Source organism: Saccopteryx bilineata, chromosome 1 (genome assembly GCF_036850765.1).
Source record: "Saccopteryx bilineata isolate mSacBil1 chromosome 1, mSacBil1_pri_phased_curated, whole genome shotgun sequence".
Lineage (NCBI taxonomy): Eukaryota > Metazoa > Chordata > Mammalia > Chiroptera > Emballonuridae > Saccopteryx > Saccopteryx bilineata.
In genome coordinates this window covers 265765258-265837346 of record NC_089490.1, presented here as the reverse complement: position 1 = coordinate 265837346, position 72089 = coordinate 265765258, and positions in this window count along the sequence as shown.

Below are 72089 nucleotides of genomic sequence, written 5' to 3'. Positions count from 1 at the left end.
TGGGATAACATTGATAACTAAGGGTACATATGTTCAAACATCTCTAGGTTATTTTGACATTTGAGTATGTTACATAACCCTCACCCAAAGTCAAATCTTCTTCTGTCAACTTCTATCTGGTTTGCTTTGTGCTCCTTCCGTTCCCCCACCCCCTCCTTCTACTTCCTCCCCTACTCCCCCCTCATAACCATCACATGTCTCTGAGTCTAATTTTTATGTCCCATCTATGTATGAAATCATATAGTTCTTAGTATTTTCTGATTTACTTATTTCACTCAGTATAATGTTATCAAGGCCCATCCATGTTGTTGTAAATGATCTGATGTCAACATTTCTTATGGCTGAGTAGTATTCCATAGTATATATGTACCAAGGCTTTTTAATCCACTCGTTCACTGATGGACACTTGGGCTGTTTCCAGATCTTCACTATTGTGAACAATGCTGCCATAAACATGGGGGTGAATTTCTTCTTTTCAAACAGTGCTATGGTGTTCTTGGGGTATATTCCTAAAAGTGGGATAGTTGTATCAAAAGGCCATTCGATTTTTAATTTTTTGAGGAATCTCCATACTTTTTTCCACAGTGGCTGCACCAGTCTGCATTTCCACTAGCAGTGCAGGAGGGTTCCCTTTTCTCCACATCCTCGCCAGCACTTACTCTGTGTTGTTTTGTTGATGAGGGCCATTCTGATTGGTGTGAGGTGGTATTTCATTGTGGTTTTAATTTGCATTTCTCTAATGATTAGTGATGTTGAGCATCTTTATTATATGCAGCTTAAGTGTCTGTTTGTCACCGATAGCTTATTGGTTGCTTGTGTAACTGTACTAGCCAATGGGGTGAAGTTGCCATGGCATTCAAATAGTCCCGCCTTCTGGAATGCCACCTCACAAATTGAGGTTAAAGATTGGAGCAATTATTATGCTGTTAAGAAATCTTAAACCAAGGGGTCTTTGCAATGGTACAAGACTAGAGGTTCTCCAATTGAAAAATAATGTCATAATAGCTAAGTCTTTGACTGGCTCCTCTAAAGGTGAAATACATGTCATTCCAAGAATTGATTTGGCTCCATCTCAAACAGGGTTGCCGTTTCAGTTGAGACCTAGACAATTTCCTGTAAAACTTGTCTTTGCTATGACCAACAATAAGTCTTAGGGCCAAACGCTTAAGGCATTTTTTTACCTGAGCCTGCATTTGGACATGGTCAACTTTATGTTGCCTGTTCAAGAGTTCGTGAAAGAATGGACGTAAAATTAAAAATAATTGATGGTCCTCTGCAAGGCGAGCTTAAAAATGATGGAAAGATCTACACAAGAAATATTGTGTACAAAGAGATCTTTGACATGTGAATTAACATTTTATTATTTAAATCACCTTTATTTATTGAGCTAGCGGTGGCTCTTAAGAAATGTACCGCCAGTGGTTTCCTTCATTGCACTCTAATTTAAGCAATTAAGCAAGTAGAAGGGGGAAACCCAGTGGGGCAGTAGACAAAGGGGTGTCCTCGCCGCCTGCCCTGGGTAATTCAGTTTGAATTAGCAGACACCTTTGCACAAATCATTTTAATTACAATTTATAATATCTAGAACAGCGGTCATTTCGTATGACCGCCGGGCTTTCTAGTTTTTTCATATGCCTATTGGCTATCTGTATGTCCTCTTTGGAGAAGTGTCTATTCATTTCTTTTGCCCATTTTTTGATTGGATTGTTTGCCTTCCTGGTATTGAGTTTTACAAGTTCTTTATAAATTTTGGTTATTAACCCCTTTTCAGATATATTGTCAAATAAGTTCTCCCACTGTGTAGTTTGTCTTTTTATTCTGTTCTTATTGCCTTTAGCTGTGCAAAAGCTTTTTAGTTTGATATAGTCTCATTTGTTTATCCTGTCTTTTTATTTCACTTGCCCGAGGAGATAAATCAGCAAATATATTGCTACGAGAAATCAAAGAGCTTACTGCCTATGTTTTCTTCTAAGATGCTTATGGTTTCATGGCTTACATTTAAATCTTTTATCCATTTTGAGTTTATTTTTGGGAATGGTGTAAGTTCTTGGTCTAGTTTCATTTTTTTGTAGGTAGATGCCCAGTTTTCCCAACACCATTTATTAAAGAGGCTGTCTTTACTCCATTGTATTCTCTTATCTGCTTTATCAAATATCAGTTGTCCATAAAGCTGTGGGTTTATTTCTGGGTTCTCTGTTCTGTTCCATTGATCTATATACCTGTTCTTATGCCAGTACCAGGCTGTTTTAAGTACAATGGTCTTGTAGTATAACTTGATATCGGGATGTGTGATACCTCCCACTTTATTCTTCCTTTTCAAGATTGCTGAGCCTATTTGTGTTCTTTTTTGATTACATATAAATTTTTGGAATATGTGTTATATATCTCTGAAGTATGTCATTGGTATTTGTTTGCTATTGCATTGAATTTATAAATTATTTGTATAATATAGACATTTTAATGATGTTTATTCTTCATAACCATGAGCACAGTATATGCTTCCACTTGTTTGTATCTTCCTTGATTTCTTTTATCAATGTTTTATAATTTTCCGAGTACAAGTCTTTAATCTCCTTGGTTAAATTTATTCATAGGTACTTTATTTTTTTGGTTGCAATAGTGAAGGAGATTGTTTCCTTAATTTCTCTTTCTGACAGTTCATTGTTGATGTATAAAAATGCCTCTAATTTCTGAGTATTAATTTTATATCCTGCCACCTTACTGAATTCATTTATCAGGTCCAGTAGTTTTTTGACTGAGACTTTAGGGTTTTCTATATACAATATCATATCATCTGCAAATAATGATAATTTTACTTCTTCTTTTCCAACTTGAATACCTTTTATTTCTTCTTCTTGTCTGATTGCCATGGCTAGGACTTCCAGTACTATGTTGAATAAGAGTGGTGAAAGGGGGCACTCCTGACTTGTTCCTGATCTGAAGGGGATTGCTTTTAAATTTTGCCCATTGAGTATGATGTTGACTGTGGGTTTGTCATAGATGGCCTTTGTCATGTTGAGGTATGTTCCCTGTATTCCCACATTGCTGAGAGCTTTGATCATGAATGGGTGCTGGATTTTATCAAATGCTTTTTCTGCATCTCTTGAAATTATTATGTGATTTTTCTCCTTCCTTTTGTTTATGCGATGAATCTCATTGATTGATTTGAGAATATTGTACCAGCCTTGCCTCCCAAGAATAAATCCTACTTGATCCTGGTGTATAATTTTTTTTCATATATTGCTGAATCCGGTTTGCTGATATTTTGTTGAGGATTTTAGCATTTATATTTATCAGGGATATTGGCCTATAATTTTCTTTCTCTGTGTTGTCTTTGCTTGGTTTGTGAATCAGAATTATGCTCGCCTCATAAAAGGAGCTTGGAAGTCTTCTTTCCTCTTGAATTTTTTGAAATAGCTTGACAAGGATAGGAGTTAGTTCTTCTTTGAATATTTGGTAGAATTCACTTGTAAAGCCATCAGGCCCAGGACTTTTCATTGTTGGAAGTTTTTTGATAACTATTTCAATCTCATTTGTTGTAATCAATGTTTAGGTTTTCTGATTCTTCCAGATTGATTTTTGGAAGATTATATGTTTCAAGGAATTTGTCCATTTCATCTAGGTTGTCTAGTTATCTGGCATATAGTTCTTCATAGTATTTTCTTACAGTATTTTGTATTTCTGTTGTGTCAGTTGTTATTTCCCCACTTTCATTTCTAATTTTATTTATTTGAGTCTTCTCTCTTTTCTTCTTGGTGAGTCTGGTTAAAGGTTCATCAATCTTGTTTACCATTTCATAGAACCAGCTTCTGGTTTCATTGATCCTCTCTATTGTTTCTTTAACCTCTATGTCATTTATTTCTTCTCTGACCTTTATTATTTTCTTCCTTCTACTAGCTCTGGGCTTTACTTGCTGTTCTTTCTCTAGTTCTTTTAGATGCAGGGTTAAGTTGTTTATTTGAGCTTTTTTTAGCTTCTTAAAGTATGCCTGTAGTGCTATGAACTTCCCTCTCAGTACTGCTTTTGCTGTGTTCCATAAATTTTGAGTTGTTGTATGCTCATTATCATTTGTTTCTAGGAATTATTTATTTCTTTTTTGATCTCTTTGTTAATCCATTCGTTATTTAACAACCTGCTATTGAGTTTCCATGTGTTTGAGAATTTTTGAATTTTTATGCTGTGGTTGATTTCTATTTTCATGCCATTGTGATCAGAGAAAATGCTTGATATGATTTCAATTTTCTTTTTTTTTTTTTTTGTATTTTTTTCTGAAGCTGGAAACGGGGAGAGACAGTCAGACAGACTCCCACATGCGCCTGACCAGGATCCACCCGGCACACCCACCAGGGGCGACGCTCTGCCCACCAGGGGGTGATGCTCTGCCCCTCCAGGGCATCGCTCTGCCGTGACCAGAGCTACTCTAGCGCCTGGGGCAGAGGCCAAGGAGCCATCCCCAGCACCCGGGCCATCTTTGCTCCAATGGAGCCTCTGCTGTGGGAGGGGAAGAGAGAGACAGAGAGGAAGGAGGGGGGTGGAGAAGTAAATGGGTGCTTCTCCTATGTGCCCTGGCCGGGAATTGAACCCGGGTCCCCTGCACGCCAGGCCGATGCTCTACCGCTGAGCCAACCGGCCAGGGCCCACATGCAGTTTCTCATTGAATTCAGGCAGACTTAATGAAACAACAGAGCCAAGAAATGGTAGACCATTTTATTTCTAGCTTTGCACTCGGCAAGTGAGTAAAAACACACAGCAGGAAAACACTTCCCTTTTCATTCAGGGCTCCCAAAGCCACTGACTCATCCAAGTTTTCCTAGAATCAAAGGCCCTACTAGCCTCACTCAGTTCCCTCTTCACACCTCCATCTTGGCTGCCTGCCTCCACTGCAACCACGTGGCCTCTCTCCCCTGCAACAACATGGTCTCCTTTCCCAAAATGGCCTCCTAACTCTTCCTTTTAAAACTTTTCAGCGTGACAATCCCTGCTCCAGCACACATTAGTATAACCAAGCCTCTTCCCATGCAGAAAGGCAATCAGCACCATCATGTGGCAGCACCATCACATGAGCAATGGCCATTTTTAACAATAAAAGTAAGTAAAACCAGAAAATACAGATTTTACAAACTCATTTGCCCAACAGCCCTAATAATCATTTTAAGTATAAAAAAATGATATACCTAAAGGTAATTTATTATTTTATGCACTTAATACTTAAATAAGAACAATAAAAGAGGTATATACAGTGGTATCTTGAGATATAAATTTAGTTCGTTCTGTAACTGAGCTCATAAATCAGTCAATTCGTATATCAAACTGCCATTAATGGACCCATGCACCAATGCACCAACTAGCGACAGCTTCCCAAATCATGACTCGTATCTGGGAATTTCACTCGGATCTCGAACAAAAATACGGACCAAGTTGCAGCTCATATCTTAAAAAATTTGTATGTTGGTCTGTTCATATCTCAGGGTACCACTGTAAAACTATATTATGTTATAAGAAAGAGTTTTAAAATATTAATGAAAAAATGTTAAATACTATCTGAGAAAAACAATAAAACTGTTATTTAAGATATGTTCATATTGCTTCTTTTTTTTTTTTTTCTTTTTTTTTTTTTTTTTCTTTTTTTTTTTTTTTTTTTTTCATTTTTCTGAAGCTGGAAACAGGGAGAGACAGTCAGACAGACTCCCGCATGCGCCCGACCGGGATCCACCCGGCACGCCCACCAGGGGCGGTGCTCTGCCCCCCAGGGGGCGATGCTCTGCCCATCCTGGGCATTGCCATATTGCGACCAGAGCCACTCTAGCGCCTGAGGCAGAGGCCACAGAGCCATCCCCAGCGCCCGGGCCATCTTTGCTCCAATGGAGCCTTGGCTGCAGGAGGGGAAGAGAGAGACAGAGAGGAAAGCGCGGCGGAGGGGTGGAGAAGCAAATGGGCGCTTCTCCTATGTGCCCTGGCCGGGAATCGAACCCGGGTCCTCCGCACGCTAGGCCAACGCTCTACCGCTGAGCCAACCGGCCAGGGCCCATATTGCTTCTTGACTGGCATCCTCACTTGCAATTTTTTGCACCTGTGGACAGAATGAACATTATTATGTATGTTTAGAATACACTATTGTGCAGATGGATGTTAAAAAAGAGTAATGAATATAAATTTGTGATTTCCACGTTGGGTGTCTTCCCAGGTGCCCTCCTTAGAGAGAACCCTGATTACAAGTGCCATTTAACAACTGGTTCACTGAACTCAACAAAAAAAATGGTATCTGTTCTGCTGATCTGGTGCAAACTGACTGAATCCCATCGCTGAATACAATCTCCTAACAATAAAGGAATCAATGACAGTATTTCAGGAAAAAACAAACAAAAAATGAGTAAATTTGTAAAGACTCACTATAGCTACCCAGTCTCAGTTTATTTATAAATGTGTGGCTTCTACTACATATATATTCATTTATTGTCTACCAGGCTGTGTATTATCATGTTATGTTAATCACTCTAATTTTAGTAGTATTTCCATGTTAGCACAAAGCCAAAAGTAATGATTGGAGCCAAAAAAAGATTACTAGGGGTATTATCTTTTCTCTTTGTGAGATTTCTTATTGAGGTCTATTTTTTTTATGTACAATCCTAGAATACAGAGGAAGGGGAAGTTAACAACCTGGGCGGAAACTTTAGCTGAGTCTTAAAGTGGCGATCACTACCAGTGGGACAAAGAGGAAAATAATTTCTATTAGTGTGAAGAACATGCACAATGTTATAAGAAAATAAACTATTTGTACTACAATTCTAGATTTGGTATGCTGAAAGATACGTTTTGGGAAGTGCACGTGGGGGATGCTAAAGAATTTTAAGCAGTGAAACAATATAATAAAATTTTGATGTGTAATAAAACCCACTCGTGGATTTATGAAAAATAGATTGAAAGGAGTGTGGCAGAGATGAGACATGAGGCAGAGAGATTTATGGTTCAAATGACAAATGATAAGAAAGGCAGTCCCATGAAAGTTGAATAAGACAAATAGCTTTAAAGATTTTTAAGAGATTGAACATGAATAGTGAAGGATCTGAAGGAATCCAAAAGGATGCCTGGAGATGGAATGAACGGTAAGGTTCTGAAATGAAATGTAATAGCAGATTTAGTATGCAGAGATGGGGGAGAAAGTGAAAGTTAGTTTTAAAGTTTACTGTATTTCAGACCTTGTTACCTGAGCCTCCATGTTGAGCAAGCTGTTAGAAACTTAGATAAGAATTTAAGAAATATGGTTCCTACTATCAACATAATATTTCTGAAAAAAAATTTCTGATTTACAAAGGATGACAATCAACTCATTAGTAGTGGTGAGAGCTAGATTCAAAACAAGAGAGGAGCAGCCTCAGCCCAGGAAAGGAGGTTAATGTATTTTACCAAGTTTATCGTGGTTACATTCTTTCCCAGTTGAATATCCATTTGTAGAAAGCAAATAGAATTTCTACAAGGGTGATATCAGCAAATGAAAATGCAGTTCACATTAACACTGGTTTAGCAGTTCACCTGGTAAACTATGACAGACTGAGTCTCAGTTGAATAGAAAAAAGAAAGAGAAAAAAGAAAACCTGAAAGAAGGAAGCTAAAGGACCTAAAGGTAACAAGAAACACAGCCAACAATGCTTCAAAATGAAGGATAGTAAATAGTTGTGACTCCCTCCCACACAAAATATTTTCTGTGGCCAGAGACTTTTGAAGTCAGAATTGTGAAAATAAGAATAAACTATTTTAGTTAGATGAGATTTATGAATTGGTGGGCTTAAAAATAATCTCCACATCTCCTCCAAAATGTTGTTTTTAAAATAATCTCCATTGACTTCCTCCTACATCTCTCTCAGTACATATTCTTTTTTTTTATTCCTAAGTAAGAGAGAAATTTCAAGGATATTAAAATGAATGTTTTTACATTTGACTCATGAGAGAGTCATATTGAAACCAAAGTTCTTAAAAGTAGTGAGTCTAACATTCATTACAAAAGCAGAGTGAAAAAAATGGTGTGGTAAGAGACTTAATTTGAATAAAATACAAATTAATATATTTTCTTTTTAAAGGTAGTGAAAGCAAACTTCACATCATAATATTTGGTTTACTTTTTATATTTTCCAAAACTATTCACTTCCAAATAAATGCTTAATGATACAGCAATAGTTAAACTGTATGCAAAATGTACAGTCTAATATAAACATGAGAATAGGCAAAGTTATTGAAAAGTCAGAATTACCCATTGACATTAATTTATCTGTTTTCAGATTCAGTTAAGATTTTCAAAGCAATTATATAAGCATCACTTATTTTCCACGGAAAGAATGATAAGTTAAACCTTAGTGATCAGTAATGACTTCTGTATTCAAATTAAGGACACTTAATTTCAAATAAAAGTTTTCTTCACAATGATAATAGTAAAAAGTTGTATCCTAAAGGAATTATGTGCTTTGGAAATAAGCCAAGAAAAAAATACTTTATCTGAATTATAATCCTTCAAGCTTGGAAGTTGAAAAAGAAATGTTGACATGTTTAACTACAATTGTTCTAACAGTGTGAACAGAATCTACCGTTATCATACCCATTTCAGCTACATAGTCACATAGCTTTCTTTTGGGTGATGAAATCCTTAGAATTTGCCATCATTTCAAACCTGCATCTGAAAATAAGAATTTCGAAATAGGACAAAAAGAGGGTTTAAAAGTAAACTGCTTTGTGTAAACTGTTCAAATTAGTGTTATATAAAAAAAAATAATAAAAATATCCTAGAACCTCAATGTCATCCTCTGACACACAAGTGTATTTAGCAACAGCACAACATGACATTTTTAGTTATATGATTGAGGAATAAGGCCACTCACATATGAAACAATGGAAGTTGAGCCTGCCTGCTGATTATGCCTTTCTGAAACCTGATGAATTATCAGACTAGGAGCTTAAATAAATATGATTACTGTTAGCTCTATAAGAAAAGGCAGACAACATGCAAGAACAGATGGGTAATGTAAGCAAAGAGATGAAAATTCTAAGAATCACAAGAAAATGCTAAGTATTAAAAACATAATAAGAAAGAGGATGATAGGATGGGATAAACCTGAAGGGAAGGGGGGAGGGCATGGTAGGGAGGAGTAAGGGATATATTGAGAGGAATATGGGGGAGGGGGGATGCATTCAGGGTGACCCTAGAATCTATGTAAACACAATTAATTAAATAAAAAATATATATTAAAAAACATAATAAGAGAAATAAAAAATTCATTTGATGGGCTCATCAATAGAGTTAACAAAACTGAGGAATGAATTGCTGAGCTTAAAAAACACCAATAGAGCCTGACCTGTGGTGGTGCAGTGGATAAAGCGTCAACCTGGAAATGCTGAGGTCGCCGGTTCGAAACCCTGGGCTTGCCTGGTCAAGGCACATATGGAAGTTGATGCTTCTAGCTCCTCCCCCCTTCTCTCTCTCTCTCTCTCTCTCTCCTCTCTCTCCCTCTCTGTCTCTCTCTCTCCTCTCTAAAAATGAATAAATAAAATAAAAAAAAACACCAATAGAAACTTCCAGAAATAAAAATTAAAGAGGAAAGAAAGAACATCTAAGAACTGAAGGATAATTATTAAAGTTGAAATACATGCAAAATGAAAATAACATATGTCTATAAGATTTTATATATATATTACTATAAAATAATAAGATATTATATAAAAATCCAGAAGTTAAATATCAAAGATAAAATTTAAAGTTAAATATCAAAATGAAATAAATTTAAAAATTAACAAATACCTGTTTATTATGAAGTGTCTGAAAAACTTAAGTTATAATACGTTTTGGATTAAAAAGGGCCAATTTTAATCATTAGCATATTTTTCTGAAGCTAAGGAAATTTTAATTAAAAACTAACTTGTATAGTATGTCAGCTAAGAATATATTAACTGGCTTATGGTCAGGTACTAATGGAAGGTAATGAGATAATAATATAGTGACACATTTTATTTTTTTTCCAGCAAATATAAAAATGAATCAAAGAAAAAGTAACCCAGGAACATCTTCATAAATATTTTTAAAAATATGATTTCCGGAATACATTCTTCATTAAGAATTTTTTTTCTTCTTTTTCAAGTGAAAGAAAGGGTGATAGAGAGACAGACTTGCATGCACCCTGACTGGGATCTACCTGGCAAACCTGGTCTAGAGCCAATGTCCTGCCCATCTGGGGCCACTGGCAACTGAGCTATTTTTAGTGCTTGAGACAGAGGCCATGGAGCCATCCTCAGCACTCGGGGCCAATGCTCTTGAACCAATTGAACCATGGCTGTGGGAGAGGAAGAGATAGAGATAGAGATAGAGATAGAAAAGAGAGAGAGAGAGAGAAGGAAAGGAGAAGGAGAAGGAGAAGGAGAAGGAGAAGGAGAAGGAGTGGAGAACCAGATGGGCGCCTCTCCTGTGTGCCCTGACAGGGAATTGAACCTGGGACTTCCACATGCTGGGCTGATGCTCTACCACTGTGCCAACCAGCCAGGGCCTATTAAGAATTTCAAAGTATCAGCCCCGGCCAGCCGGCTCAGTGGTAGAGCGTTGGCTTGGCCTGGCATGCAGAAGTTCCAGGTTTTAATCCTGGTCAGTGCATACAGGAAAAGTGCCCATCTGCTTCTCCACCCTTCTCTCTCCCCTTTCTCTCTATCTCTCTCTTCCTCTCCCGCAGCCAAGGCTCCATTGAAGCAAAGTTGGCCTGAGCACTGAGAATGGCTCCATCGCCTCCACCTCAGGCACTAGAATGGCTCTTGTTGCAACAGAGCAAGGCCCAAGATGGACAGAGCATCTCCCCCTGGAGGGTCTGCTGGGTGGATCCCAGTAGGGTGCATGTGGGAGTCTGTTTCTCCGCCTCCCCGCTTCTCACTTCAGAAAAATACAAAAATAAAAAAAAATTTTCAAAGTATCATAGAGCAAGAAAAACATTTCAGCCAGTAAAATTATACTTAATAAGAGAACTTCTACCATGGTTTAACCATCAGGAAACATTTTGATGTAAGAGGAAGAAATATACAAAAAGATTTTATATTTTATGTTGTTATAACTTTTTAAATGTTTTTCTCAACCATATTTCTAGGCTCTGCTGGAGAAAGCAACTGATAATTGAGGCATAAATCACTTTATAAATACATTTTCTAGATTATATTCCAAATATTTATCTAAAATTGCTGTAGTCATAGTTAGCCTATAATGCAAATATTTTAATAGATATTCATTTAGTAACAAGAGACTTGTCTACTGTATTGAAGTTATTGTTCGTTAAGAAATGCAATCAACAGACCAAGCTCTTGTGAGGCCAATAAAGGAAAACAAAACAAACATAAAGAAATGACAATGTAATGTGGATATAACTGAAGATAAAAAGTAATTTGTAAGAAATTATAGGAAAATGCTTTATTCAATAAAAACATTTTTCATTTCACTGAAAAATAATGTTTATAGAAATATGGAGGCAACATGGTTATAATTTTTCATAATTCTTTGGGAAATAATACAAAGTGATATGAGAATTGAAAAATTCCTATTTTCAGTGAAACTAGGTCACAGAAAACCTTCAAACTCTGAGGGACTATCAGAGCTAGACAAACAGCAAGTTCACAAGTGTTCTTGACCTCCATCACAGTGCTGAGCGCTTAGAAGTCTGCAGGGAGTGGTAAGACATGATTACTGGCTATGGGCTAAAAAACCAGGCAGGCACCAGTCAGAAGGGTTCCAGCTAGGTGGTTGGCAAATTAGTGGATATTGAGTGTACTTTGGTGAAAAATAGTAAATCTCTTAGGAAAGCAAAATTAAGAAGAGTTCATATTCTCTTGCAGAATTTTCCTCCACAAAACCCATTTGGAGTCACAGAAAATTTGGTGGAGTACTAAAAACGTCTTTTGCATGGTATAGAACTAAACAGAGAACAAAACTCATACAAAGTAGTTTCTCTGGTCATAATGGAATAAAAATTAAAAATCAATAACAGAACAATATATGGAACATTTCCAAACATTTGGATATCAAGCAATATACTTCAGAATAACCCACTGATTTAAAAAAATTACAACTTATTTTGAACTATATAATAAAAAAAAATTATAGGATATAGGTAAACAATGCTTAGCAGGAGATTTACAGCATTAAATGCTAATGTTAGAAAATATAAAAATATCTCAAGTCAATAATCTAAATTTATTCCTTAATCAATTAGAAAAAGAAAGCAAAGTAAAAATAATAAGCAAGCTAACAAAGGAGAAGAATAATAAAGATAATAGCATAAACATTGAAACTGAAATCATTGAAACTGAAAACAGCTAAATAAGGAAAACAATAAACATCAATGAAGCTACAAATGTGTGCTTTGAAGATTGAGTCAAATAATAAACCTCTATCTACATGGATATAGAATAAAAGAATAAAAGAAGAAATAAATTATCAATATGAATAATAAAAGAGGGGACTACAGAATTCACAGACATTAGAAGAAGAATTAAAGGATACGAATAACACTATGGCCATAAGTTAGAAACTTACTCAAAATGGAACAAATCACAGAAAGCTTCAAACTAATAAAACATATTTAAGAATAAATAGGTAATCTAAATATTCATATCTCTTAGATTAATTTATGGTTTAAAATGTCCAAAAGGAAAATTGTGAACCCAGATGTTTTTAATGGCATAGCTTACAAACTATTAGTGAAGAAATTTTACAAATATCAGAAAACACTATACAACTCATTTTATTATGGGAGAATTATCCTAATACCAAAAATAGAGAAAGATATTACAAGAAAACCAGACCAATATGTTTCATGAACATAGAGGCCAAAATCCTCAAAAAATATAAACAATTAACAACAAGCAATGTATAAAAAGGATAATACACCATGATCAAGTAGAATTTGTCTCGGGACTACAAGGCTTATTTAACATTTGAAAGTCAATCAATGTAATTTTCTCTGTTAATCAACAAAATAAGAAATATCTTCACAATAGACACAAAATATCACTTGTCAAAGTTTAATGTTATTGCTGACAAAACTTCAGCAAACTAAGACTAGAAAAAAAAACTTAATTTAGTGTAAAATACATCTCCAAAAGCCTATTGCTAACCTGAAAAAATGTTGAAAGAATACTTTCCTCCTAACATCAAGAATATCAGTTATTTAGTCTATTTATCATCATACTGATGTCCTAGCCTTTGCAATAAGGCATAGAAAAAGAAGAGGCATAACATTTGGAGGAGTAAAAATAAAAGTGAATCTACTTAAAGAAGATATAAATGTCTATGTGGATAATCCAAAAGAATCTAGAAAGACTTTTGGAATAAATGAGTTTAGCAAGGTCATAGGATAAAAGATATATATATATATATATATATATATATATATATATATATATATATTCAATTACTATACTTTCCTATATACTTAGGGGGAAATATATATATATGTAATACATATGAAACAATACCAGAGGCTATGGGAAAAGTATGAAACAGATTTCTCCTTCAGAGCTTTCAGTAGAAACTAACCCTTCACTTTGGACTTCAACCTTCCAGAACCATAGAGAATACATTTTTATTGTTTAAAACTAAAAGTTTGTTATACTTTGTTTTGGCAACTCAACAAATACAATGACATGATACTCTAGGAAGGAACATAGCAAAGGCAATTTTGATAAGATGTAATGAGTCCCAGAGAGGAGAAGCAGAAGGTGATAAAGAAGCACATTGGAAAGGCAACAGGACACTAAAAACAGAAGTAAAATAAGGGTCCCTAAGAGTAAGAGAGAAATCATTATGGTCCTAAGCAGTGTTTATTAAATTATCTGTGATACAGCTGATAATGGAAAAAATAAAATGGAATAAGCATTGCTAAGAGAGTCACTTAAAATAAATTCAGGAGGCTACCATTAGAGAAGAAGGGTCAATGTACATTTTGTGTCTCAGTTCTCAGAGCGGCTATTAAGTTGCTAAACCTGTTGCTAAAGTCAGCTGCAGGCTGAGCCATAAACCTCCTGGAACAACGGCTATGTGCACAAGTATGAACTTCACCTCCTCCTTATACTTTTGCCTCCCTCATTTGCACATCGGAACTAACCAATCCCCATTTAAAGAATTACCCTTTGTGGGTTTTACCTTTTTAAACTCTGCCTCTCTTTGTTCTCTCCCAAGCACAGTGTGGGTTGCTACCTGAATCTGTGTCTCCTGGATTCGAATCCTTTCAGACTCCCAAATAAACTTTTTTTTAAGTTAAATATATTGGAGTGACACTGGTTAAGAAACTTACATAGGTTTCAAGCATACGATTCTATGATACCTCATCTGTACATGCACTGTGTGCTTACCACCCAAAGTCCAATCTCCTTCCATCACCATATGTTCAAACCCCTCCTACCCTGTCCTACTCTCCCTTTTCCTCTAGTAAACATCATACTCTTGTCTGTGTCTATGAATTTTATTTATTTTGTCTTGTTTGTTCATTTGTTCCTTTAAGTTTTATAGTCTACACGTGAGTGAAATCATATGGTTCTCGAATTTTTCTGACTTAATAAGTCAAATAAACTTTTAAATTATATTATAGCTTCAAATCTGTGTTGATTAACAAAGGACGTGTATGTGTTTTCAATTTTCCACCCATAACAGAGATTGTAAAATACAACCCAATGAATATATAATAGATATTAGATATATTATATAATGAATTACTAGAGCATTTGAATGAAACAAATGGACATATAAGTCCATCTTTTTATCTAATTCATCAGATATAAAATTAAACTGCAGTAAAATTTATAAATTTATATTCCCAATTCCATAATTGCTAGTGTCACTAACTGGTAACAGTATGCAGATTGACACTCCTCTGACTGCATATTTTGAGTAGTTCTGGTTTAAAGTATAAGATAATCATGAAGATTTTGTAATGAATTAAACTGTGAAGACTAGGCAGAGGATCAACAAATGAATGGATAAACAACTGTATGTACATACAATGGAATATTATTTAGCCTTAAAAATGGAGGGAAGATTTGAAACACCATGGGTGAACCTTGAAGACATTACATTACTGAAATAAGTCAGACATAAAAGGAGAAATACTGTATGCTTCCTCATATATGAGGAACCTAGAGAACTCAAGTTCATAGAGATAGAAGGATGGTAGTTACCAGGGGCTGGAGGCAAAGAGGATGAGAAGTGATTGTTCAATGGGTACAGAGAATCAGTTCTGCAAGTTGAAAAAAGTTCTGGAGATAGATGAAGGTGATGATTACACAACAATGTGAATGTACTAAATGCTATCGAACTGTACACTAATAAATGGTAACTTTTATTTCGTGTATATTTTAGCACAATTAAAAATATGCCTCAGAGAACAAATCTGACAACTTCTAAAATAAAATTTAACCTTTATTTCTAAAGTGTGTATTTTTCACATTAACAGCTATGTGGCAATCATAATAAAAATATATAAATAACACTGGGGAACAATTTTCTTTTCATTTTCTGTTACATGAGGTTTTAGAACTGTTTCTATATATTTCTGCATTGCTGATTCCAAATCTGAAATCCATTTTTTGGTGCATGCTCTAGTTTTTATGCAATTTTAATTTCTTTTTGTTACAGTTAATGGCATGCATTGGTTTTTAAATTGGAGTTAAAGGGCAATGATTCTTGGATTGAATATAACCACAAGGCAATTAATGTTTTACAGACATCACTTTTACATAATTGTAGTTGTTTTTAAATGTAAAAAATTATTATCTTATAAAAACACCCTCTTATTTTAAGATCGAATCATGGCTTCTTCAAGTAGGCATAAATGTAAGAATAGTCCTGACACTTTCTGTTATATATGTGGCTGTTACACACTTCAACGTCAAAGGTGCTATATTTCATCATTTGTGACACATGCATATATTGCTTATTTTCAAGTTCCCCTTTGGCGATCAAGACAACAACTGGGCTCCTCATATTGTGTGTCATAATTGTGAGGAAATGCTTTGTGACTGGACAAAAAAAAAATGCAAAGGAATGTTTTTTGGTATTCCCATGGTTTGGCATGAACCTAAGGACCACAGCAGTGACTGTTATTTCTGTCTGATCCATACAAAGGGCATCGGCAAGAAAAAACGGCATATGATCGCATATCCTAATATTCCTTCAGCAGTACGACCTATCCCACACTCTGAGACACTCCTGGTTTCAGTTTTCCATGGTTTTATAATGGTTTTTGTCTTCTAAAATGAAAAAAGTGAACATGGTGATCAAGTGTATTTTGATTAGATGCATCAGAAAATGGATGTAGAATCTGAAGGGTCTTCTTCTGATGCCAAGCAGTCATTAACCCCTCAGCATTTTAGCCAACTTGAATTGAATGACTTAGTAAGAATGACATAATAATTGTCCTCGACTTTCTGAAGTATGAGGAGAATAACTGTGTTGTTTTTGTGAATCCTAAAATGGTAAATTTCCTGCTAGGACAACAGAGAGGTTTCAAAAAGTATCCTTGCTTTCTGTGTTTGTGGGACAGCAGAGCTCGGGAGAAACACTGGACACAGAAGCAGTGGCCAAAATGTGAAGCTCTTGAAGTAGGGATGCAAAATATTGTGAATGAAGCTGTAGTTAATTGAGATAGGATCATTTTCCCCCACTTCACATCAAACTTGGCTTAATGAAACAATTTGTTCAGGCTTTGAATAGAGAAAATGAATGCTTTCAACATATTATTTCTGCTTTTCCTGCCTTGTTTTTTGGAAAGATAAAAGCAGGTGTATTCAATGGACCTCAAATTCAAACCCTCATATGTGATGAAGAATTTGCCAGGAAGATGAATAAGGAGAAGAAAGCAGCATGGTAGTCTTTTGTGGCAGTTACAAAGAACTTCCTTGGCAACCAAAAAGCAGAAAACTATGAACTTCTGGTTCAAAAGATGCTGTTGGCTTTCCATGACATTGGATGCAACATGAGCATTAAGGTTCACTTCCTGAACAGTCACCTTGATAAGTTTCCTGAAAATCTTGGAGCTGTTAGTGATAAGCAGACTACTGCTGGAGTATCAAACTAGATTGTCCTCAACAAGTACCCAAACTCAAGAGATACAAATGCAAATTTTTGCCTGAATAGAACTTAACTAAGTTTTGTGCTAATTTTATGATTAAAATAAGTGTTTTAATATGTTCTATTTTGAAATTATAGACAAATTCTGATGCAATATATCTTTTAGTGTATTAGTGTATTTACTACATTATATAAATTATTATATTTTCACAAAGATCATGCCCAAAATGACATTCTACTTCATTATGTTAAACTAAATGTTGAAAATTTTATAATAAGATGAAAACCTAATATCTGGAATTGCAAAAAAACTGTAGCTTACAGAGAAAAACTAATGTCAGGTTTGAGATCAGCACACTCGATTTGGGTAAGAACAAGTGTTTTTGTGGATGCAACAACAATTTTGTTCCCCAGTGAATGGACTAAGAATGGATAGGTAAACAATGGATAGATGGTCAAAATCCAGTGCAGCAGTTTTGCAAATTCACATTCTCCTGAATGAGAATTTTAAATCTCTGTCTTTTGTCACTTGAACCAGTGCTTCTACACTCTCTGCTAATTTTTTTCCTTTACTCTATTTTTCCCTTCTTCTGCCTCTTCTCTCCCAGAACATTCTGCCATGATTCTCAGTTCTAAGTTAATTCTCAGTATCAAAGTCAGCCCAGGTGCTAAGGATGGTTCCATGGCCTCCATCTCAGGCACTAGAATGGCTCCAGTTGCAGCGGAGCAATGCCCCAGTTGAGCAGAGCATCACCCCCTGGTTGGCAAGCCAGGTGGATCTTGGTCAAGCACATGCAGGAGTCTGTCTGCCACCCCCCCTTCTCACTTTGGACAAAACAAACAAACAAACAAAAATGTTTTTTATTCTTTACATAGTAAGTAAACCTATAATTCCCAGTGCTTATCACTAAACATAAATATATTGAATGCACTGAATGTTTGTGTTATCTCTCCTTTAGAGACAGTTACTATCAGAACAATTAGAATACAAAATTGTGGTCAAGAGCAATGTCTGTTAATAAATAAAGAGTTAAATAAAAAAAATTGGTTGGTTACAAGCTTTTCTTCTTATAACTATTATCATACAGAAAATAGATAATTAAAAAGGCACTTTCCTACCAAATATTTAAACATATTTATAGTAATTTATATAATTTAATATTAGTACAAAAATGAATAGAGATAATGAAATGGATAGCTTTGTAATAACTTGTAGTATATTTAAAATCTTAATGAGTGAAAAAGGAGGCATCATAAATCATTTAGAAAGAAATAAATTATTAAATGTATTATGTTAGAAATATTATTTAGCTTTTATTGGGGGGTCAATTAACACTGTATCCTATTCAACATGGAAAGCTATATGCCAGCATATATTAAAGAGTAATGTGGGAAGCAAAATGTAGAAAAAAATTATACAAAAAAATTGCCCTTTGTTAGGTAGTAAAAATTTTTATGAGATTTAAATGAAAGTAGGGGCCTCAGATCAGATACAAATAAATGGCACACCTTTAACTTCATCATAAAAATTCTGGCTACAGTTACAGATGCATCTACGGAAACAAGTCTACAGAAACCCACTGACAAGGTATTTAAATACAAGTCCTTATTTGGCCAAACAAGTGAAGAGAGCAGGAAAATGTAGGCATAAAACAAGTGAAGCCTGTAAGACAAGTAATTTGTGGCAAAACAGAGTAACTTAGCACAGTTCTAAAGTCCTTAAAAATTAAGAAAAAATTTCATACAAGAGAGCTTCGGGTGCCTCAAAGTCGCACTACAGAAAATGTGCAAATTAATTTTATGCTGTTGCTGCCAGTCATAAGCACTTCAAAATACTTTATTTAATATTATGCCTGCTATACTTAAGCAATCTATTTTGAGACCCCTCAAAAACTTTGAGCATATAAGACATCTGTGGAAAATAGAACAATAAAGATAAGTACAATGGAGATAGAGAAGAACTGACCCACTTTCAGCAAGCAAATACTTTTCTCCTTGCACTCTTGAATTCTTACAAGCAGAGTTTGGGCAAAAGGGTACCTGCTTTTCTAGGGCTGGAGTCCAAATATCTTTATAGAACACAACACAAAGAAACATTCTTGAAATGTTCATGTGAATACTTGGCAACCACTTCCTAAATCAATGTTTTCCAAACTGTAGCTCAAGACTCATTAGTGGATTATAAAAACTATCTAAAATTGGTTTCACCCCACATTTTAGAAGAAAGTAGATCAAAAGAGAATATAATAGGCTATATTTTCATGTATCACTCATAATGAGAACATTCACTATTTATAGAAGTTTAACATAATCTTATTATGGATGATCCATTTAGATTTGGTACACACAAACATACATACTCATAGAAGCATGCATGCATTTCTGCTAGGCTTTCAGTAGTCCTTTGTGGATAAGTCAAAATAAAAGACATTCATTGTCTTGTATGAATTAATCTTAACTTGATCAAGGAAAGAGGTCATGTGTTCATATGTGTGTATGTATGTCCACATGAACTTGCATAGGAGCTGACAGGTAAAAATCAAGATCTAGGGCTTATAGTGAATGAGGTGGGAGTCTGGTGAAGACAGAGCTTTGTACTGTGCACTGGAGGACCTCTTGACTCAGCTCCTCATTTAGAATAAATGTTTTACTGTGTATACCAGGGATAGTCAACCTTTTTATACCTACCGCCCACTTTTGTATCTCTGTTAGTAGTAAAATTTTCTAACCGCCCATCGGTTCCACAGTAATGGTGATTTATAAAGTAGGGAAGTAACTTTACTTTATAAAATTTATAAAGCAGAGTTACAGCAAGTTAAAGCATATAATAATAATTAGTTACCAAGTACTTTATGTCGGGTTTTTGCTAAGTTTGGCAGAATAAGGCTTTATAAAACAACTTACTGTAGTTAAATCTATCTTTTTATTTATACTTTGGTTGCTCCACTACCACCCACCATGAAAGCTGGAATGCCCACTAGTGGGAGGTAGGGACCAGGTTGATTACCGCTGATGTAGACTATCACGTTTCAACTGAAAAAGGTCTTAAAGTAAGTTCTATCAGTTTATATATTCTATCTTAGATACAATATATATTTAATGATCATGTTCATTGCTCAGCCCTCCTATGGACACTGTGGGGAGTGGTGCAAGGTTCGACCATGTCCTCTCTCCTTTCCCATCCTTTTATCTAAGTAGGCTAAATAAACCCTTACCCCAGTTTTGTTAGAACCAACAGAAACCCACTAATATCCCTGCTACTATTGGCTTTGGGAGCTCTTATCAAAATTACAAAATCCTCCATAGAAGTGGCCACTGCTTTACTAATAATACATGCACACTGGTCTGAGATCAGTTAGCGAGTTTTGCCTGGGTCCCAGGCACAGCATGAATCAGGCAGAGAAAATGGTATGTGGGGTTGAAACCATGGCTTGATTACAACAAATGATTAAGAGCATGGACTTAGAGTTTATTTATAATTCCTTCACCTTCTAGCTGGATGACTTTGGGCAGGCTAGTCTCTCTGTGCCTCTGCTTTCTGATTTATAAAATGTTAATGATAAATAACCACTTTAAAGGAGTACTATGAAAATAAATACACACACACACATGCACACCCCCTGACACTCAGAAGGGAATCTAGCACAAATATTAAGTTCTAAGAAATGTATGTTATCAATATTATTGGCTGGGGAAGACAGAAACTGTATGAATAGAAATTAAAATTGTCTGATATTTTCCCTCACAGCTTTTAATAGTTTACTTTTATCTTATTTTAATATAAAGACAGACATTTGAATTTAGTTCATGTAAATATCCTTATTATTGATATAAATACAAAAGACCATAAATATAAATACTTGTATTACCAACTAAATTAAGGAAATATGAACCTCCCAAAACTTTTGAGCAACGTACTGTGATTTGGGCCATTTATCCTTTCCCTTATCGACAAAACACTGTTACTGGTAATTGAGTATTTCTCTGCCAGATAGTGTATCAAAGATTTTAAATCTTTATAAAATCTACACAGATAATTTATTATTATTTTATAAGTGGACACTTTCTATGTAGAATTTTTAAAATTTTTCTGTATTGATTTTAGAGAGAGAGAGAGAAACTGATTTGTTGTTCTACTTCTTAATGCATTCATTGGTTGATTCTGGTATATGCCATGACCAGGGATTGAACCCATAACCTTGGAGTATTTGGGATGACACTCTAACCAACTGAGCTATCCAGCCAGGGCATCATGTAAAACTTTATATTTTGATTTCACTTTGTTTTCATAACAACTCAGAAGGTGGCTAAAAGTACCCCAATAGAGTGATGAGATTAAGTGACAAGGCCAAGGTCAGCTAAAAAATTAACCAAACTGGGATTCAAACCTCAGTCTCTGGTTCTGTGCCTCCCTGATTTTCACTCTTCCACATCACATCATAATCAAAGTCGCTTCTCCTCAATTAGGGCATAGAACCTTGTCTGCCATGTGACATGCATAGGAACTCCAGTAGATGACAGAGACTAAAATCTATGCTGAAAGAGCTGACCAGGAAGGGAGAAGCTGGCTGTTTTCCAAGCTGTTTTTCTAAGTGGGTGGCTGGGATACAAACTTAAGGAAGTTAAGTAAAGAGGTATTAGGAGAGAAGAAGTAGCCAGGATTTAAGGAAGGAGAGCAGGGCTGTAACATTGCACAACTCCAGGGCATGCTACTCACATTGTAATTTATGCATTGTATTTGTGCAGTATAAAATCTACAAGGGCCTCGGTGATGACCTTGAAACAGAGACCCACCCTGAACCACTCATGGGTCTACAGGATAAGTCAAGTTCCTGAATGACAGGCAGGGACAGCATGCCTGGGATTGTTTCACTGACTTACTCAGGGTGGCATATCCAACTGATTTGAACAATAATTCTAACAGTGACCGTTTGTGTTGTGCTTAGGACTTTCTGAGCACTGTTCTAAGAGCAGTAGAGCTCATTTCATTAGTATCTCCACATTTTGCTAGATTAAAAAAAAATTGCACTGCTTTGGCCAGTTAGCCCAGTCAGTTAGAGAGTGTCCTCCTGAAACACCAAGTTTGTGGGTTCCATCCCTGGCCAGAGCACGTGTGAGAAGTGACTGATCATGCACAATTAAGTAGAACAATAAATGAATGCTATTCTGTGTGTGTGTGTGTGTGTGTCTTCCTCTAGCATCAATTAAAAAAAAACTGCACTTATTAGTGGTGTTAAGATGAATTTTGAAGTTTGATTTTCCTGTAAATTTGCCCTAAAAGCAATATACATTGCATTAGCTGTAGTCTTTAGATGGTGTCAATACTCATTTAAGTGAATGAAGTTAAAAAGATCTGTTGCTCACTATTAAGTTATTGGTTTTTAGGACAATAACTATGGCTAATATGTAAAATGTATAAAAACACTCAGTGTTAGAGTTTTTCCCCTTCCTTCCTTCCTTCCTTCCTTCCTTCCTTCCTTCCTTCCTTCCTTCCTTCCTTCCTTCCTTCTTTTCCAGTTCTTTATTTAATTGATTGATTTTAGCAAGAGAGGAAAGGAGAGAGAGATAAGAACATTTATCTGTTCCTCTATGTGCCTTGACTGGGGAATGAATCAGCAACCTTTATGCCTTGGGACGATACTCTAAACAACTGAGCCAACAGGCCGGGGCAGAGTTTAAAAATAATCCACAAAATAAATGAAATGTTTATAAACCCTTTAAATCCTTGTAAGTGTACAAGTAGAACTGAATCATTTACTGGACAAAGTAGTGTTACTCTTATGGTTACTAGCTTCAGCACTGGCATGCTGTGTTATAATTTGCTTTGTTACCTTGCAGTTTGACACATAGTGTGCATTTTTCTGTCACTGTAACAATTGTAATGACAAATTTTTATCTTATTGCAGAATTAAAATGGCATTGATAGGAGTAAACTCCAGAGGCTGGGCCTGAGCAGGAAGTTGGTCGCTTAGGCGCAGAGCTCAGTCGTATGACCTGAATCTCTTGACTTTTGTCCAATCTGTTTAATATATGATATGTCATTAAATGCTTTTAAATTTAGGGGGCAAAGTATCCAGTAAATAAGTCAAATACTTACGATAAAAATGCTAGGTGAGAAAAGTTTAAAAAATTAATATTAGAAGTATTTTTTAGAAGTCATATTGACACTATTCTTTTTTATTTTTATTTCAGAGAGGTGAAGGAGAGAGGAAGAGAGAAACATCAATTTGTTGTTCCACTTATTTATGCATTTATTAGCTGATTCTTGTATGTGCCCTGACCAGGGATTGATCCTATAGCCTTGGTATATTTGGACAATGTTCTAATCAACTGAGCTACCCAGCAGGGTGGGAAAAAGTTTTAATGATTGATTTTCATACCATATCTTAGAACTGTAGAGAATAAGAAGGCAAACCAAATAATGAAGGTTTCTACTTGAATTCTAACTAAAAAATAGCTACTAAGGAGAAGTGAAACCAGTGAATTCATCATTTAAATTAAGAAATATTACGGGAATTTTCTATGTGTTTATTGAATGAATAAATGGTGCATTATTTTACCTGAAAAACAATGAAGTTTCTCTGGCATAAAAATGTTCAGATATTCCTGAAGAACCTAGATTCAAAGATTCTAAATAAAATACTAGCAAACTGAATTTAACATCACATTTAAAGGATTATACATCATAACCAAGGGGAATTTATCTAGAAATGCAGGGATCATTCAAGATACACAAATTAATTAATGTAAAACTACATAAAAAATAAAAATAACAATCATCTCAATAAATACAGTAAAAGCACTTGACAAAATTCAATACCATTTCAAGACAAAAGGAATTTATACCAACATAATAAAGGTTGTATATGAAAAGCCAACATATATCATATTCAACAGAGAAAAACCAAAGCTTTTCCTTTAATGTTAAGAACAAGATAAAGCCTGAGCAGGCAGTGGTGCAGTAGATAGAGCGTCGGACTGGGATGCGGAAGGACCCAGGTTTGAGACACCGAGGCCGCCAGCTTGAGTGCAGGCTCATCTGGCTTAAGCAAAAAGCTCACCAGCTTGGATCCAAAGTCGCTGGCTCAAGCAAGGGGTTACTCAGTCTGCTGAAGGCCCGTGGTCATGGCACATATGAGAAAGCAATCAATGAACAACTAAGGTGTCACCACGAAAAACTGATGATTGATGCTTCTCCTCTCTCTCCATTCCTGTCTGTCTGTCCCTATCTATTTATCTCTCAGACTCTCTCTGTACCTGTAAAGAAGAAGAAGAAGAAGAAGAAGAAGATAAAGATTCTTATTTTTACCACTTTTATTCAATATTTAGTATTGGAAGTCCAACCCAAAGCAACTAGGCAAAAAAATAAATAAAGGCTGTAGGAATTAGAAAGAAAGAAATGTAATTATTTCTTTGCAAATTATGTGATTTTAAATATAAAAAGTATTGAATGTGCCAAAAAATTAATCAAGAAATTTAGTAAATTTATAGGATATATGAACATGCAAAATCAGCTGCATTTCTATGCAATGCCAATGAACCAACTTAAAAATAAATTAGGAAAACAATCTCATTTAAAATAGCATAAAAAACCATAATTCTTAAGAATAAACTTAAACATTAAGGTAAACGATTTGTACATTTAAAACTATAAAATATTAATGAAAGAAATTAAAGAAGGCACAGAAAAATGGGAAAACATCCCATGATCGTGGATTGGAAAAATTAATGTTGTTAAAATACCCATACTACCCAAAGTAATTTATATATCCAGGTCAATGCAGTCCCTATTAAAATTCTAATGCCTTTAAAAAAAAATAAAAATAGGAAAATATTCCTAAAATTTATATAAAACCATAAAAGTGTCAGAATAACCAAAATAATCTTTAGAAAGAGGAAAAAATACTGAAGGCATCATACATATACAGGAAGCATATCCTGATTTCAAAATACACTACAAAATTACAACAAAACAGTACGGCAATGGCATAAAGAATAGGGAGCCCAGGCCCTGGCTGGTTGGCTCAGCAGTAGAGAGTCATCCCAGTGTGTGAAAGTTCTGGGTTTGATTCCTGGCTAGGGCACATGGAAAAGTGCCCATCTGCTTCTCCACCCTTCCTCCTCTCCTTTCTCTCTATCTCTCTCTTCCCCCCCCCCCCAGACCTCCAGGCCAAGGCTCCATTGGAGCAAAGGTGGCCTGGGAGCTGAGGATGGCTCCATGGCCTCCACCTCAGGCACTAGAATCGCTTCAGTTGCAGTGGAGCAAAGCCCCAGAGGGGCTGAGCATCACCCCCTGGTGGGGATGCCAGGTGGATCCCGGTCGGGCACATGTGGGAGTCTATCTGTCTGCTTCCTCTCACTTCTCACTTCGAAAAAATACACACACAAAAAAAGAATAGGGAGCCCCAAAATAACCCCACACATATACGGTCACTCACTCTTTAACATGGGTACCAAGAATACACAATGGAGAAAGGAGTGAAAAATTACCTCTTCTATAAATGGTGCTGGGAAAACTGGATATCCACATGCAAAAAACAAAAAGAATTAAATTCTTATCTTATACCATATGCAAATGTCAACTAAAAATGGGTGAAAGGTTTAAACAACACTGGGAACCATGAAACTCCTATAACAAAATGTAAGGGGAAAGCTTTATGACACTGGGCTTCATAATAATTTCTTAGATACAATATCAAGAGCATAAGCAACAAAAAGCAAAACAAATTAAACTGTATCAAACTAAAAATCTTCTGCAATAAACAATCAACTGAGTAAAATGGAAGAATATATTTTCAGACCACATATCTAACAACAGTTTAATATCCAAAATATGTAAAAAACTGATACAACTTAGTAGCCAGGAATACTAATAATCTGATTTCAAACTAGCAAATGATCTGACAGGCATTTCTTTAAAGAGGACATACAAATCACCAATAGGCTTCCAAAAAGATGTGCAATAGCACTAATTAGGAAAATGCAATGAGGTTTCAACTCATGGCATAATTAAAAAAAAAAAAAGATAAGTGTTGACTTGGATGTGGGAAAAAGGGAACCCTTGTACACTGATAACGGTTATATATAATGGTTCACCTGCTATGAAAAATGGTATAGACATTCACCAAAATATTAAAAATAGAATTAACATATGATTCATTAATCCCACTTCTAAGTATGTAGCCAAAAGAATTGATAATAGGATCTTAGATATGAACTCCCATGTGTGTTACAACATTATTGACAAATAGTAAAAATATGGAAATAACCTAAATTTCCATCAACTGATGAACAGGTAGAGAAACTGCATTGCATGCATACATTGAAATATTATTCAGCCTTCAAAAAGGAGCAAATTCTGTGATATGTAACATGGACAAAACTTGAGGACATTTTATTATATAAAAATAGCTAGCCATGGAAGGACACATATTGCATAATTCCATTTATATGAGGAATCTAAAATAGTCAAACTCATAGAATCAGAGAGTAGAATGATGGTTGCCAGGAGCTTGGAATACTAAGTTTTACTTATGCAGATGAATAAATAAGTTCTAGAGACCTGCTCTACAACAGTATGCCTATAGTTAACAATAGTATATTACCCACTGGAAAATTTAAATGGTATATACCATGTTGTAGTCTTGCCACAATAAAAAATAAACAATACAAATAATAAATTTAAAATATATAAATATAATGTATGTTCAAATAGAACAAAAAATTAAACAAGAGCAATAAGACAAATGCAAGTTTTCCTAAAAGATGCTTAATCATTCAGTAAATATCTTGAATATTATTGATGTTCTTAATACCATCATGGAAACTAGGTGGCCTAAAGAAATATAATGGCTGATCAATAAGCTTATACTGTGAGGAAAAAAACAACTTGGAAGAAACTATACACAACAATATTAAATAGCACATTGCTGATGTTATGAGTTTCTGACTCTTTTATGATACTTGTATGTTAATAGAGGTTTGACCTTAGGTCAGACAATGATACTTGAAGAGTTATTTTAAAATTTTTTTTTAATTTTTTTTTTATTTATTCATTTTAGAGAGGAGAGAGAGAGAGAGAGAGAGAGAGAGAGAGAGAAGGGGGGGAGGAGCTGAAGCATCAACTCTCATATGTGCCTTGACCAGGCAAGCCCAGGGTTTCGAACCGGTGACCTCAGCATTTCCAGGTCGACGCTTTATCCACTGCACCACCACAGGTCAGGCCTTGAAGAGTTATTTTAAATAAAATATAAAGAAGAAACAGATTTTTAAATTGCAGTATAACTTAAAAAACTAAAGTTCAAATATCTGAAGCAACACAATATACTTTTGAAATAGACCTTAAATATAAATGCATACATCTCAACTGTAAGCAAGTACATTCACATGTAATTCTCAGGTAAATTTGAAAATTTTTCTAATTTATAAAATTGGTTACTTTTCCAGTCATAGCACCAAGAAATTTAGTTATATGTGATATTAATTTAGTGCCATATATCAGATTAAAAATAGAAAAATAAAGACTACTAACGAGTTACTTAAATCTGGGAACTTTATAGCATTATACAGCCAAAGCAAAATAAAATTTCTCAATATTGGAGATTTTATTTAGTCTGTTATCTATGTTTGAACCTGGATGATATCATTGGTTTCAATACTGTCCTTGTTTGCCAATGAATTATATTGAGGAGATTTTTAATTATGGAAAGACTTTCTGGTTGTCAAAGAATTTTTCTATTTCATTCTTTACAAAATAATTACTGTTTTGATTTTTATGCAATAACAGATAATTAAGCATTTATTATGTTTACAATAAACTTCTTACAATATCACCAATCGCCAGTTTTTTTGAAACTTTGTTTAGAGTGTTCACTTTAATCTCAGAGATCTGTAAATCACTAGAAAAATTCAAGAACACTTCACCAGACCATTTGAATTCCATTCTTGTTTTGAATTACTGCTTTTGATTATTTTTCAACTCTGAAGAATCAAATTAAGCCATATTAAAGTGAAGTTTTATTTTGAAGTGTTTTGACTTGCAAAGCATTATTCACAGACTGAATTTCATGAAGTGAAACCAGATTTCTTGATTAAATTACCATTAATTGCATAAAGTTAATAATGCATTACCTCTCCCAGTCTTGGATCTCTGTATTCCAAGGGTACATAAACCACTGGTGGTGTTAATATTCTTATGGAGACTATAAAACCATTTACTTTAGTCTCCATTTTTATTTTACCTTGAATCTTTTAACTAAATAAAGTAATAGTACAGGTTGGCAATTTCTTCATAGCAGTCAGCAAGAATGGTACTAAAGAAAGTGGTTTTTATCTATTTTAATGCAGAGTTTTTGTGAAAATAAAGAAAGCAAAATAAAATATATGAAAACATTCAAAAAAGCAATTTGGTTATACGGTATTTTTATGTAAATTTCTGTAGAAATGTTTATATTTTAAAAACTTATTTGTAACAATACTATATTATATTAGATCTTACCAACCAATTTCAGCTTATTTTAAGAAAAGCACAAAGCATAATTAAACATTACTAAAGTCAGGTGGAATTTTAAATATTCCCTTTGCACAGGAAATGCCAGACTATTCATGTTCCTACATAATTAGAGTTTATTTTTGGCTAGTACTCTGGTAGCAAAAGATTCTGACAGCCAAAATGAATTTTGTGCTCACCAGAAAAAAATAAATACTTCTAAAATATATAGTCTAAAAAGACATAAAGAAAAACGGGTTGTTGTTACTTTGTAGTTAACAAATAGGTTACGTATAGACATATACTTAATATGATAGTTTATTCATTCTCTTTAATTTTTTTTCAGTTTTACTTAGATATAATTGACTTATAACATTATGTAAGTTTAAGGTATACATGTGATAATATGATATGGATATGCCAGGAAATGGCCACCACAATAAAGTTAGTTAGCATGTCCAATATCTTACACAGTAATAGTTTTTTTGTGTGTAACGAGAACTTTTAAGATGTATTCTGTTAGCACTTTCAGATGTAAAATACAGTGTTGTTAACTATAGTCAGCGTGCTATATCCACAGAACTTATTCACCTTACAACGTGAAGTTTGTACCCTTTATTCATTTCCCCCACACTCCTTCTGTCCCTGGCAACCACTAATCAACTCTGTTTCCATGAGTTTTGTTTTTCTATTAGATTCCATATAGAAGTGAGATCTTTTCTTTCATTTAGCCTAATGTCCTTCAAATTCATCTGTGTTGTTGCAAATGACAAGATTTTATTCCTGTTTATGGCAGACTAATATTTCATTGCACATATATGCCACAACTTTTTATTGAATAGACACTTAGGTTATTTCCATGTCTTCACTATAAATAATGCTGCAATGAGCATAGAGAAGGAGATCTGTCTTTGAGATAGTGATTTCATTCCCTTTAAATATATACCCAGAAGTGGAATTACTGGATCATTTGGGAGTTCTGTTTTTTCATTTTTGAAGAGACTCCATACTGTTTTCTGTGATGACTGTACCAGTTTACAGTCACAACAATAGTGTACAGAGTTCTCTTTTCTCCACATCCCCGCCAGCACTTATGCTTTTTTAATTAAATGTATTGGGGTGACATTGGTTAATGAAATCATATAGGTTTCAAGTTTACAATCTGATACCTCATCTGTATATTACATTGTGTGCCCACCACCCAAAGTCAAATCTTCCATCATCAGATATTTGATCCCCTTTATCTGTTACTACCCCTAACCCCCCTCCCTCTGGTATAACCACCATACCATTGTCTGTGTCTATGAGTTTGTTTGTTTTTCTTGTTCATTCATTTGTTGCTTTCAGTTTTATGAGAGTGAAGTCACATGGTTCTTGACTTATGTCTGACTAATTATGCTTAGCATAATATTCTCAAGGTCCATCTGTGTTCTCGCAAGTGGCAGTATTCTATCTCTCCTTACTGCTGAGTAGTATTCCATAGTATATATGTACCACATCTTCTTCCTCAATCATCCATCGAAGGCCACTTCAGTTGTTCACATGTCTTGATCACAGTGAATACTGTAATGTTAAACTAGTTATTCTAACAGGCAGGATATAAGATCTCATGCTAGCTTTTATTTGCATTTCCCTCAGAATTGGTCATGCTGAGCACCTGTTCATGTACATGTTGATTACATGTATCTCTGCCCAGTTTTTAATCAGATTGTGGGTTGTTTTTTTTTACTTTCATGAGTTTCTTATATACTTTGCCTATTAAATCCATTGTGAAATATTGGGTTTGCAAATGTTTTCTCCTATTCTATAGGTTGCTTTTTCATCTTGTTGACAGTTTCTTTTGTTGTGTAGAGTTACTTTGATATAGTCGCAACTTTTATTTTTGCTTTCATTGCCTGCACTTTTGGTGTCATGTCTAAACATAATTGCTAAGATCAACGGTAAGGAGCTTTCCCCCATGTTTTCTTCTAGGAATTTCATGGTATCATATAGCTCTTTAATCCATTTTGAGTTAACTTTTGTGAGTAATGTAAGCTAGGCATCCAGTTTTCCATGGGAATATCCAATTTTCCCAGCTCCTTTTATTGAAGTGTTTCTTTCCCCATGTTTATTCTTGGTTTCTCTATCAAATATTTGTTACCATTGGCAAATGGGTTTATTTCTGGGCCCTTGATTCTGTTCCATTGCAATCAGGCAATAAAAAGAGACAAAAAGCATTCAAATCAGAAAATAAAAGTAAACTGTCTCTAAAGATGACATAATCTTATATATAGAGAGAATACTACATGCTCCACCAAAAAGCCATTAGAACTAATAAACAAATCTAGTAAAGTTAAAGGATGCAAAATAAATATTAAAAAAAAAAAACAGCTGTAACTTTGGGACAAATTATAAGTCCTAAACTCTGGTGCCAGAAAAAGAAAAAAAAGAAAAATCAGCTGTGTATATATGCTAACAAATAACTATCTGAAAAAAAGGTTTCATTTAAAATAGCATTAGAAACAATAAAATACTTAGAAATAAATTTAACAAATAACTTGAAATGTTGTATACTTGAAAACCATAAAAAATTCACTAAACACATTGAAAAAGACAAATAAATGGAGATATTTTATGTTCATGCACTGAAAGAATTAATTGTTAAAATGCCCACTACCCTAAGTCATCTATATATTGAATTCAACCTCTATAAACATTTCAATGGAATTTTTATATAAATAGAAAAAAATATTTTAAAATTTATATAGAATCACACACACACACACACACAAACCTTAATTGGCCTGAGCTTTCTTGAGAAAAAGAACAAAGCTGAGTCACATTTACTGATTTCAAAATATATTACAAAGTTGTGGGAGTCAAAACAGTATTATAATGGCATAAAAACAGACACATAGACCAATAGAATAGAATGGAGAATTTATTCAGTCTAAAAAAGTATAAAGTTTCAATATAATTTCTTGAGTAATTGTTCAATAACTTATCTAAGAGGATGCTGACTGAGAATCAAAACTCCTGTTCTTTGTTTTGTTTGGGTACTATGCTCTTTACTAAGGTATATTTTACAATACAGAAAATGCATAAATCCTAATTGGATATTTTGATATCTCTGTACATGTGCATACACTACTCTACCTACCATTTAGCTCAAAATGGACAATCTTTCCTTTACTCCAAAAATATCCTCCAAGCTTTCTTTCTAGTCAATAGTATTTTCATGAGCAGTAACTGCTTTTTGGATATGTGTCTCCAAAATAGCTTTGCTTGCTCTTGAACTTCATATAAATGGAACCATATACTTCGTGGTACTTTTCCATGACTGGCTATCTTTTCTCAAAATATGTCCATAAAGCTCTTTTTCTAAGCATATAATTTCTTTTTTTTTTTTTGTATTTTTCTGAAGTTGGAAACGGGGAGGCAGTCAGACAGACTCCCGCATGCACCCGACTGGGATCCACCCGACATGCCCACCAGGGGGCGATGCTCTGCCCATCTGGGGCATCGCTCTGTTGCAACCAGAGCCATTCTAGCGCCTGAGGCAGAGGCCATAGAGCTATCCTCAGCGCCCGGACCAACTTAGCTCCAATGGAGCTTTGGCTGCAGGAGGGGAAGAAAGAGACAGAGAGGAAGGAGAGGGGGAGGGGTGGAGAAGCAGATGGGCGCTTCTCCTGTGTGCCCTGGCCAGGAATCGAACCCGGAACTCCTGCATGCCAGGCCGACGCTCTACCACTGAGCCAACTGGCCAGGGCCTAAAGCATATAATTTCTACATTAAAGTTGTTGAATTCTTCTACAGAACAAATTCACTTATAAGGCTGCCTGGAGGCAATGTAAGAGGCAACATCTAATCGATTGCTCTATTCCACTGGGTATCGTTTCTCAGATCATGTTCCCCTGATTGTCTTTCACATGTATTCAATAAATATTTGTGGACGAATAAACAATGATCAGTTATTAGAATGCCAGAGAGATCTTTATCTTTTCTGTACCCAAAGGTGGTGTTTTTATTCCCCTGTTCCCAAGTATATTTGTTAAACGTTTGAATCCTTGGCAAACAGGAGGACATTTTACTATTTTTCTCTCAAGGTTTCCATATCTTAAGGTTATTATAAAATCAGAGTTTTGTGCTCAAAAACAGATTTGGTGGGTTATAACATATTATTAGTTCAATGTCCTTTGATATAAAAACTATGTTCAACAAATACAACAGGTGGAGCACAGTGATCTCCCTCTCACTTTGCCTTCCTCTCCGTCAACATGATTGTCTTTACAGTTTGGACAAACTTCATTAAGAGAGAATTAAAGAGGGGCCAACATTACTGCCTGCTTTAGGTATCAGAGAATGAAAATTTACCTTAAGTGGAAAAAAACTGTACCAAAAGTTGGGCTGTGCATGCTTGCTGAGATTACACTATAGCCTGGCTTTCTGACTTTAAATCAACTGTCTCAGCTGTTTAGTTCTTAGCTGGTCTGCTGCAACAGGCATAGCCTCATAAGCATGTAGCAAGAACTAACAGAAATCTCTTTTAATTAATATAGGAGAAATACAATTTCAAATCTGAACTACATTAACATTTTCAAAGCCTTTTCAATCTCGTAGTTTAGGTCTTTACTAAGCTGTTTGCTACTGAAAATCCAGTTTGATGTTTAAGGGGTTTTAAGGGTTAAAATTTTGGTTTCCTTTTGTGAAAGCAAGGTATTTTTTTAATTTTGGGAATTACCTTTCTATTTATTAATTCAAGAGTTTTAGCTCTTGGGAAATATTCTTTAGCAAAATTATATAGGCTGCAACATACTGACTGATTGGATACATTTTAGGTTCAATAAAAACAGCCACCCCTGTATGATACCATCTGAGCCTTTTCAGGTGTAGGCCACACACTGATGGTGCTCCCTGAGAAACCTTGTTGGATTTAATAGACAAATGTAGATTTAAAACATTTATAACACAAATCAAGACCAAACCCAAAGAGTGGCTGCGTTGGGAATGGTTTGCCATAATATTATACACACTAAGAGGTAAGTACAAATGCCCGTAATACGTTTGACTCACTGACTAAAAATTTATTATTTGGATTGGTCTTAACTCCATTCCTCCTCCCATATGTTTGTTCACAACATGCTTTGGCCCCAGAATGTTAAGAAGAGAGAACGTGCATACTTGGATTTATAGAGGTGCATGATAGATAGCATGCTTTATTTTGTCAGGGTTGACATCAGGCAGGGCTTAGCCTGGAGAGCTGAGGAGATCTCTTTTTCATCTTCCTCTCAAATATTATTTCTGTATCCTCAATTTGCAGTGCGTTTTTATCCTTTAAAATCCAGAGGATTCTCATTTTGTTATGCTTTAGCAAAATGAGATAGTTGACATGCAAGTCAGGGAAATGCAGAATGTTATTTTCTTTCTTTGTTTTTTAAATCCCAAGGCTGTCTGTCAGTGCTGATTGTACTGTATACGAGAAACCCCGTGATTGCTTCATGACAGGTAAGGTGCCCTGGGTAAGGCCAGCAGGAAATGCTTTTACAGACCTCTCAAGGCGAGCTCTTCTTTGCGCTCACGCCACACTTCCCTCCGTACCTGCTGGGAAATGCACATTACTTTCTTCTTTGGGAGGGGGGTCATTTATAATTGGTTATACTTTCTTTTTTTTTTTTACATACAACTTTCCATTACTTGAAATCACTAGCATGACTTTTTCCCTCAACATTTTTACTGTGTGCGATACTTAAGCTGAGTTCTGAGGCACATCATCCTGGGCACTCCTAGAAGTGTGTCTGCTTCCATCCAGGGCAACACAGAGTGTGGCCAGCTGCCAGGGCCATTTTAGCAAAAAGGAATTACAATGCATTTCTGCTATCCTTGAGCACACAATATGATGGTAGATTGAACAGGTAATAGTGACATGTCACTGCATAGTATCTCTTCTAGTTTAATTTTTAAGCATAGGAGGCACATAGTAATTACAATATAAAGGGTAAAGTCATACTAGGTAACAGATAAACTATGTTAAATACGGTGTAATTGCCATTAAGATGTTTAACACTAGTTTCTCTCTCATTTTCCAGTCACACAATAGTATTATATAATAATACTTCACTCCTTGGAACACAGTGTCACCATGTTACTTTCCTTGATCAAGGGGGAGTGATATATGTCACTTTTGAACAGAGGTTTAAGCATTAGTTTGTGTTTTGCCACTTTCTCCTTTTCTTCTGTGAAAGCAACACACAATGACCCAGAACGTTGTGCTGTCTGCTGGGGTCCTGATATGTGGGGTGATGTGGAACACAGTGCTCAGCAACCCTCACACACACAGCGGGTAAGTGCACACTCAGCCTGTGCTTCCCTCAATTCACTGCAGTGATCACACACTTCCTACTTTCTTCACATGCCTTCTCTAAATCCTAATAAAAAATATACAGATGTTTTCAAATGGCCACATAGTTATCAGACTTCGAATATGAACCCAGAACTTTTGTCTGGGTGGAGCGATTGAGCAAAAAGGACCTAGAGAGAAAGAGAGAGAACTGAGAGTGAGAGAGAGATGAGTAAAATAAAGGAGAGAGGAGGGGGGAGTAAGAGAGAGGGGAGAGATGAAAAAGAGAGGAGAGAGAGAAAGAAGAGAGGAGGAGAAAGAGGAGAGAGAAAGGAGAGAGAAGGGAGAGAGAGGGGGAAAAAGGGTAGAGAGGAGACAGAAAGAAAGAGAGGAGAGAGAGAGGTTGAGGAGAGAAAGAGGAGAGAGAGTGGTCATGGACACAGGGTGGTGACTGCCTGGGGAAGGGGAAAGGTGGAGTAGGGTATGGGGGATAAATGGTGATGGACAAAGATGATTTGGGGGATGAACACACAATATGGAGTACAGAGATGTTCTGTAGAACTGGGTACCTGAAACCTGTGTAATTATGTTAACAAGTATCATACCAACAAATTCAATTTAAATTTTTTTTAAAAAGGTCTTCTTACTAAGGTCTAGCCATTGAGGGAGAACACTTAATGTACTGTATTCCTAAAAGTAATAAAGGGATATTTTATAGAAGTTTCCCTCATATAGGCCAGTCCTTCCCTCTCATACAAAATTTCCTCACTTTTATCTAAGTAACTTGGAATTTCTTATGTACTATATACCCTGTCTATAAATGCAGAGGAAGAGATTTTTTACTAAACTTCATCAGTACAAAAATGCAACAATCTTTATTTTAATCATCTGTATAACTAAATCACTAAGTTCCATCACCTGTTCAGAATGAAATTGAATGTGACCTTACTAGGGAAGCAGCTGTCAGAAAGATGCACAAGAATGTCTTAGTTCACCTTCATATATATGCTCCCCAAAATAATGCAAGTCTGTTTCCCGGATGATGCTCAATCTCAATTGACATTTCTCAAATACAAGAATAAGTCACTTATTTATTTGAAACTACATGAAGATAAGAAAGAACAACCAGCCCAACAGATATTCAAACTCATCTTTATGTAGAAGTGTCATATTTGTTTGCACTGTAAAAGCACCTTCCCTCTTCTGTAAGACATCCTGGGTGCCTCCTCTGGGTGCATGCTTACATCTGACATTGAATCTTTATGTTGCATCTTGGTTATACTCTGCCTGTCTTTAAGGTTGGTTGATATACACCCAATCAATGATTTCAGTCCTGAAGAAATACCCTTAACATTTGCCCAAGTTGGCGACTGGAGTAGGCATAATCATCATATTTTAATGATTAATAGAATAGTGTCAGGGCCATTACAGTAAAGAGCGAAGATCAACATTTTGGTCCAATAATGAGAGATTTATCTGGCCAGTAGGCTCAGTGGTAGAGTGTTGGCCTAGTGTGTGGAGGTCCTAGGTTTGATTCCTGGCCAGGGCACACAGGAGAAGCACATATCTGCTTTTCCATCCATCCCCCTTTCCTTTCTCTCTTTCTCTTCCCTTCCCGCAGCCAAGGCTCCATTAGAGCAAAGTTGGCCTGGGTGCTGGGGATGGCTCTGTGGCCTCTGCCTCAGGCGCTAGAATGGCTCCAGCTGCAACAGAGCAACCACCCAGATGGGCAGAGCGTCGCCCTCTGGTGGGCATGCCCAGTGGATCCCAATTGGGTGCATACAGGAGTCTGTCTCTCTACCTCTCCACTTCTCACTTCAGAAAAATACAAGAGAGAGAGAGAGAAAGAGAGAGAGAGAGAAAGATTTGGCAAATGCTACACAGAATATGTTCATTCCAAGATATCCGCCATGACTTGTTCCAGGATCGCTTCACTTCAGACTTGGGAAGGATTGTCTGAGAAGAGCCTTAAAATAATGTGACAGAGCCCTGATTTTCTTCCCGCCACATAGATTTTGTTGTTACTGTCATATATTCTTATTGCTTAATGTAATAAACCCCATTTTCTCTGAAAAGGATGACGGCAGACAGAGATGTTTTGTTTTCAGCAATAAAGGATTCACATGTTCCCCCCTGAACCTTTCCTAACAGAATAAGAGAAGGGGAATAGAGCCATGTACACACTGGAAATTTCTGTGGTGACAAGACTTAATAGCATTAAGAGCATTGGGATTTACAACCATTGGGCCCAGCTTCAACTCGTGGCTCTTGCTAATAAATGTCTTCAGATACATGACAAGCCTCAATGTCCTTATCTGTAAAACAGGATTTGAGCTGTAACTCATTTGTAGACTATTTTGAATATTACGTGATAGCTTGTCAGGTGCTTGAGTGCCTGGCATATATCAAGTACTGAATGAGCAACCACCTTAATTCTTTGTATGATAATGCTATTTTATTATTATTATAATAAATAAAAGCCTGATACCAGAGTTGAAACTACTCTTTAGTAACTAAACAAAGAAGGGGACTCTGACCCTTTCTCTAAAGAGTCAAAGACTAATGCAGAGTCATGTAAGTAGTGGGGTCTCTCATGTCAAATATTATGCAATAAAGTAAACAAACAATCACCCAAAGAAATTGTCATATGATGCAAAGGAATAAAAAGATTGAGAATGAGCCTGACCAGGCGGTGGCACAGAGGATAGAGCGTTGGACTGGGATGCAGAGGACCCTGGTTGAAACCCTGAGGTCACCGGCTTGAGCGTGAGCTAATCTGGTTTGAGTGCAGGTTGCTGGCTTGAGCGTGGGTTCACAGACATGACTCCATGTTTACTGGCTTGAGCCCAAAGGTCACCGGTTTGAAGTTTAAGGTCACTAGCTTAAAGCCCAAGGTCACTGGCTTGAGCAAGGGGTCACTCGTTGTGCTGTAGCACCCTGGTCAAGGCACATATGAGAAAGCAATCAATGAATAACTGAGGAGCTGCAATGAAGAATTGATCCTTCTCCTCTCTCTCCCTTCCTGCCTGTCTGTCCCTAGCTGTCCTTCTCTCTGTCTCTCTCTCTCTGTTTCTGTCAGAAAAAAAAGACTGAGAATGATTATTATTGTAAGATGAAGTTAGGTGTGCAGGAGTGGGGATATCTTTTAGAGATGGTAAATTCTCAAGCTAAGCAAATGTTAATACCATATTTCCTCATGTATAAGACTTATCTTTTTTACAAAATTTTGGGGTCTAAAAACTGACTGCATCTTATACAGTAGTTGTAGATTATTTACTTGCATTTTCTGCTTTTTTGTGCTTGTTTTTGCGCTCATTGTTGAAAACAATGATTCATCATCAGACACAGATGAGGACAAGCTAATGGATGTGAGTTTTGACAGTGATGAGGAGTTACCTGAATTTTATGATGAATAAAACTTAAGTTCAATAACTGTATGTAATACATTTTTTTTCAAAATTCAGGCCCTAAAATTAAGGTGTGTTTTATACATGGGAGCCTCTTATACATGGAGTAATCTAGTAACTTAAAAAAAAATTACTAGAGGGTAAGGGCCATGTCTTAACTACATTGCAGAGTTGCACAGAGCTTTGTGTGTCTGTATCTATGTATATTTAAATGCTTTTTTTTTTTTTTTGTATTTTTCCAAAGCTGGAAACAGGGAGGCTGTCAGACAGACTCCCACATGCGCCCGACCGGGATCCACCTGGCATGCCCACCAGGGGGCGATGCTCTTCCCATCTTGAGGCGTGCTCTGCCGCAATCAGAGCCATTCTAGCGCCTGAGGCAGGGGCCACAGAGCCATCCTCAGTGCTTGGGCAAATTTACATTAAAAATGTTTAGGTAACTAAGATAATTAACTATATAAAACTAAAATATTTAATGATGAATAGATGACCAGTAGTGTCCCTTGCTTATGTGATGTGTTTATTTCAATATACACATCCTACAGTTACAATACCAAAAGTTCCATCAATTTGCACAGATGAGAAAAACAATAGTATGGCTACGTAGACAAGATGAAATAAACAGCCAGAAAACCACTGAAAACTAGAGCAGTGCTATTTGTTAGAAGCACAGACTTTTATTTCATCACAGACACTCTTTCATGAAGACTCCATTTTTATATTTGCCCCTTATATTTTTCCACAGATGGTAAAGGAGGTTTACAAGTGTTATTATACTCAGATCTTTTTCCATCATTGAAGGCCAAGAAGAAGACAGACACTATCTTTTAAGATCTATATAATACACTGCTAGAATGTGTTTCCAAAAATGGCTGCAACAATAGCACCCAATCTACATGGCTTTATTCACGTGGACTTTTCACTCAACCAGCAAAAGAAGTTTCTCTTTCTTTAAAATCTGGGCTGACTTTATGGTCTGTTATGACAAATAGAATGCAACAAGAGCAAAAATGTCCATTTCTTTTTTCTAAGTTTTTTAAATTGATTGATTGATTGATTGATTTTAGGAAATAAAGATATGCATTCATTCGTTAATTCCTGTATGTGCCCTGACTGGGGATCAAACCTGCAGTCTTGGTGTGTTTAGTGCTCTAACCAGCTGTGCTACCGGCCAGGGCCAAAGATGTTAACTTCTGTCCTATGCTTTCAGTGAACAGCAGATTCTGCTTTTAACCTTGGAATCTTCCTTCTTTCTTGGAACCCAGCCACCATTTGGTGGGAAAGTCCCAGGAGCCATGTCAAGAGGCTTGCATGAAGGAGAAGTAATACTCCTGGCTAAACCTCAGATGATCTCCTTACTGACAGCCAATGCCATTTTTCATGGTACATGTAAAACCATTTTGGATGTTATAGTCAAGGCCATCATCTGCTTCATGAGCAAACCCAGTTGATACCACAAGGAGCAGAATCCCCTAGCTAAGCACTGACTGAATTTCCAACTTTCAGAATCATGAGCACATAAAATACTTGCTATTTTCAACCACTAATTTTATTTTTAAATGTTTTTATCATGGTAAATCTTTATGACAGAATTTGCCATTTAAAATATTTTTTATTTTTTATTTTTTAGCAAGATTGAGACAGAGACACAGAGAGAAAGACAGAGAAAGGGACAGACAGGGACAGGAACAGACAGACAGGAAGGGAGAGAGATGAGAAGCATCAATTCTTCATTGCGGCACACCTTAGTTGTTTATTGATTGCTTTCTCATATGTGCCTTGCCCAAGGTGCTACAGCAGACCGAGTAACCTCTTACTCAAGTCAGTGACCTTGGGCTTCAAGCCAGCAACCTTTGGGATCAAGTCAGCGACCATGGAGTCATATCTATGATCCCACATTTAAGCCAGTGACCCTGCGCTCAAGCTGGCAACCTCAGGGTTTTGTACCCGGGTCCTCTGTGTCCCAGGTCGATGCTCTATCCACTGTGCCACCTTCTGGTCAGGCATCATTTGAAATTCAGTTGCAGTAATTTTGTGAAACTACACTAAAATTTATTTTAAAATATTTTTCATTACTTTAAATGAAAACTCTGAACTCCTTCACTAATTTCTCCATTTCATCCTCTCCCTAGGTACTGGTATTCCCTGATCTATATTCTTCTATCTATGAATTTGTCTATTCTAGATCTTTCTTATAAGAATCATACAACATTTTCCCTTTTGTATCTACTTTACTTTATCATGTTTTCAAGGTTCATCATGTTATAGGACATATCAGAGCTTTATTTATTTATTTATTTATTTGACTGAGTATTTTATAATACTGTATATATACAGCACATTGTGTATATTCATTCATCTGTTGATAGACACTTAGGTTGTTCCTACATTTTGGCTACTGAGAATCATGTTGCAATTAACAATGGCACACAACTTTCTGTTTTAGTCTCTGTTTTCAATTCTTTTTAGTATATACCTAGGAGTAGATTATGCTCATTCTTTATTTAACATTAATTTTTTAAATTACAACTTTTATTCAACATTACTTTGTAGTAGTTTCAGGTGTACAGCATAGTGGGTAAACAATTCTATGCTTCACAGAGTGTTTCCCCTGATCATTGCAGTACCCACTGGCACCATGGTTATTAAATATTATTGACTACATTTCCTGTGCTGTACTTTATCTCCCCGTAACTACCCACATAGTTTTACACACTAGCTGCACCATTTTACATGCCCAATAAGTTACTAGTTTGTGGAGTACTTTGCTCCATTGCAATAAATAATAAAATAAGTATACCTTTATTAACACTGCTACAAAAGCTCCCCAAAACACCATAAAAACTCATATTAGAGAAATAAAAATATATGAGACAGTTTCCTAACTATATGAAATTTCTACTATCTGAAAGCTCTAAACCTAGTAAGAACATCAATATGGTTTTATTAAATACCTCTAAGAATATGTGAAGCAATTCACTAATGTACAAGTTCTGTTATCCATAGTGTAGTTCATCTAAGCACCCCACACTGGGCATGTTAAAATACCATCTGGTATAAAATTAGCCTTTGTGGTATTTGTTATCCTGCATTATCTTCTATTTTTTTATGCACTTTGCACACTCCATTCTATATCATTCTCACAGCTTTGCAACATAAGAATTTTTTTATTTTCTGATTTTAAGGGGAAGAAGATTGTTCTGGCTTTAAGGGGATGGAGAGGGCAAAAAAAAAGTAGTAGGAAAAGAAAAGCAAATGCTTCCTTGGAACTTACCCAAGGAGGGAGCTAGTTATGTGTCTCTGGTGTAATACACAATCTTACATTCCAAGGCTGTATTCTATTCAAATATGTCCTTTGCTCAGAAGGCCTGAACCATGTACAAACACAAGAAATTTATGGGTAATTTTTTCCAACAATCAAGATCCATGTCTAGCATACTATGGGTTGAATTAATATTTGTTGAAGAAATAAATTTATATTTCGGTAGGAATTAGGAAAAAATAAACAGAAATCATATCATATCCTATTCAAATTCTATTCAAAATACTATAATAATAAAGGTGAGTGAGGAAGTAATTAAGTCTATTGAGAATGGTCCAAATACAGTGTTATAAAAAGATCCCCTTAGACTATCTCCTGAAAAGTGATGATATACAAGCAGAAATATGAAAAAGGATGCAGAGAATAAAGGTACAGGGGAGAGAGCATATCATTCAAAGAATAAGGTTTATCAGAAGCTTTATCTTAATACATATGATAAAGCATTTGCAGAAATTATTTATTTTTAGCTTGTAAACCAAATTGTATTATCTTTGTTACATAGAGCATGAGCCAGCCCACTTATCTCCTGATATTCATTAAAGTTCAGGAGTAGCAGGGATTAAATGAGTCCCCTGGTTAATTTACCTAGTGATGCTGAGTCACCATGATGATGCTTTCTTTTTTTTTTTCTTTGTATTTTTCTTAAGCGAGAAGTAATGAGGCAAAGAGTCAGACTCCTGCATGTGCCCAACCAGGATTTACTTGGCAAGCTCAATAGGAGGCAATGCTCTGCCCATCTGGGGCCATTGTTTTATTGTAGCTAGAGCCATTTGAGTACCTGAGCCAGAGGCCATGGAGCCATCCTCAGTCCCCGGGCCAACTTGCTCCAATGGAGCCATGGCTGTGGGAGGGAAAGAGAGAGATTGAAGGGAGAAGGGAGATGGTCACTTCTCCTGTGTGCCCTGACTGGAAATTGAACCCAGGACATCCATAAGCTGGGCTGATGCTCTACCACTGAGCTAACTGGCCAGGGCCCATGATGATGCTCTTAACAATTGTTGTCCAACCTACGATTGAATGTATCAAATAACCAGAGTCACAATTACCTAAAACAACCCATCCTATGTTTCCATTTCCTGAAGCCATACAAATCTAGCATAGGCTACACTGCACTCTATAAACCACCTAAGAAGTATTTATTCCTCTCTCCACTTGCCTTTTCTTTTAAAAACTAAACATATCCAGGGCTCTGTCCAGCAATTCTTCAGATGATACAACTTTGAATCCTCTATATCCCAATTAATTCTCCTCTAAACACACTTATTGAAAAGGCAGGTCCACTGTAGCTGTCATCCACTCTAGGCATAGCTGTGACTTGACAAGTATTACTTTAGCAAATCAGTATATGAGCAATGACTAAGCTCGAAATCAGTCATATTAATAACATCAATGTTAGCAGATAGCCCAAGGATTATTTCTGCATACCAATCTATAGTTTTAGAGCTAGGACAATTAGTAAAGTTCAGAGAGAAAGAGTCTGTCCCAAGCAGTGGTCTGGTGCTGGGTAGACTCTAGTTTGTTCCATTCCTCTGGTCTCATACTAGGCTGACTAAATTTGCCCACATTCTGACCACCTTTACAAAGTCATTATGTGACTGCTCATGTGTTAGGCTTCGTCAATTCCAAATGCCATATTTATCAATTCCAAGATATTCATTTTAATTCACATTTGAATATCTCTGAAGGTAGGGTATATTTAAAAATAGCTGTTTTTTAAGAGACAAGTAATAGTCAAGTGGGCTACCTTTTAAAAACATTTATCTCCAGTGTTATTTTGTTCTTTTTAAAAAAAATTTTCTATTGATTTTACAGAGAGGAGGAGAAAGAGAGGCATCGACTCATAGTTTCACTTAGTTGTTCTACTTAGTTGTGCCCTCATCGATTGCTTCTCATCCATGCCCTGACTGGGGGGTTGAACCTGCCACTCTTGGAGTACTAGGTTGACACTTATCCACTAAGCCAATTGACCAGGGCCTCCAGTGTCCTTAACGGCACAGAGAATGATTCTGTGTGCAAAAAATATATTGTCACTTTGAATATTGCGTTGACTCTGTGCGGTGCCAGCTGGGGTACTAGAAATACGTAAAGTATATGACTGTATAACCACGCCATACACCTGAAATCAATACAAAACAAATGGAAAGAAAAAGTGACTCAAAGGGTTCAAATTAAAAACGGGAAAAAGTTTTAGCAATATCTCAATCAGAACATATTTTCTGTTTTAGGCATGCATAAAAGTGGCACATGATTAAGACCTCTTTTTTTCCCATAAACATAATGTAAAAATTCCAAATGATAAACCTAAAATATATTATGATTTAGTTGGCAACATTTTTTCTTAGTAGTTTATAAAATGTTTTACAATAAATATCATCTAGAGCAAACGAAGAAAGTGTATAATGAAAAATGACATTTGGTACATAAAACAAAATTGTACTTGGAATACAAATATTAGAATCAGCAGTCAAATTTGCAGATGCCAAGTTTAGCGACCATATAAAATAGCATTCTTGAGATTCTGAAGTGAGGTGTTGTAGAATGCAAGGTTTGCTAAGCCCTCTCCCAAGGCTTCACCAGTCTGGAAGGACTTACCCTGTTTAGACAGATTGCCATCAGCATCAATCACTGTCACCCTGGAAAAAACTTGGAAGACTCAAAAAGCTGTGCTCACTTAACAATGCTCAGCCTGGCATCTCCTGGTATGTTTTCCTGAAGATGTTTTTTTTAACCTTTTTCAGTAAGATATGTTTCTATTATTGCATAATATATTCCTAAGTAGTAAGACCACAGACTCCAGCCAGGCTACCTGGGTTATTTCCCAGACTCACTATTTTCTAGCCAGTTATTTGTTTCAAGTCAACACTCAAATGATTTGGGTCTCAGTTGCCTCATTTGCAAAATAGGTATCAAATAGGACCCATCCCATTGTGTTATGTGTGTTGGGTTAATATTTGTACCATTTATCTAGCATAGAGTAAGCACGATATTAAACAGGAAAAAAATGATATACTAGTAACATAGGTGGAAGAGTCACTTTTGACTGGTAGCCTTCCAGAACAAGAATATACATCCAGGCGAGTTCAGTCTCCTCCAGCATCTCACTTTATTTCCCTGCCATAGCTAAAAAAAATGTAACCTTTCATTACCAAAATTTCAGAATATTGCAAAGTCATCATTACCAACACTAATTAACTATTTCCTTTGAAAAACATACCTATTAACAGCCTTAGAGACTAGGCAAAGTAATGACCACACATAAACCCTGATCTTTGGAATAAATCTGTGATTGAAGCTTGTCACATTTTTCTTCACCTTCTGTTTATGAAAGAATGCAGAATTAAGGGTTCATTGAAGGTTTGAGTTGGTTGGTTTCAGGTCATTAAGATTTATCAATTTTTACCTTTGCTTATAGCAATACAATAAAATTTCAATTAACTGAAAATTAGTCCTACTAATCAAGTCAAAATTTTTTCACATAGTTTTTTTCATAGGCATTTCTATATGCATGTTTATTTGAGTTTAACTGTAGCCCATCTAACTTAATTTTCTAATAACTGAATTTAGTTACATAACTCCAATAATGACACTAATAAAGTCAATTCTTAGAATTCACTTCATTTCTAAATACTTCTCACCCTGAATAAATAACTCCACAAATTATTTTGATTGCACACACCCTTCCTCTCACCACCTTCCTCCCTGTATCAGTCTTTACTGCAACTCTGCATATGTAACAGGACAAAGAATCATAATGAGATCACAACAGAGAATGTTCGCCCCAGTTCCTGCTCCTAGAAATACAAGAAGAGCCTTTGGATGAAGGAGTAAAGAGATTATAAAAGTCTACTTGCCAGCCTGCAGCGTGTAAGTAGTATCAGTATGCTTTCTCCTTTGGCAAGTACTCAGAGCTTAGTTTGGTTTAGCCAGAAATGATGCTGTTCAGGCCTGTTAAGAGAAGTACAAACAGGGTTGTGGACTGACATTCTAATTAGATGGTGTGATTGGGTGGCAGTTAGTAGCTAGAGGACGCTCATTTCTGCTCCTCCATCCGTACCCTGCCATCCAGCTATTTAAACTACATGTAGATATTCCATGCTTCTTCACTTCACAGCTTTGAACATATTCTTCCATCTTTGCCATCACCTTTTCAACCTAGTTAGGTCCAGTACGCATTTCAAGATTCAGGTCCAATGTGACCACTCCCAGAAACTGCCCTGACTCACCCTCTCAACAGCTTTGATTTTGCCCCACTTTGTACTTCTAGTATTTTGTAGTTACTATCATCCTGTTTATTACAGAGTATTATCATGACTGGTTTACATCTCTGTCTCCTGTTTAGATGGTGTGCAGAAACTAGCAACTAGTCTGACCATGACATATGCTTACTGAATTTTTGCTTCTGGTGAAGTTTACAGGATGGACTTTCAAATTTTGGAAAACAAATAAATTCCACTAAAAAATTATTTTCTTTGTCTTCATCATATAATTTTTATGAATCTCTTGCTTTCTGAAAAGCTTTTATTTTTAATACTTCACTTCCTTTACCTACTAAATCAATGGTTCTAGTGTAGTGTTCATCTTAAGTGGAATTGTCTTGGATGGCTCACTCTGGGACATATTAGACTGTGTTATTCACACAAGAGCTCCAGAATGTTCTATTTCATGTGGTAAGCAAAACTCTCATGGATATTCACAGCAGTCATTTAGTGCGAACCAAAGCTTTTTCATCAACACATGTACTGATTTTCAAATTACAAGGGTGGATTTTGAATACTACCAGCTGAGAAGGGATTTGGTTTTTCTGTTTTGTTTTGTGAATGCTTAGCCTCTCTTTATCCTTATTTCCCATCCATTTTTTTCTGCCTATTTTGTATTTACTGTCCAATTCCCTATCTTTTCATAATTCCAAGAGTGTGCATTCATAAGCTAATCACCGCATTACAGAAGGACACATAGAAATTATTATAATCAACCTACTTAAAAGCGCCAGATAAAGGATGAGAACCCATCTTTGAAAAGAATAAAAGAGAAAAGGATTGATTAATGGACACTTTAATGCCTTTTTCTTCGCAATTACCACCGTCTGAGGATAAATTATTTGAAAAGAAAAGGTACTTATTTTTCTTGCTTATTTTCTTAAACTAAAGCCGAATTTTTTAGATTGGCCAATTGGTCCTACAGCTTTCACATTTGCTTTTTAAAGTACGATCATGGTATAGTTTATTCAGAATTGCAGATGTACACACCGCACTTGGGGACAAATGAGATGACTTATTTGTGTATTAAATCTTTAATGATGCTTTTTGGAAAAGACTTCAGAAGGGAGTTTTGAAAAGTTACCAGCGAGCACAGTAATGAGATGCTGCCTTCAATTCTGTCTTGAAATGCGACGGAAGAAACTAATCAATAGTGTTTCCATGGAGCAGGATTTTAACAGCAGTCTCAAAGGAATACTCAAAAGTATTTCAACGTCAACTGCATATTTTTCCAAATCAAATTTAAAAAATTTCTCTTGACTATCACCTCTACCTTTTTCTAAAACACACTGTACAATTGTAGTATTTCAATTAATGATTAGAAGTCCTTTCTTCCAAGAGTTTAATTTTTAAGCTTCTAATAAACTCATTCTTTTTGAGAAATGATTGGCTTTCTTATTAGCAGATCTCTGAAGTTGTGACAATTTTCATTTAGCAGATATTTGAATATCAGCTTGAACCATAAGCAAGTGCCAATTTACAGGTAAAAAACAGCTAAATAGTGGCAATTTCATATGGATCAGCCTAGTGAGTGTGTTTGTGTATGTGTGTTATTTTGGATATGTTTTAACTCAATATTGATTAAAACATCAAGGAATACCCACTACCAGAAAAGCAGTTCATCATATTTAAAAATATCACTTAAATAAAATTTATGATTAGAAATTAAACAAATATGTTTTTCTACATGTGTTAGCTATAATACATATATACCTATTTGCATATTTTAATTGTTATAATAATGAAAGCCAGATATGCTGGTAGACCAGAAATTTAGCTATAAGGACAACAAATCTTATGACAAATATATGATAAAAACTTTTGGTAATATGGTTGGATTTCTAATAGACAAGTAAACTGGTTATGTCTCGATACAATAGCATTTATTTCTTAGTCAAACTCAGAATTCCTTTTGCTGCACATTTATACAAAAATGGCTATTTATTGTGATTGTTTTTCTTTAGTTGCCACTGTATACTACAGTTTTAGTAATGACATTTGTCATATGAATTTCCTTTCCTTAACCTTTATGTACCAAGAACAACAAAATCCTCAGAGGTGGATGAGGGCAGAAAAGGAAAACAGCAAAAGAGGTAGGTAATCTGCTGAATAAAGGGCAATGAACAGTTAAAGATCAATGTAAAAGTTTGCTAATTAGTAGTAGTAGCTTAGTAATGATGATGATAAATAACTAGGTTGGTCATATTCAAAGCTCATACACCTCAAGGAAGCTGAATATTTTGAATCAAATTCTAATTTTTCCAGATCAGCCTGAAGGAATATAAGCCAGGACTCTCAGAAAGAAAACACCACTGATTTCCCTGTGTTGATAAATGATGTTGACGTTGTAAGAGCCTGCTTCTTTGTAACCCTTTTGCCAGGTGAAAGCTTTAAGAATATACAAAGATATTATTTGCCTGTCCTAGAAATCATTCTAAAATTTTAAGGTAAATTTTTTACCTCAGAAAGTGTTTCTAAAAAATTAAAAACTAATAACAATATTCACTTTATTTAGATTCTCCTCCACCTCTGTTGTCGCTGTTTTCTGAAGAGCAATGATTCATAAGGCATTTCGCTCTCTGACAAGCTGGAGCCTTTCCTTCATCTATTGTATTCACATCTGATTGTATTGAAGTTGCAAATTGAAACCTAACATTTCCATCAGAGGTTTGGCGAAGTGATTACTAAAATATCATCAACACAAAATATTAGAAGTCAAAAAGGGTACACCAGTTGTCCTTATGAACCAGAGTTAGTATTTATATTTTTGAGACTTTTAAAACTCCTCTTTACTGAGATTATATGCCATTTTGTGATTCATCTATTAATCAATTCATTGATCAAATGCTTGCCCTGAAATCCCATTGTACACCCAAATGTTATTGAGACTAGGGACTCTTGTTTTAGACCCTAATCCACACTTAAGTGTCGCATACAAAATTACTCAATAAGACTCTTTTAATAAACAAAAAGAGGTGAAAACAAGGTAGGTAACATTAAGAGTGAACCCATATGTTTCCTGGGGTCCTTCTTTTTATTTCTTTTCAAGCTTACTGTTAAGTCCTTTGCACAGCCTGTAAAATGTCTAGTGCTATCTCTTTTGTGAAAATCTCTCAGGTTTTAAGGTTTTACAAACATTTTTTATTTCAAATTCTGGTCTCCATTATCTGTTCTTCTTGCTATAGGCAAAAAACAAATTTGGCGTTCAAACATTATACACGATCTATAACACTTTTAAATTAGTTGTTAACATTTTAAAATCAGTAAATTTTTCATAAATACCCAAATCTTAGGATTATTTTGAAAAGGCCATAATAAATATCCACTGAACTCTTATTTTTCAAAGCAATAATCTGCTCTAGTTGGTAAAGCACCTTTCCAGGGGAGTGCCTTCTCACCAGGTCACCACTCTCTCCCTTATCCTTCCTCCATACTGCAGGCCATACCTATTTTTATTATCTCCCTGAGTCAGAGGAAGGTGAATTTACAAGCATCTGTGACATATATTCAATGCTTTAACAGCCAACGTATGACCCATCATATTCTCTTCACTCGGCTGAAACGCTCATGGAAGTTCCTGCCAAGATGCCAAGATGGCACACATCAACCTGAGTCCCTAAAAACCCAGTAAGCAGAGAGCCTTGCTGACCTACACTGAATATATAGGGTGAGAAGAAATAAGCCTTTTTTTGGTGTTAAACACTGAGATTTTGAGGTTGCTGTTAGTACAGCACAACTACTCCATTTGGATCAATTCAAACGAAAAGAAAGACTTTTAATAGTGATGACAATCAGCCTCACAAAGTTATTCACTAATTTTATTTAAGTATTACAACATGAACCAAAGATGCCACCTACAATATGTCACTGTATCTAAGATGCTACAATGGTAAGATACAAGTCAATTTCAAAGGTGTAAACATGTAAAAATGATGCATCTTACAATTTATAAAATGTAGAATGTAAAAATAGATGCATTTTTTACTCATATGCTAATTGGGTATTTCATTGTGGCTAATGTAGTTCCTACAATTGAGAAAGTATTCATGTGTATTTAAATCCTAATAAATTTTGTTTTTCCACTATATGTCTATTGATATTATTAGCACACCTATCTATTTGATACTCAATGTTCTTAATCTAAATGAGAGTTTTATTCATTAAGATTCACAGTAAGTTAAAATAGGTTACAAAATTATTTAAGTTCCTGTACTGAGACAGGAGAACAGAGCTCCATGGCTATCCATAGATGGGGTTTGCCTAAGACAAAGCTGCTTCTGTGTCATTGTCCTAGAAACCTTTAGGATTCCATTTCTCTATTACTTGATAATGTGATGTTGAAAAGAAGTCAGAATGTGACTCCACTGAAGTATTTCTTAAATTACAGTTAATCTTTCATCAATACAGTCACTTGGTATATATAGAGTGAGAATAGCAGAGATTAAGCACCAAGCATTTATAACCTTTCATCAGATTAGCAGCACAAAATTGAGAAACATAAACCAAGAGCCTTGCCATTCATCAGTTGGCTCCGTCCTCCTCCTTGAACAGAAGTAAGGAGGTAGAATTGCTGTTCTGATGAATGTCCTTTCACATGGAAAGAGGACAGGGGAGAAGCTAACTCCAACAATGTCTACATGGTTTAGGGTTACAGATATAACCTCAAGAAGCTGATGTGTAATTTTCAATAATTAATCTCCAATTTAGCTTGGACTTTTGCCTCCATGGATAGAAAAAATAATTCTTAATTTTACTTCTTCATTGTCTTAATGGCCCTCCTTTTCTGTTTAAGAACAGCAGCATATATAGATACTATAATTATGCTATAGCCTATTCTAGTAAAACACATTAATCAGGTGTTTTATTACTGACCTTAGCAGTCAATGAAAACACTTAAGACACATTCATTTATTATTCTGAAGCACCTCTTCTTTTTTTTTCCCAGAAGACGGTGATTTTGGCAGCATCTAGAGTGTAAATGCTACAAATAGGTATAAGTTAGGAGCCTTTGTATATTATAAGATGTTGTCACATTAGGAGGTCAAGATAACATGAGGGCTATATCATTCTCTAAAAGGATATATAAATAACGTTTACTTGTCAGTCATCTTTATAATACAAAACCTCACTGGGAAAACATACTGTTGCCTATACACTGTGATCTGCTATCTATGCTCCATTTGGTCACAATCTGAATAACTTTATAGTTCACCTACTTCAGTTCTTTTGTTTGTGGATTAAAGTTTAGAAGGGGTAATCTCCCTTGCTGCTTTCAGAACACTGTGAGTCCATGTGGTTTAGGTAAATAACACCTAGAGTAGCCACAAATATGTAACCTTTTTTTTTTCTTTTATATCCAACTCTTTCAGCAATTCTGAGTCTTTTAGAACAGAATTTTTTAGATCCTGGTTAATATTTTAAGTAATTAATGTAGAACTGAGCAGAAAACAGTGGTGGGAATTTAGTGAGGTGAAAGAGTCAATATAATTTTTTTTCCTGTTTTGAATCTAATTGCTAAAAGTTAAGGCGGGATTCTAGGTTTCAAGGATTTTGAAGATTTCAGAATTTAAATGCCTATTAAAATAAAAGTACTGATTTGAACCAGCTTTTCAGGGTAGATTTAAAGAAGATGATATATCCATGGGCTATTATACCAGAAGGTATGTGATTTTCTTCTTCTTCTGAGAGCAGCAAGGAGAAAGAGACAAGAACATTGAACAGCTCCTCTATATGCCCTGACCAGGGAATCGTTCTGGCACTTTCCATGCTGGGATGATGCTCCGACCTACCAAGCTATCTGACTAGGGCTTATTTTTTTTTTAGAGACAGAGAGAGAAAGGGAGTGAGAGAGAAGGGGGACAAGAAGCATTCATTTGTTGTTCCACTCAGTCATGCACTAATTGGCTCTTTTTCATGTAAGCCCTGACTGGGGATCAAACCCACTATCTTGTTGTTTTGGGATGGTGCTCGTAACCAACTGAGCTAACTGGCCAGGGCCAGGTCTATGATTTAAAAATTTTTTAATTTATTTAATAAACATTTTGGATCTAGTAAAACATAGGTAAATGTTGTAGTAAAATATAGATAAATGTAAGTATGACTTCCCAGTGAATCTTTCCAGAAAAATTCATTGCAAAATTAAAGTCTAGATATCTGAATGAGTTGATTTGCTATATAAGTAGCTGTATGTATATAAATTTATAATTAGAGATATATTATTAATTTCAGAAAAAGCAGGCTTCAGAACAAAGAACAAGGATAAAGTTGTCAGTTCTCCAAGATGACACAATAATATTCTTAACTTGTATGTACTTAAAAACAGAACATCAAAATATATGAGGCAAAAAAATCTAATAGACATACAAGGAAAAATACTACACAACCAATTAGGACTGCAATGAGATATTTTAACTATTAATATAGCTAAAATAAACTTTAAAAATAACAAATGATGTCAGAGAAATGGTGGCATGAAAGATATTCCCAATCTCTCCCCTTGAAATTTCAACAGACTCAACAACCATATGCAGAGAAAAAAACCCAGGAGCACCTGAAATATACACACCAGATAAAGGTGTGACTGTGGGAGAAGGTGGGTTCAAGATAGAATCTGCTCAGGGTGAAAAAAGCCGGAGGATGAAGTTTTTCTCTTTCCTCACTGTTCTGAGGGAGGGAAGCACTTTTACCATGGGTTTTGTTTCAGAGCTGGGAGAAGTGGAGGGACTGAGGGGCAGAGGGGAAGGAAATGAATTAAGGCGGGTGTACAACCAAGAGCAGGAACACAGCTAGTTCCAGAATTTGCCTGCATTGCCGGGCTCCATTTGCTATCGTAGGTGCTAGGCACACTTTCCAGATCAGTGTGAAAATAGCCAGTAGATATCTATCACAAGGAGCTGAGGTATGCTTGATCTGCAGGAGCAGTCCATGGAGTTTGGCTTGCCTAAGGCAGACGTGCTTGATTTGGAATCTTCGACCAACCTGCCCTGCTCCTGAAGCTCAGTGCTGGTTTGCGGCACACAGTCTCTGCCTTACCCAGAACCATGCTTTGAGTGGTATCAGAGGAAGGACCAACTGAGTCTCCCACAGCCTCCCAAGTCCTTACACCCCTTGCTGTGTGAACAGTGGCAGTAATGGATCCCCCATAGCTGAGTCTCTGGCCACTCTCTGCCGCGAGAGGCAGAGGTGCCCAGTGTTTGATCCTCTGTTCTGTTGGGATGTGGAGAGAGGCACCTAGAGACCTGAGACTGCCATTGCTAGAGCCATAAAATTGCAATGCCCTAACAACAAGCCCCTTCTACCAATGCAACTGCGGCCCTGCCTACATCATTACCATAGCTTCCCAAGAAATTTAGAGGCAAAACTTGTAGTGCCACTTACCAGAAAAATGGGAAAGTTAGCTCTCAAAAGTGGAAAATATATTATTTTTTTGCTTTTTCTCATTTTTCTTTTTTCCTTTTTCTTCTTTCTCTTTTTCCCATTTGAGCTTCATTATCTCTAGTTATATTTTTTATTCTTGTCTTTTGTGAGGGTTTCATTTCTAACAAATTCTTTTAATTCTTTTTTTCTCTCTTTCCTTTTCTTCTCCTTCCTTTTTCATTTCTTTTTCCCCCTTTCATCTGAACATCATTTTTCATCAAATTATTATACACTAGACTCAACCGTTTTACTTTTTGTGGCATTGTGCTTGTTTTTTACTTCATTTTTTCTCTTTTTTAATTTTTCCTTTTTCACTCTATTTTTTTCAATTTATATTTTTCAATTTTTTTCTTTATCTCTTGTTAGTGGAATTAACAATACCATCCTCAAATACTACCAAGGAAAAATAAATCAAATATCATGGATACACAAGACAAAGATGTAGCTCAGATAGATGATGAAAAATACCCAGAAAAAACCCTCAATTACATGGAAACCTTGGAGCTAAATGACAGAGAATTCAAAATTGGAGTTTTAAAATTACTCAATGAGATACAAGAAAACACTGAAAGGCAATTTAGTGAGCTCAAAAACCAATTTAATGAACCAAAAGAGTACTTCACTAAGGAAATTGAAACTATAAAAAAGAATCAAACAGAAATTAAAAAACTCAATACATGAACTGAAAAATTAGGTAACAAGTTTAGCTAATAGAACAGGCCAGATAGAGGAGAGAATTAGTGACATTGAAGACAGGCAACTAGAGATACTACAGAGAGAAGAAGAGAGAGATACATGAATTTAAAAAATGAGAAAGCCCTACAAGAATTGTCTGACTTCATCAGAAAGAGCAATATAAGAATAATGGGTATATCAGATGAAAAGGAGAGGGAAAATGAAATGGAGAACATATTCAAACAAATAATCAATGAGAACTTCCAAAGCCTGTGGAAAGAGTTAGAGCCTTGAATCCAAGAATCAAACAGAACACCAAGTTACCTCAACCAAAACAGACCTACTCCAAGGCACATCATAATGAAATCATCACAAATCAATGAAAAAGAAAAATCCTCAAGGCAGCTAAGGAAAAGAATATAACATATAAAGGAAGGCCCATTAGGCTATGATCATATGTCTCAGCAGAAAATCTACAAACCAGAAGAGAGTGGAACCCAACATTTAAAGTACTGAAAGAGAGGGACTACCAGCCAAGAATACTATATTCATCAAAACTACCCTTAAATATGAAGGGAAAATAAAAACACAGACATAGAGAAGCTGAGAGAATTTTTTACCACAAAACCCCCACTTCAGGAAATACTTTAGGGGGTTATCTGATCAAATACAAAGAACAAAACAAAAGTACAAGTAAAAGCTCCAATAAGACTGCAATAAAAACAAGGATAATCTGCAATAACAATAACATAAAAAGGGAGAGGAAAAAAATCAGAAGTAGCAAAGGAGGATAGAGTGCAGAAACACTCATGAGATAATGGACTTTAATGAATATGATTATTTTTTTAATAACCTAATGGTAACCACCCCTGAAAATGCCACTACTGAAACATATTGCTTAAAAAAAATGAAACAGAGGAAAGAAGTATGAAATGCCAACAAACAAAAACAAATGACAGAAAAACAAAAGAGAAGAACCAAATAAGAAACAGAGCTATCAGAAAGCAATATATAAAATGGCAATAGGAAACCCTCAAGTGTCAATGATTACATTAAATGTTAATGGATTGAACTCACCAAAAAAGAGGCAGAGAGTAGCAGATTGGATCAAAAAGCAAAACTCAACTGTATGCTGACTTCAAGAGACACGTCTATGCTACAAGGATAAAAATAGATTCAAAGTGAAAGGTTGGAAAATAATTTTTCAAGCAATAATATCCAAAGAAAAGCAGGTGTAGCCATACTCATATCTGACAATATTGACTACAAGACAACAAATGTAACCCAGAGACAACAATAGTCATTTCATAATGATAAAAGAAACATTGTATCAAGAAGACATAATACTTTTTGTCTGACCAAGTGGTGCACAGTGAATAGAGTATTGGGCTGGGACACGGAGGACCCAGGTTCAAAACCCCAAGGTCACCAGCTTAAGTGCAGGCTCATCTGATTTGAGCAAGGCTCACCAGCTTGAGCCCAAGGTTGCTGGCTTGAGCAAGGGATCACTCAGTCTGTTGTAGGCCTCCGGTCAAGGCACATATGAGAAAGCAATTAATAAACAACTAAGGTGCTGCAATGAAAAATTGATGCTTCTCATCTCTCTCCCTTCCTGTCAGTCTGTCCCTATCTGTCCCTCTCTCTATCTCTGTTACACACACACACACAAAAAGAAGATGTAACACTCCTTAATATATATGCACCAAACCAGGGAGCACCAAAATATATACAACATCTACTAACTGATCTAAAAATAGAAACCAACAAAAATACAATCATACTTGGAGATCTCAAAACACCACTGATAGTTCTAGATAGTTCATCCCAACAGAAAATAAATAAAGAATATTGGTCTTAAATAAAACACAAGAACAAATGGATGTAATAAACATCTATAGAACATTTCACCTCAGAATGTCAGCATATATATATTTCTCCGGTGTACACGGAACATTCTCAAGAATAGACCACATGTTGGGCCACAAAACTAATATTAACAAATTCAGAAAGACTAAAATTATATCAAGCATATTCTCTGACCATAGGGCTTTGAAACTAGAATTCAACTGCAAAAAAGAACTAAATAAACACACAAAAATGTGGAAATTAAACAACATACTTCTAAAAAATGACTCGGTCAAAGAAGAAATAAAATCAGAGATTAAAAGATTTATACAGGCAAACAAAAATGACAACATGACATATCAGAATCTCTGGGCTGCAGCATAAATAGTAATAAGAGGGAAGTTCATAACATTACAGGCTTATATCAAAAGATAAGAGAGAACCCAGGTTAACAACTTAACATCACATCTTAAGGAATTAGAAAAAGAAGAACAAAGGCAACCCAAAACCAGCAGAAGAGAGGAAATAATAAAAAGTAGAGCAAAAATAAATGAAATAGAGAACAGATAAATTATAGAAAAATTAATACGACAAAGAGCTGTCTTTTAAAAGATCAACAAAATTGACAACACCCTGGTTAGACTCACTAAGGAAAAAAAGAGAAAGCACTAATATAAACAAAACCTGAAATGAAAGAGGAGAAATTACCACAGATATTGTAAGTATACAAAGGATCACTATAGACTACTATAAAAATTATATGCCATCAAATGCAATAATCTAGAAGAAATGGATAAATTTCTAGAACTAATACTATCTTCCTAGACTTAATCACAAAAAAGTAGAAAGCCTAAATAGACCCATAAGCAAGGAGGAAATAGAAACAACCATCAAAAACCTTCTCAAAAATAAAAGTCTGGGGCCAGAAAGCTATACTAGTGAATTCTACCTAACATTCAAAGAAGACTTAATTCCTATCCTTATCAGTCTTCCAAAAAATTGAAGAAGAAGCAATACCTTCAAACACATTTTATGAGGTCATCATAACCTTCATACCAAAACGTGGCAAGGACAACACAAAAAAGAAAATCACAGACAAATATATCTAATGAATACAGATGCAAAAATCCTAAACAAAATACTAGCAAATCAAAGACAACACATTAAAAAAATAATACATCATGATCAAGTGGGATTCATCCCAGAAGCAAAAGGATGATTCAACATATTAAAACATTTAATGTAATACACCATATCAACAAAACAAAGAACAAATTTCATATAATCCTATCAATAGATGCAGAAAAGGTGTTCAATAAAATACAACATGCTTTTATGTTTAAAACAGTCAATAAAATGGGTATAGAAGGAAAATACCTCAACATAATAAAGGCCATATATGACAAACCATCAGCTAACATCATACTAAATGGTAAAAAACTAAAAACTTTTCCTCTAAAATTAGGAATAAGACAAGGCTGCCCACTCTCTCCACTTCTATTCAACATAGGGCTGGAAGTTCTAGCCAAAGCAATCAGACAAGAGAAAGAAATAAAAGGTATTCATACTGGGAAACAAGAAGTAAAGGTTTTACTTTTTGCATATGACATGATTCTGTATATAGAAAACCCCAAAGACTCCACAGAAAGACAATTAGAAACAATAAACCAATACAGTAAGTTCACAGGATACAAAATTAATATACAGAAATCTATTGCTTTCATATAACCAACAATGAAACTTTGGATAATGAACTCAAAAATATAATTCCTTTTAGAGATGCAACAAAAAATAAAATACCTAGAAATAAACATAACAAAGAATTTAAAGGACCTATATACATTGTAACCACAAAGCATTATTAAAGGAAATCAAAAAAGATACAGTGAAATGGAAAAATATCTCATGTTCTTGGATAGGAAGAATATAGTTAAAATAAACATATTACCCAAAACAATATACAAATATAATGCAATTCCCATCAAAATTTCAATGTCATTTTTAAAGAAATGGAACAAAAATCATCAAATATGTATAGAACCATTAAAAACCACACATAATTCAAGTAATACTGAGAAAAATAGACAAAGCTGGAAGCATTATAATACCTGACTTCAAATTATACTACAGAGCCACAATAATCAAAACAGCATGATATTGGCAGAAAAATAGACACATAGACCAATGGAACACAATAGAGAGCCCAGAAATGAAACCACATATATATGGGCAAGTCATCTTTGATAAAGGAGCCAAAAACACACAATGGAGAAAAGAAAGCCTCTTTGAAAATTGGTGCTGGGAAAACTGGAGAGCCTCATGCAAAAGAATGAAACTTGACTACAGTTTGTCCCCTTGTACCAAAATTAATTCAAAATGGATCAAAGACCTAAATATAAGATCTGAAATAATAAATTACATAGAAGAAAACATAGGTACTAAACCCATGGACCTTGGCCATAGAGAACATTTTATGAATCTGACCCCAAAGGCAAGGGAAGTAAAGGCAAGGATAAATGAATGGAACTATATCAAACTAAGAAGGTTCCACAGAGCAAAAGAAACTGACAACAAAACACACAGACAGCCAACTAGATGATATTTGCAAACAACAGCTAAGATAAGAGATTAATATCCAAAATATATAAAGAACTCACACAACTCAGCAACAAACAAGCAAACAATCCAATAAAAATGAGAGGACATAAACAGACTCTTCTCCCAAGAAGAAAATCAAATAGCCAATAGATATATGGAAAGATGCTCATCATCACTAGCTATTAGTGAAATGCAAATCAAAACTATGGTGAGATACCATCTCACACCTGTTAGATTAGCTATTATCAATAAGACAGGCAATAACAAGTGTTGGAGAGGCTGTGGAGAAAAAGGAACCCTCATACACTGTTGGTGGGAATGTAAATTAGTACAACCACTATGGAAGAAAGTATGGTGGTTCCTCAAAAAACTAAGAATAGAACTACCATATGACCCAGCAATCCCTCTACTGGGTATATACCCCCAAAACTCAAAAACATTGGTACGTAAAGACACATGCACCCCCATGCTCATCGCAGCATTATTCACAGTGGCCATGACATGGAAACAACCAAAGTGTCCCTCGATATAGGATTGGATAAAGAAGATGTGGTACATATATACAATGGAATACTACTCAGCCATAAGAAATGATGACATAGTATCATTTATGACAACATGGATGGACCTCATTGATAACACTATACTGAGTAAAATAAGAAAATCCAAAAAAAACAAGAACTGTATGATTCCATACATAGGTGGGACACAAAATTGAAACTCATGGACATAAATAGGAGTGCAGCAGTTACTAGGAAGAGGGGGAAGGGGGAGAAGGAGGCACATAAGGAGAGACAAATATAAGGTGACAGAGAATGATTTGACTTTGGGTGATGGCAATACAACATAATCGACTGTCCAAATGATGTGGAAATATTTGTCCAAAATCTATGTACTCTAGTTAACCAATGTCACCCTGTTAAATTTAATCATCTAAATAAACATAAAAATTAAAAGAAAACTCTAAAAAATAGCTTATCATTTGAAAATGCATAGCAACTGAAACTCTCAGTATTTACTGTTGTGAAGGCAAAATAAAAATGCCACTTTAGAAAGTGTGTCAGTGTCCTGCACAAAGTTGAGCATGCAGCTCTAAAGTCTGGTACTTATTTTTATCATGATTATAATTTAAAGCTTTTTCTACTTTGGAGAATTTAAATTAATCTAACATTTTTATATTTTTATTTTAAAGGATGAGGGGGGTTGCATTAAATTTACATTATTTTTAATTTTTTTGCTCTATTTCTCCTCTCTTGCTTCTCCTTTAGACTGACAGAGGAGACTGATCTTCCTCTTTCTCCTAAATTATTGTACTATCTATTCCTTTTTAACCTGTAATGGAAGATCCCCAAACAGTTCTCTCCTCAGAGCCAGGATTTGCCATGTGTAGATAGCTCACTTCTTTCCATAGAAAAATGGAGGTGTTGTGAGAATGATGTGGATGAAAAAAGGGCCACATACTGAACCTAACAAGCTTGGGGACTACTGCATGGTGGCCTTGCAAAAACTCAAGAGACCTAAAGTAATCACACAGGATGGTCTGAAACAAAAACCTTCTAAATAAGGCAGTTCAAGGTGGGTAATTATGTCCTAGGCCGCTATATTTCTCTAACAAAGGTCCATGCTTACCTTAATTGAACCTGCAATAATGTACTTGATAACACACCTTTGAAATGTAAAACAATCATTTCCTGTCCCCTCAGGGTGCAGGCATCTCACCAAAGCAGAAACCACAGATCACTTCATTATTATTATAATCATGTTAATTGTTAACTATTTCATACCTGCCTATGTAAAAAAAAGTACATGTCCATACATTTTACTCTTTATCCGATTCTAAAGATTTTCCCATTTTACTTTGGCCCGCCTCCCTAACCTATCACCATTGGATTTCAGGTAACCCCTTAAGATCTTCCCATTGATTATGATGTATAAATTAAGTGCTTGTTGTAGTAATATAATGTTATACTAATTAAATATACAGAAATATAAAAAATATGGAAGATATATAAAAGTAATTAAGATATAATATTAAAATTAATTAAGGAAATTAAATAAAGTTATGCTGTCTGGATAGGAATTAATATAGTGTGTGCAAATATGATAAACAGACTCTGACTTTCGAGCAGAGCCCAGTTAGTGTGTGTGTGAAGTTCTACATAGATAAGAAGTAGCTTGATGTCATAACTCTGTAAATTAACATAAACAAGAAGATTCCCTAGGAACATCTTAAAAGTGGCTTGATGTGACATTTCAGGAGATTAACATAAAAAGAGCTCTCTGCAAGGAACTCCCAAAAAGGTGGTTTGAGGTGATAATCCTATAGATTGACACCTGTTAGAAGGCATTGGCCAGAAAAGGTACTAAAGTTGAAGGGCCCCCTACGGAGGTTGTTGTCCAGACTCCAACAGGAAGTAAACTGTCTCCACACTGCTCTGAGCTCTGACCAGACAGCCAAGAGGAACACGCTGACAGGGCCTTATTAAGCTGCACCCAGGCACGCCAAAAGGATTTGTGAGTAACAAATTGCCTGTGTGATTCTTGCAACTAACTTGTGTGTCTGTTGTGTCTTTTCTCTGGTGGCAGTTAGTGTCTGCACTGATCAGTAGCATCCTCATAGCCACCTCAAGAGTAGTCTGGAATAGGCTGCCAGCCCTGCTGATAAGCAGGAGTGTCCCACTGCACAAGAAAGTCGAATCAGGGACGCCTGATAGACCTAGAGCTTGGGCTCTACTGGGACAGTGTTGAAAGTGCCATTTTCTGGAGCACTTTCTCAATCCATCGAGATTATGCTTCCCGACAATTGTCTATACTTTGGATCAAATAAAGTCACAAAAAATCTTACAGTTTTGGATGTTCTTATGTTGACAGTGAAAAGCTGCAAACTAATAAGTAAGGACACATATAAAAGGAAATATTCTTAATCATACTAGAAAAACATCAGAAATTAAGGATAAACATGAGTAGACATCAGATAGAACTGTGCCAAGAATTGAAACAAGAATATGGAAATGAAATTAGAAATAGTTGAGAAAATATATAGAAACAATATGGAAGAAATCTAGAGAGAAGCAAAAGACAAGAAAGTCAAATAAGTGTAATAAAGGCAGTTGTTGCTGAAGTCAATGAGATGTGGAGTGGAGACACACATCTATATTCAGGTCAGCATAGCCCTCTTCCTTTCTCTGGTTAAGTTCTGATAGAAATGCCATCGTTTTTCCATATGTGTTGAAGAGCTTGCATATCTGTTGTTATGTTTCACCCCCTCTATCCTCAGATGTTTAAACAGCCTTAGCAAAAAATGTCTTTGCCTGCTGGCTTCAGGCATGCTTTGATGGCATTGTTTAAAATCTTTGAATTATATCACTACACCATAATGAACTCTGGTCTTATATTTTTTAGAGCATTCTGGTTAGTATACCCAACATACTAAATCTTTTCTTCATAGGTTGGACTCTAGAATTAGGGAGGTGACTAACGTAAGCTTTGGCTAATAGTATCCCCAAATGAATGAGAAGTGTTACAGATATGTTTTGGCAGAAAAGAAGATTTCCCTGGACTCAAAAAATCTTATTAGAAAAAGTTCTTGGTAACAGTTGCTCTAAAATTTCTAGAATAGACATTTCCAGTGAACATACTGGAAAACTAGGGTGTTTTCATTTTTTTGTGTGAATTCTTTGTCTCAGTACTTCAACTATTTCTGCCCTTTTTATAATCTAGCAGCTATTCCCCTACACATGGAAATAATTCAGAGTATTAGGATGCTCAGTATGTATAAAGGATATTTTATTCTTTACATAAAGTTTTCAGTGTGTAAAGTTGAAAATGCTCAAGACAACTAAGATATCAGCTTGCCAATTAGATAGGAGAGCCCTGGCTGGATAGCTTGGTTGATTGGAGCATTGTTCTGAAGCACAGAGGTTATCAATTTAATCCCTGGTCAGGGCACATACAGGAACAGATCGATATTTTTGTCTCTCTCTCTCTCCCTCGCCCTTCCTCTCTCTCTAAAAAAAAAAAAATTAATTAGATGGGAGAGAAGTTTCAGATAAATATGTCAATCAAAACCAAGCTTCAGATCTATCATTTTTGTGAGACATCTTAGAGAAAAAAAAAATGACAAAAGTTTGGTCAATAGCTTGACAGTCTGCTCAATAATGAGGTTATCCCTACAATAATAAAAAAAAATGACTCCAAAAGAAATTTAAATATCCATGAGGTAAACAATACACTTTAAGTTTATGAGGTATCCCTAAGGGAAACTTTATTACTTTTTTAAAGAGATTTAATTATTAAAGTATTAACAATGAAACAGTAATGTGATTTTCAATATTCCTAACTTCATAAAGATACCTAAATATCAGTTATTATATATTATAATGTTTAAATTTACTGAAATTACATTCCTGAAAAGTCACAGCAAAATGTTGTATCGCATGGTTGTATCTGGCCAGTGGAGATGTATGGTACTTAGAAGGAAGAACACTAGTTTCTACCACAAACATTTTTAAATAAAACACACAGTATTCCTTAGGGTTGACTTGATTACAAGCAACGTGGATAACTAAAAAGTAGTTGAAAATCTCTGAAAGAATGTCAAAATCAAATATAAATTTTTTTAATGTCTCAAGTTAGGGCTATTCAAGTAATATAAAACACTCATCAACAGGAAGCTTTTTCTTCTATTCTTCTCTCTCTCTTCCTCTAATCCTACCTTCCTAATCTTTTCCTTTCTACCTTGCTTCCTATAATATAAACTATTTTTTGCATATATGAGTTACTCAAATAGTAAAGAGATTATATGAAAATTCAGGATATCTACCTAATTTATTTTATCAAGTGTGCTTGGTATTAGAATTATGATTGTTGAATTTTAATTTTCCCTTCTGATTCATCAAATTACTCTGAGTTAGTGTGAAAGAGAAAAAGGTTACTAAATTCTTCATCCTGAGCTAAACAAATAAAAATGACAGGTTTCACAGAAAACACACATTCAGAATTCTAGGCTAATGCATTTCTATGATCCTAAATAAAAAGAGGATGGATGCCAAAAATCTGGGGGATAAATACTTTCTTGGTTCAAAGTCGAAGAAAACTATCCACCTGCAAAGATTGACATCTGCTTTTCTACATACTGCAAATAGAGAACTTTCTCATGCTTTCCTCTCCTCCTTGTACATTCTTGTCAGGTACATCGTAGAAGAGAAATTAATTAGTCACCATTTAGAAAGCATGTAAACATAAGCAGAATCATACATTTGCATACAAATTAGAAAGTATCTTAAACTTTTCTTGCCAAAAGCAAGAGTTAAGAAATAGTTGTAACATTTTAAAGTTTGTAATTCATGTTTCCAACAAACACTTGTGGGTTACCTAATATATTCAAAGTACTAATCTAGATGCTGTGGGGTTTAACAAATATAAGATGGCTCTCTAAAAGTTTAGGTTTAATATGGAAAACAAGAAAGGTAAAATAAAGGTTTTGAGATATTTCAAGAATTGGTAAATAAAGCATGATAGCTGAGTAAAGAAGGAAATGTATCAGGTGGAAGTAATCATGGAAGGCTCTACGAGGAGGTAACATTTGAGCTGTCACTGATGAATAGAATTTGGAATTCTGAGAAGGAAAGTGATTTCAAGGAGAGAGAATTAAGACTTTCTGATTCATCAAAGAAGAGAGTTTGATGGACTAATAATGTCTGCCATGGGATGACAGAGGAGTGCTGGCACACATTATTTGCCAAATCTGGAAAAAAAATAAACTCTTACAAACTGAGATTTGGGGAGCAATTATTGGATAGAAGGAGGGGTGTCAAGTCATATAAATTCTGACTATAATTTTTGCTTTGATTGATCCAGTTTGAAATTAGATGAAGTTCTTCTAAATTAATATATTGGGGTGATCTGGTTAATAAAATCGTATAGGTTTCCAGTGCACAACTCATTAACAGATCATCTGCACACTGCATAATGCACTCACCACCCAAAGCAAGATTCTTTTCACCACCATTTATGGGAGATGAGAATAGAGAATTGAGAAATAAACCCATGGCTTTATGGTCAATTAAGATTTGACAAAGGAGGCAAGAATGTACAATGGGGTAAAGATAGTCTATTCAATGTATGGCGCTGGAAAAATTGGACAGATATGTGCAAAAAATTTAAACTAAACCACCTCATTACACCTTAAATAAGAATAAACATAACTGAAAATTGTGAAACCATAAAAATCCTAGAAGAAAACATAAGCAGTAAAATCTCACATTTCTCATAGCAATATTTCTTCTGATATATCTCCTTTGGCAAAGAAAACCAAAAGAAAAAAATGAACCAATAGGAGTGCATCAAACTGAAAAGTGTTTGCACAAAGAAGGAAACCATCAACAAAATGAAGATAACCCATTGAATGGCACAACATATTTGCCAATGGTACATTTGACAAAGGTTAATATCCAAAATATTTAAAGAACTTATACAACTCAACACCAAGAAAACATAAAATCTAATTCAAAAAAATGTGCAAAGGATCTGAATAGACACTTCTTCAAAGAGGACGTACAGATGGCCAATAGACTCGTGAAAATGGATGATAATGCCCAGGGATGCATATTAAGGTCTTTAATGAACCAACGGTAACATTTGTCTGCATCTTCAACTTCTACCACCAGAGCCTTTCACATCAAAGCCCTAGTTAAATAGTTTCATTTGAGAACATTGTCCCATCATGCACTGACTTTTTCATATGCTGTCTCTATCAGTCAGCTATCATGGCAAGATGGACCAACCCCAAACACTGTAACGTAAACTATCAATAATACATATGATTATAGTCATTGTCAATATAGTCAATAATGCATTGGATTAAAGTGCATTGGCTGGGGATCAGCTGATCTCACTTTGGTTCAGTCATTGATCTGCTGATGAGCTGGAGGCTGGCCTAGGCTGGGCTGATGTGCCTTAATGTGGCGGCTCAGCCCCATGTGTCTGTCTTTCATTGTCCTTCTGGAACTAATGGGATATTCTAGGCACAGCCATGTTTCTATAATAACCATGTCTCCACATGACAAGCACACACTAAACCATAAAAGCTAATGCTCAAATCACCAAGTCATATAGTAGTAGATATTAGTTCAAGGAGGTCTGAAGACTTGGGTCATTAATATAATTTACCAAACTGTTCTTATGCCAGTAGTACCTAAGTAGCAGGTAACTCGCTCACATCAACATCATCACTAGTTTTTTCCTGTTGTCTAAATATGTATATTACTGTCTAAAGGAGGTCAGGAAAACAGCATAGGTTGTGTGCAAACATTAGTAATAAAGGCTGAAGGGAGTTTTGCAAAAAAGGAGTAGGCAGTCATGTGAAAGGAGATATAGGTAAGGAGAAAGCAAGGCAAGAAACAAAGGGTTTCAAAAAGAAAGTTTTAATTAAAGAAGAGCTGTAACGACATGAACTGCAAAATTGAGATTAATAGTGGAATGTGACGTCACGGAAATGGCGCCGTGAGAAGCGCGTCCGACAGCTCTCCCCTAAATCACAACAAATTTATCAACTAGAAACAGAAAAATTTATCCTCGGAGCATTCCGGAGTTCCACACAAACTGAAAGCAAAAGAACTGTTATCACTTGAATCTGAGAGACGAGGGTGTGGAGGAAGCTACCGCAGCGAGGCTCATTCAAGCCGCGAGGGAGTGCGCCTGCGTGCTATCAATAAGACCACCCTCAGATGCCGATAAGAAAGAGGAAATCGAATATTATGGATACAAAAGAAAGAGAGGTAACACAAATAGATGTGGAAAAATCTATGGAGAAAAGACTTAACATATTGGAAGCCTTGGAGCTAAATGACAGAGAATTTAAAATAGAAATCTTAAAAATACTCAGAGAGATACAAGAAAACACAGAAAGGCAATATAGGGAGATCAGAAAACAACTCAATGAACACAAAGAATATATTACCAAGGAAATTGAAACTATAAAAACAAATCAAACAGAAATGAAAAACTCAATTCACGAGCTGAAAAACGAGGTAACAAGCTTAGCTAACAGAACAGCCCAGATTGAAGATAGGATTAGTGAAATAGAAGACAAACAACTTGAGGCACAACAGAGAGAAGAAGAAAGAGACTCAAAAATAATAAAAAATGAGGAAGCCCTACAGGAATTGTCTGACTCCATCAGAAAGAATAACATAAGAATAATAGGTATATCAGAGGGAGAAGAGAAAGAAAATGGAATGGAGAATATACTCAAACAAATAATAGACGAGAACTTCCCAAGCCTGTGGAAGGAACTAAAGCCTCAAATTCAAGAAGCAAACAGAACACCAAGTTTTCTTAACCCCAACAAACCCACTCCAAGGCACATCATAATAAAGATGACACAAACCAATGACAAAGAAAAAATTCTCAAGGCAGCCAGGGAAAAGAAGAGTACAACATATAAAGGAAGGCCTATTAGATTATCATCAGATTTCTCAGCAGAAACTCTACAAGCTAGAAGAGAGTGGACCCCAATATTTAAAGCCCTGAAAGAGAGGAACTTTCAGCCAAGAATACTATACCCATCAAAGCTATCCTTCAAGTATGAAGGAGATATAAAAACATTCACAAATACAGAAAAGATGAGAGAATTTATCAACACAAAGCCCCCACTCCAGGAAATACTAAAGGGGGTTTTCCAACCAGATTCAAAGAACAAAAGAAAACAACACCACAAGTAACAGCTCCACCAAGAACACAATAAAACCAAACTTAAACTGTGACAACAAAGGAAAAAAAGGGGGGAGAGGATGGAGATTAACAGTAGCAAAGGATGATGAAGTGCAGAAATACTTATAAGATAGGGTACTACAATGAATATGGTAGGTACCCTTTTCATTACTTAATGGTAACCACCCTTAAAAAAACCACCACAAAAACACTTGACTTAAAAAAGACAGCAACAGAGGAAAGAAGTATGGAACACAAACAAACAAAAACAAATGATAGAAAAACAAAAGAGAAGAATCAAACTAGATACAAAACTAACAGAAAGCAATTTATAAAATGGCAGTAGGGAACCCACAAGTGTCAATAATTACACTAAATGTAAATGGATTAAACTTACCAATAAAAAGACACAGAGTAGCAGAATGGATTAAAAAAGAAAATCCAACTATATGCTGCCTACAAGAAACACATCTAAGCAACAAGGATAAAAAGAAATTCAAAGTGAAAGGCTGGAAAACAATACTCCAAGCAAACAACACCCAAAAAAAAGCAGGTGTAGCAATACTCATATCTAATAATGCTGACTACAAGACAGAAAAAGTACTCAGAGACAAAAATGGTCATTTCATAATGATTAAGGGGAAGTTGAATCAAGAAGACATAACAATCCTTAATATATATGCACCAAACCAAGGAGCACCAAAATATATAAGACAGCTACTTATTGACCTTAAAACAAAAACTAACAAAAATACAATCATACTTGGAGACCTCAATACACCGCTGACGGCTCTAGATTGGTCATCCAAACAGAGAATCAATAAAGATATAGTGGCCTTAAACGAAATACTAGAACACCTGGATATGATAGACATCTACAGGACACTTCATCCCAAAGCGACAGAGTATACATTTTTCTCTAGTGTACATGGAACATTCTCAAGAATTGACCATATGTTGGGCCACAAAGACAATATCAGCAAATTTAGAAAAATTGAAATTGTACCAAGCATATTTTCTGATCATAAAGCCTTGAAACTAGAATTCAACTGCAAAAAAGAGGGGGAAAAACCCACAAAAATGTGGAAACTAAACAACATACTTCTAAAAAATGAATGGGTCAAAGAAGAAATAAGCGCAGAAATCAAAAGATATATACAGACAAATGAAAATGAAAATACGACATATCAGAATCTCTGGGATGCAGCAAAAGGAGTAATAAGAGGAAAGTTCATATCACTTCAGGCCTATATGAACAAACAAGAGAGAGCCGAAGTAAACCACTTAACTTCACACCTTAAGGAACTAGAAAAAGAAGAACAAAGACAACCCAAAACCAGCCGAAGAAAGGAGATAATAAAAATCAGAGCAGAAATAAATGAAATAGAGAACAGAAAAACTATAGAAAAAATCAATAAAACAAGGAGCTGGTTCTTTGAAAAGATCAACAAAATTGACAAACCCTTGGCAAGACTCACCAAGGAAAAAAGACACAGGACTCAAATAAATAAAATCCAAAATGAAAGAGGAGAGATCACCACAGACATCATAGAAATACAAAGAATTATTGTAGAATACTATGAAAAATTATATGCCAGCAAATACAACAATCTAGAAGAAATGGATAAATTCCTAGAACAATACAACCTTCCTAGACTGAGTCATGAAGAAGCAGAAAGCCTAAACAGACCAATTAGCAGGGAGGAAATAGAAAAAACTATTAAAAATCTCCCCAAAAATAAAAGTCCAGGCCCAGACGGTTATACTAGTGAATTCTATCAAACATTCAAAGAAGACTTGGTTCCTATTCTACTCAAAGTCTTCCAAAAAATTGAAGAAGAAGCAATACTTCCAAACACATTTTATGAGGCCAACATAACCCTCATACCAAAACCTGGCAAGGATGGCACAAAGAAAGAAAACTACAGACCAATATCTCTAATGAATACAGATGCTAAAATACTAAACAAAATACTGGCAAACCGAATACAACAACATATTAAAAAAATAATACATCATGATCAAGTGGGATTCATCCCAGAATCTCAAGGATGGTTCAACATACGCAAAACGGTTAACGTAATACACCATATCAACAAAACAAAGAACAAAAACCACATGATCTTATCAATAGATGCAGAAAAGGCTTTTGATAAAATACAACACAATTTTATGTTTAAGACTCTCAACAAAATGGGTATAGAAGGAAAATATATCAACATGATAAAGGCCATATATGATAAACCATCAGCCAACATCCTATTAAACGGCATAAAACTGAGGACTTTCTACCTTAAATCAGGAACAAGACAGGGTTGTCCACTCTCTCCACTCTTATTCAACGTGGTGCTAGAAGTTCTGGCCAGAGCAATCAGACAAGACAAAGAAATAAAAGGCATCCATATCGGAAAAGAAGAAGTAAAGCTATCACTTTTTGCTGATGATATGATCCTATACATCGAAAACCCGAAGGACTCCACAAAAAGATTATTAGAAACAATAAACCAATACAGTAAGGTCGCAGGATACAAAATTAACATATAAAAGTCCATAGCCTTTCTATATGCCAACAATGAAATATTAGAAAACGAACTCAAAAAAATAATCCCCTTCACGATTGCAACAAAAAAAAATAAAATACCTAGGAATAAACATAACAAAGAACGTAAAGGACCTATATAATGAAAATTACAAAGCATTGTTAAGGGAAAACAAAAAGATACAATGAGATGGAAAAATATTCCTTGTTCTTGGATAGGAAGAATAAATATAATCAAAATGGCCATATTACCCAAAGCAATATACAAATTTAATGCAATTCCCATCAAAATCCCTATGAGATTTCTTAAAGAAATGGAACAAAAAATCATCAGATTTATATGGAACTATAAAAAACCCCGAATAGCCAAAACAATCCTAAGGAAAAAGAATGAAGCTGGGGGCATTACAATACCTGACTTTAAACTATATTATAGGGCCACGATAATCAAAACAGCATGGTATTGGCAGAAAAATAGACACTCAGACCAATGGAACAGAATAGAAAGCCCAGAAATAAAACCACATATATATGGTCAAATAATCTTTGATAAAGGGGCCAACAACACACAATGGAGAAAAGAAAGCCTCTTCAACAAATGGTGTTGGGAAAACTGGAAAGCCACATGCAAAAGAATGAAACTTGACTACAGCCTGTTCCGGTGTACTAAAATTAATTCAAAATGGATCAAAGACCTAAATATAAGACCTGAAACAATAAAGTACATAGAAGAAGACATAGGTACTAAAATCATGGACCTGGGTTTTAAAGAACATTTTATGAACTTGACTCCAATGGCAAGAGAAGTGAAGGCAAAGATAAATGAATGGGACTACATCAGAATTAAAAGTTTTTGCTCAGCAAGAGAAACTGATATCAAAATAAACAGACAGCCAACTAAATGGGAAATGATATTTTCAAACGACAGCTCAGATAAGGGCCTAATATCCAAAATTTACAAAGAACTCATAAAACTCAACAACAAACAAACAAACAATCCAATAAAAAAATGGGAAGAGGACATGAACAGACACTTCTCCCAGGAAGAGATACAAATGGCCAACAGATATATGAAAAGATGCTCAGCTTCATTAGTTATTAGAGAAATGCAAATCAAAACTACAATGAGATACCACCTCACTCCTGTTAGATTAGCTATTATCAACAAGACGGGTAATAGCAAATGTTGGAGAGGCTGTGGAGAAAAAGGAACCCTCATTCACTGTTGGTGGGACTGTAAAGTAGTACAACCATTATGGAGGAAAGTATGGTGGTTCCTCAAAAAACTGCAAATAGAACTACCTTATGACCCAGCAATCCCTCTACTGGGTATATACCCCAAAACCTCAGAAACATTGATACGTGAAGACACATGTAGCCCCATGTTCATTGCAGCACTGTTCACAGTGGCCAAGACATGGAAACAACCAAAAAGCCCTTCAATAGAAGACTGGATAAAGAAGATGTGGCACATATACACTATGGAATACTACTCAGCCATAAGAAATGATGACATCAGATCATTTACAGCAAAATGGTGGGATCTTGATAACATTATATGGAGTGAAATAAGTAAATCAGAAAAAAACAAGAACTACATGATTCCATACATTGGTGGAACATAAAAATGAGACTAAGAGACATGGACAAGAGTGTGGTGGTTACCAAGGGTGGGGGGGGAGGGAGGACATGGGAGGGAGGGAGGGAGAGAGTTAGGGGGAGGGGGAGGGGCACAGAGAACTAGATAGAGGGTGACGGAGGACAATCTGACTTTGGGCGAGGGGTTTGCAACATAATTTGATGACAAAATAACCTAGACATGTTTTCTTTGAATATATGTACCCTGATTTATTAATGTCATCCCATTACCATTAATAAAAATTTATTAAAAAAAAATAGTGGAATGTGCAAATTTGAGCAGAGCTACTTGCTCAGCTTAGACTGAATAGACTATTAAGTGTGCAGAAAAAATCTTAAAAGAAAAAATAAAAATTTCTGGAGAAAAATGAACACGTTAATAGCAACAGGTAAATATTTAGTCTCAATATTTGCAGACTCCCAATATTACCTAACTCACTGGTATTTCACAACAGGGAAGAAAGATTAACGGAGACACTACACTATACAAATCTTACCAGAAAATAGTCATATTATCAGGACACTCATGCCCTGGAAATATAGCTATACGAGGCATTTTTACTATGAACAAATTGAAATAGAAACGTTTTATAAAAATATATTACTACTTCGATATGTCTACCTCATTGTTTTTCACAATAGAGCATTTTTGAAGAACAGCTGCCTGCAGGAAAAAAGACTTGAATTTAATTAAGCTCTAGATACACAATAGATATTGCACAAATCTGAAAATATTTACTGCTCATTTCATCTAGAAAACTTTTAACTATTTATTTTTCAAAGTACCTGCAACTCAGTAG